The 70,356-nt window shown below is 39.2% G+C and overlaps 7 protein-coding genes and 1 long non-coding RNA gene across 9 annotated transcripts; 2 read left to right on the top strand and 6 right to left on the bottom strand.

Annotated features, from left to right (window-relative positions):
• Positions 1–151: 151 nt before the first annotated feature.
• Positions 152–882, top strand: LOC122044997 (probable calcium-binding protein CML27). Its single transcript, XM_042605037.1, has one exon. The coding sequence runs from the start codon at positions 152–154 to the stop codon at positions 731–733; it is 582 nt and encodes a 193-aa protein (XP_042460971.1). The 3' UTR covers positions 734–882.
• On the bottom strand, positions 159–2,062 carry LOC122044995 (protein LURP-one-related 8-like). The gene is made up of 2 exons (XM_042605036.1): positions 1,738–2,062; positions 159–1,372 (listed from the first exon to the last, which is right to left on the bottom strand). The coding sequence occupies exons 1-2, from the start codon at positions 1,984–1,986 to the stop codon at positions 998–1,000; spliced, it is 624 nt and encodes a 207-aa protein (XP_042460970.1). The 5' UTR covers positions 1,987–2,062; the 3' UTR covers positions 159–997.
• Positions 2,063–19,008: 16,946 nt separating this feature from the next.
• Positions 19,009–22,605, bottom strand: LOC122044994 (zinc finger CCCH domain-containing protein 53-like). Its single transcript, XM_042605035.1, has 9 exons — positions 21,313–22,605; positions 21,082–21,240; positions 20,779–20,964; positions 20,585–20,676; positions 20,230–20,517; positions 20,017–20,116; positions 19,736–19,924; positions 19,608–19,665; positions 19,009–19,534 (listed from the first exon to the last, which is right to left on the bottom strand). The coding sequence occupies exons 1-8, from the start codon at positions 22,203–22,205 to the stop codon at positions 19,632–19,634; spliced, it is 1,941 nt and encodes a 646-aa protein (XP_042460969.1). The 5' UTR covers positions 22,206–22,605; the 3' UTR covers positions 19,009–19,534; positions 19,608–19,631.
• Positions 22,606–25,005: 2,400 nt separating this feature from the next.
• LOC122044993 lies at positions 25,006–27,711 on the bottom strand. The gene is made up of 3 exons (XR_006129874.1): positions 27,005–27,711; positions 26,808–26,920; positions 25,006–26,717 (listed from the first exon to the last, which is right to left on the bottom strand). It is a non-coding gene; the product is annotated as an uncharacterized LOC122044993 (long non-coding RNA).
• Positions 27,712–27,966: 255 nt separating this feature from the next.
• Positions 27,967–34,449, top strand: LOC122044992 (probable apyrase 1). The gene is made up of 9 exons (XM_042605034.1): positions 27,967–28,459; positions 29,935–30,063; positions 30,161–30,217; positions 30,374–30,466; positions 31,922–32,127; positions 32,299–32,387; positions 33,532–33,749; positions 33,832–34,021; positions 34,112–34,449. Exons 1-9 carry the CDS (start codon positions 28,175–28,177, stop codon positions 34,222–34,224), a joined length of 1,380 nt encoding a protein of 459 aa, XP_042460968.1. The 5' UTR covers positions 27,967–28,174; the 3' UTR covers positions 34,225–34,449.
• A 122-nt stretch (positions 34,450–34,571) lies between these two features.
• Positions 34,572–38,072, bottom strand: LOC122044991 (cyclic dof factor 3-like). The gene is made up of 2 exons (XM_042605033.1): positions 37,821–38,072; positions 34,572–36,334 (listed from the first exon to the last, which is right to left on the bottom strand). Exons 1-2 carry the CDS (start codon positions 37,971–37,973, stop codon positions 34,955–34,957), a joined length of 1,533 nt encoding a protein of 510 aa, XP_042460967.1. The 5' UTR covers positions 37,974–38,072; the 3' UTR covers positions 34,572–34,954.
• Positions 38,073–45,258: 7,186 nt separating this feature from the next.
• LOC122044990 (protein ETHYLENE-INSENSITIVE 3-like 1a) lies at positions 45,259–47,876 on the bottom strand. Of its 2 annotated transcripts, none has more exons than XM_042605032.1 (2): positions 47,584–47,876; positions 45,259–47,169 (listed from the first exon to the last, which is right to left on the bottom strand). In XM_042605032.1, the coding sequence occupies exon 2, from the start codon at positions 47,134–47,136 to the stop codon at positions 45,490–45,492; it is 1,647 nt and encodes a 548-aa protein (XP_042460966.1). In that variant the 5' UTR covers positions 47,137–47,169; positions 47,584–47,876; the 3' UTR covers positions 45,259–45,489. The 2 variants fall into 2 exon arrangements, with proteins under 2 accessions (XP_042460966.1, XP_042460965.1); XM_042605031.1 differs by having other exon boundaries at positions 45,259–47,199; positions 47,584–47,874.
• Positions 47,877–53,553: 5,677 nt separating this feature from the next.
• On the bottom strand, positions 53,554–59,728 carry LOC122044989 (protein argonaute 4B-like). Its single transcript, XM_042605030.1, has 23 exons — positions 59,622–59,728; positions 58,482–58,713; positions 58,173–58,378; positions 57,859–58,080; positions 57,624–57,760; positions 57,414–57,511; positions 57,161–57,258; positions 56,591–56,762; positions 56,407–56,523; positions 56,221–56,328; positions 56,076–56,138; positions 55,884–55,997; positions 55,652–55,820; positions 55,469–55,584; positions 55,253–55,390; positions 55,002–55,144; positions 54,848–54,913; positions 54,664–54,727; positions 54,469–54,580; positions 54,285–54,358; positions 54,100–54,194; positions 53,989–54,020; positions 53,554–53,911 (listed from the first exon to the last, which is right to left on the bottom strand). Exons 2-23 carry the CDS (start codon positions 58,695–58,697, stop codon positions 53,730–53,732), a joined length of 2,742 nt encoding a protein of 913 aa, XP_042460964.1. The 5' UTR covers positions 58,698–58,713; positions 59,622–59,728; the 3' UTR covers positions 53,554–53,729.
• Between the last annotated feature and the right edge of the window lie 10,628 nt (positions 59,729–70,356).

Here is a 70,356-nt window from a genome sequence, read left to right as displayed (position 1 = left end):
AACGGGAAAAGTAACAAAGTAAAATGATTGTGCATAAGGAAAAGAGGAAGCTTCCTGGAGTTCACGCGGATGCCCAGCTTTGAGCGCTCACTATAAATAGCTCGCCTCCGGCTCAAGCTCCACGCTCAAGCTCAGATCCCTAATTTTTCAGATGGCTGTGGAAGGTGCCGCCGACCAGCAGCAGTTGACCGATCCGGCGGCGTCCCCCGGCCGGGCTTCGCCGTCGTTCCGCCTCCGCACCGAGAGCCTCAACACGCTCCGCCTCCGCCGCGTCTTCGACCTCTTCGACTACAACGGCGACGGCGAGATCACGGTGGAGGAGATCGAGCTCGCCCTCGACCGCCTCGGCCTCGGCTCCGACCCCGCCGAGATCCGATCCACCGTCGAGGCCTACGTCGCCCCCGGCCGCGCCGGGCTCGCCTTCGCCGACTTCGAGGCCCTCCACCGCGCGCTCGGAGACGCCCTCTTCGGCGGCCCGCCGGCGGCCGCGGAGAAGGAGGAGGAAGAAGAGGAGGACATGCGGGAGGCTTTCCGCGTGTTCGACGAGGACGGCGACGGGTTCATCTCCGCGGCGGAGCTACAGGCGGTGCTCTCCAAGCTAGGGCTTCCGGAGGGGCGCAGCATCGCGCGGGTTCAAGAGATGATTGGCTCCGTCGACCGGAACGCCGACGGCCAGGTGGACTTCGGCGAGTTCAAGCGCATGATGCAAGGGATCACCGTTTGGGGCGCCTGATCAACGGCCCATGATCCACGGGATCGATTAACCCTTTATTTTGCAATTCGCTACAACTTTTTTTTATTTTCCTTTCAATTTCCCCCTTTTTTTGGTTTTAATCGGGGCGTGTGATATTTATTTCTTAACTTTGAGTGGGTTTTGAGTAATTTGCGTTCCAGTTCGACTCGGCACAGTCTCACAAGGAAAAAGTGAACAAGATCTCTCAAGGAAGAGATCGAAAAAGGGCTTCTTCTTCTTCTAATCGGCCTCCTTCCACCTCTCCTAAACTCGAAGGAGCGATCCACGAGAGCCGAACATTTGGTCTAGGAGTATGACGATGGCCATGGCGAAGGCCGCGTCGAATCCCGGCTCCACGATGAGGCGGAAGACGTCGGCGTCGAGGGCGACCCCCGCGGCCGCCTCCTTCCGCTTGATCTGCGCTAGCTGCCGCCGTCGGTCGTCGTAGACGACGCAGCACCGCCGCGAGTAGGAGCCCTCCACCTCGTAGCCGAGGCAGGACTCGGAGGCGGGGGAACACGGCGTGACGTGGACCGGCGACCTCGAACCGATGAGGTTTACGTGCTTCTTGACGGCGAACTTCGGTTTGCCCGCCGCCTCGCCTTCGTAGATCAGCCAGTGGTCTCCCAGACTCAGCTTCTGCGCCCAAACAAAATGGAAACACGAGTTAGAGATTCAGATTTGTTAGGGCACAAATTGGGGCTGAAGCAGGGAAATGCTTGCAGTGGAATTTGTAGATTGTTTCTTTTGTTGTTTAATGAGAATAATCTCATCTAAAGCACTTCGAAATCGGATTTGGTATCGAAGATCAGATTTTTCTCGATGTTAATAAACCAAATCGAATTCGATATGCGAATTTGGGGATGAAACAGGGAAATGTCTGTATCGAAATTTGGGGAGAAAAATTGCATCCGAAGAATTCGAATTCGAAATACGAATCACAAGCCAGATTTTCGTTTTGTTATTCAACCAAATCGAAGAAATCGAAGGGGCGATTGTCTTACCTTCCTTCGAATCGTTAGCAGCGGCTTCCCGTCGGCGTCCATGAGGACGATCTCCGCTCTGCTGCCCGAGGCGTAATTGTCGACTCGGAACACGAGATTACCCTTGGAATCGAAGACCGTGAATCCGTACCCGTGGAAGAGGAGCGACTTCCGCCACACAGTCAGCGTCGCCGCCTCGGAGGAGGACGCCGGCGGGGCGGAGAAAGAAGGCCTCGACGACGCGGTGGCGCTCGGGTAAACTTTCGCCATCGACGAAAGCCGAGTTAACTTCCGGCGACTCAGTGGATGGAGCAGGAGGAAGGCGAAGGCGGAGATTGATCGGATCCTGGATGAAGCGATCGACGATGGACCCTTATTTATATCTCTGAACTTTGAAGGTCGAAATTGCCCTCGAAATACTGAGAGAATTACTCCGATCGTAAAAAAAATCTTACGCATATTTATCTCTCTCAACTTTGAAGGTCGAAAATGCCCTCACAACTATGAGAAAATTACATTGCTTGTTAAAAAAATCTTACGCATATTTATGTCTCTCAACTTTGAAGGTCGAAAATGCCCTCAAAACATTGAGAAAATTACATTGCTTGTAAAAAAATTCTTTCGTGCGATATCATTAAACAACTTAGTTTTGACTAAAATAATTTAACGTATTTAATTATGTCTTTTCTTACCTCTCGATTATTTGTACTAATGATTAGTAGTTATTCATGATTTATCTTTTTCACTTGAAAATAAATTGACGGGGATGATGGACCAGAGAATCTCGCCTTTTGTCATATTAATTTTGACTAAAATGACACTAAATAGGATTAGTTGGTTAGTACAACTACTTTACTAATATAAGGTTTAGAGCATCCACATTAATTTTTTTATTACTATATCTAAAATTAAGATAAATGACCCACTTTATTAAATTTAGATAATCATTTTTCACTATACACTACATCAAATACTCTAAAATTTTCATCATCCTTATTTTTTTTATTATTTTCTTCTGTTGTTTTTATTTTTTATTATTATATTTATGTAATGAGTGGAATGAGAGATTGAGTGGAAGGAAAGAGATTAAAAAGAAATATTATTTTATTTTTAGGATAGATATTTCATTCCCTAAATTTAAAGAATTATTATTTATCAAATTTAAATTTAAAAAATAAATAAGATAACTGATTAATATATCTAAAATTTAGGATAAAATATTCGAATAAAGTAACTAATGTGGATGTTCTTAACGGTCAAATGTCTATACAGTTTAGGAAAATACCCTCAGCTTAATTTTGACTAAAATTATTTTAATATCTTAATATCTATAAAATTAATTCAATATTAGTTAAAATTCTTTAGTATTAATCAAAGTTATTCCAACATTTATTAATTTTATTTTAACTTTTAAAAATTATTTCATATTATATTAATTTTAATTAATATTAAAATAATTTTGATTAAATTACTTCTACATTATGGTAGATTTTGACTTGGAGAAATTTTAATTCACCGCAACAAGCAAACATTTTAAATTAATAAAAAAAACCTCTAAAAATTTCAAATTGCTGTAGCGTTACCTTCATGGCTTAAAATCTCTGGCGTGTAACGATTTTAAAGCTAAAAGGGGCAATGTGAATTATTAATTATATATAAGCTATCATATGTATATATAGTTGTATTGTCAACTTAATCTTTTTTTATTAAGCAACAGATAATAATTATTATAATTTTATAATCATGCATTGCATCATGTTTGTGGAAGACAGTTTTGATTGATCTGTACAATTAAACAATACAAAGATGATAATATATTTTAATAACATGTTCGGTTGATTTTTTTTTATTTTTTAAGCCAATTATTTTTTAATGTATTTTTCATTCAAATATTCAAAGAAAGCTTTATTTAACAGCATAATTAGATGGATAATTCCTTCTACGTTAAATTATTTATTTTGAAAGTCTACTTTCAAACTTTAACCACAATCAAGTTCAAACTAGATCATCTACATAATTCTAATTAACATTATTAATTATCATTTTATTCTTATAATTAATATGGCATATGAAGTATTATCAAGTTGTGGACTAAAACAAAAGGCAACTTTTATTTTGCTATCTATTTTTCTTTGTCCTTTTGAACACCTTCCATTATTCGATTAAGTCGACCACATCTTTGTGAAATCAAATGAGTGAACTAAATTTCAAGCTAGTTTGATTCTCACAAATAATGAGTGATTTGTGTTAGATGACTCCTCCAATTCAAACATCATTATTACTTGTTGTCGACCGACAAAGAATCTTTAATAGACTTTAGCGATATGAAAAGGAAGGCTCTATCTTAATATCTCCCATGAAAATCATGTTTCTTAACAAGACACTATATTCACATGGACTTGAAGAAAAGCTTCCATGAGTGGCTTATGTATCTTTATCGTTGATGGGGTCGAGCATGGAAGTATAAATGGCGACTGATGTGTGGAGTATTAGAAATCTCCATGTAAGTTGATACGGTGTGTTGTGAGTGATCCTGTAAATAATGTGGAGTTGATAGTCAAGATGATATGAAAGTTAAAGTTAAGATGAGATGACAATCAAAGTCAAGGGGCAATCAGGATATATGTGTTGGATAGACCACTTATTTCTGGGACTTAGCTCCTCACTCTTTAAGAGTAAATCTCCCAGCATACAGTCGGTCGGCCCCAACACGGGTTGGACTTCCAAGATGTAATTCTCTCCTCTTTAAAGGCAAATCTCTCAACATACACTCAGTCAAACTAATAGTCAGTCAGACTTTTGGGACGTGGCTCCCCACTCTTTAGGGGAAAGACTCCCAGCATACAGCCGATCAGACTTTTAGGACTTAGCTCCCCACTCTTTAAGGGCAAATCTCCCAACAAACAGCTGTTGGAACCCCAAGGTTGTTTTGGTGTGATCAACAAGTTAAGTTAGGTCCTGTGTGTTTCTAACCTTGTGTCTAAGTGTGCAGGAGCTTAGGAGCACAGGTAGTCGAGCGGAAGACGCAGCTAGTGAGAAGGACGGTAGTCCGAGGGACGAGGTGCTGCGGAAAAGTACACCGGTGCACGAGAAGGAAGCGTGCGGTGGTTCCGAGGGACGAAAGCCAGAGCGAAAGATTGCTCGGGGAGCAAGAGACGCAGCTAGCGAGAAGGACGGCACGCGGTGCGTCCGAGGGACGAAGACTGCGGATGAGTACACCGGCGGACGAGAAGGAACCACGCGGCGATTTCGAGGGACGAGAAGCCGGAGGGAAGTCCGCTCGAGAAGACCGGAAGTTGGGTTCTGGTGAGCCCTTTTCCGGATGGCAGAGATCACCCAAGCGAACGGATCCGGAGTAGAAGACCCGGACCGAGCCGAACCGAACCGAACCGAACCGGAGCAGTGGTCCCGGATGAAAAAGTCAACACGGGTTGACTTTACTGGTTCGGGGCGCCCGAACCTGATTTGTTGACCAGATCGTGTCAAACGCGATCTGAACATTGGGGGACAAAATTTTATCCCCCAAGGGCACCCGGAACCCCTTCCAGGCGCCCCGACCAAGGCTATAAATATAGCCTTGGTCTAGAAGCTTTCAATCAGTTCAGAAATTGTAACAACGCTTGTGCGCTTTCCACTGTTTAGATTAGCTTCTTTCTTTTTGTGCTTCAACGCTGTAAGAGGCTTCTCCGCCTGAAGGAGATTGATAGTGCGCTTCATCCTTTCCTTGGATTAACAACCTCCCCGGTTGTAACCAAGTAAACAACTATGCCTCTTTCTTTTCTGCTTTTAATTTACTGCTTTGATTATTTTACAAGTGTTAGTTTGAAAAGTCGGGAAGAGTTTTTGTTTAATTTTTACAGAACTATTCAACCCCCTCTTCTAGCCGGCCCAACGGTCCTACAAGTGGTATCAAAGCCGAGGTACTTCAGGAGGACTAACCGTCGAACGAAACAACGAGATGGTCGGACCAAGCATCCACCCTCCGAAATATGAAGGGGACTTCGCCACCTGGAAAAAATTGATGCAGGTATTTTTTACAACAGATTTCGAATTAGTTTTAACAATGGAATCTGACTTTGTAGCTCCAGAAGGTAAGGAAAAATGTCAATGGACGAAAAAAGAGCAGGCTGAATACGTGGCGAACGGCAAAGCAGAATACCATCTGCTAAGCGTTCTTCCACCTCAAGAAGTCAACAGGATCGGGCACTACAACTCGGTGAAAGAACTTTGGGAGAAGTTCCTCGAGCTGCACAAAAGGACGTCCAAAGCCAAGCTCGCCAGAAAAGATCTGCTTCGCAATCAGCTCACCAGCCTACGACTTGGGGAAGACGAGTCAGTCACGCATCTGCACTCGAGAATAAAAGAAATTATTACCAGACTTTCGAATCTCGGAGAAAAGGTAAGTAAACGAGATTCGCTCAGGTACGCTTTAAATTCCTTTCCTAGAAATACCAAATGAGCATCATTAGTAGATGCTTTTTACATTTCTAAGGATTTAGAAAAAATTTCGTTAGAAGATTTCTTTTCAACATTTGAAGTACATGAGTCAAGATGTACAGGAATGAAGGAACACAAGAACAACGTCGCCCTCAAAGTTTCGAGAGACGAACCAGAGTCGGAATCTTCTCTCAACGACGAGGAAATGGTAATGATGGTAAGAAGATTTAAGAAACTTTGTAAATCCAGATCTACTAACCATCCGTAGGGGAAGAACAAAAGGACGATCTGCTGCTACCACTGCGACGAAGAAGGGCACGTCAAGGACAACTACCCCAAGCTGAAGATCAAGGACAAGGAGAAGGGTAAGAAGCCTATCCAAAAGCGAAAGGCCCTAAAGGCGACGTGGGATGATACGTCGTCCGAATTGGAAGTCGAGGCATTCTCCAGACTCGCACTGATGGCGAGTCATCAAGACCACGACTGCGATTCAAGCTCTTCCGAGATGAGCATCGAGAGCATCGATGAAGGGGGAGCTTCGTCAGAAGAAAGTAGCTGTTCAGGGGGAGACACAGACAACGAACTCGACAAGGTAAGTCAGGTACGTTCTCTTCCTCCCGATAAACTTTTTAAGTTTGTTAAGTTTTTAACTAAAGACTGCTGTAAATTAGAAAAGGAAATAAAAAATTTAAAAATAATTTTGGCTAAATCTTGTCTCTTAGAAGAATTAGACAAATCAAAATTGGAAAGTGAAAAATTGAAATTAGAAAATTAAAATTTGAAACTTCAAATATATAACTTGAAAAATTATGCATGCTCATCTAAAACCAATTTTAGAAGATCTAATAATTTAAATTGGTACTTTAGATATCACCCGGGATAAATTAGGAACATTTCAAAAAGGTATGTCCCTAAAAACTATTTAGTTAAGCTAGTAGGCTGGAACCTTTATTGGGTTCCTAAATCTTGCTTAGTCTAAATTTTAAAATTAAAATTAGCGCTTTTCAGTGAGAAAATTAAACAATGAATTTCTCTATGAGGCTTTGTCTAAGGAAGTGATTGTTGCTCCAATAACCAAGAAGGCCTAGTGCCTCGCCACGACTTGGAAGCCAAAATATTGAAATAAATATTTAATTAACTTTCTGTCAAAGCATTAAAATTAGAATTAATTAATGTTTTCAAAGTTTTTCAAACATTTCTTCAAAATATTTTTTTTTTTAAAAAAAATACTCTTGCATGAAATTGACTTAGAAATTTAAGTACTTAGAAAAATTCTCATAAGATATTTTTTAAGTTAAAGGTTGTTATGAAATTGATAATTTCTACTTAAATTTTTTTTTTTTACTCTTTATGTGAAAATTATTGTAAATTTTTAAAGATCTCAAAATTTTCTAAGTCTTTAACCCTTAGATTTTTTCTGGAAACCCCATTTTGTTTGTAATCAAAGGGGGGGGGAAGGATTAGTATAAGTCTAGGGGGAGGTAGATCAATTTTTTGCACTTAAATTACAAATTTAGTTAAGTTTATTTTATGTCTATTTTAACCCTAGCTTAACTTGGGTTGATCACACCAAAAAGGGGGAGATTGTTGGAACCCCAAGGTTGTTTTGGTGTGATCAACAAGTTAAGTTAGGTCCTGTGTGTTTTTAACCTTGTGTCTAAGTGTGTAGGAGCTTAGGAGCACAGGTAGTCGAGCGGAAGACGCAGCTAGTGAGAAGGACGGCAGTCCGAGGGACGAGGTGCTGCGGAAGAGTACACCGACGGACGAGAAGGAAGCGTGCGGTGGTTCCGAGGGACGAAAGCCGGAGTGGAAGATTGCTCGGGGAGCAAGAGACGCAGCTAGCGAGAAGGACGGAATGCGGTGTGTCCGAGGGACGAAGACTGCGGATGAGTACGCCGGCGGACGAGAAGGAAACACGCGGCGATTCCGAGGGACGAGAAACCGGAGGGAAGCTCGCTCGAGAAGACCGGAAGTTGGGTTCGGGTGAACCCTTTTTCAGATGACAGAGATCACTCAAGCGAATGAATCCGAAGTAGAAGATCCGGACCGAGCCGAACCGAACCGGAGCAGTGGTTCTGGATGAAAAAGTCAACACGGGTTGACTTTACTGGTCCGGGGCGCCCGGACCTGATTTGTTGACCAGATCGTGTCAAACGCGATCTGAACGTTGGGGGATAAAGTTTTATCCCCCCAGGGCGCCGGGAACCCCTTCCAGGCGCCCCGACCAAGGCTATAAATATAGCTTTGGTCCAGAAGCTTTCAATCAGTTCAGAAATTGTAACAACACTTGTGCGTTTTCCACTGTTTAGATTAGCTTATTTCTTTTTGTGCTTCAACGCTGTAAGAGGCTTCTCCGCCTGAAGGAGATTGATAGTGTGCTTCATCCTTTCCTTGGATTAACAACCTCTCCGGTTATAACCAAGTAAACAACTGTGCCTCTTTCTTTTCTGCTTTTAATTTACTGCTTTGATTATTTTACAAGTGTTAGTTTGAAAAGTCGGGAAGGGTTTTTGTTTAATTTTTTCAGGGCTATTCAACACTCCTTCTAGCCGGCCCAACGGTCCTACATCATACAGCTAGTCTACCTTTGCGTCGGTTGGCCTTTCGGGACTTAGCTCTTTACTCTTCAAGGGCAAGTCTCCTAGCATACAGCTGGTCGACCCCAGCGTCGGTCCGACTTCCAGGACTTAGCTCCCCACTCTTCAAGGGCAAGGCCCCAGCATATAGTAGGTTGGCCCTAGAGTCGGTCGGACCTTCGGGGCTCAGCTTCTCACTTCTCATGTATAAGTCTCTAAGCATACAACCGGTCGGCTGCAAGGCCGGTCAGATATCCTCCAGGAGACAACAGCGTCAGAGAATCATAACAACTTGTCAGAGAATAACGGTTATTTATCAAGGAATATTCTAATACCCTGATATATACACGCAACAGAACATTTCTTTGAGGCTAGCTATACCTTCTCCTTTACTTGACATGTTTTGACACCAAACATTCCCTGACGTCTTATAATTATGGAGGTTATGAGTATCAGTATAAAAATGAGGGTCCTTTCCGTTGTCCAGATATGTGATGTTACGTTACATTATGCTACGCTACATGTGCACACACACCTCTACGTTACTATTCTACTATTCATCTTCTTCTCCATTTTATGTCACGATTCTGACTTGAGCGTCGGAGTATTTGCATCAGCGACCCCCTCCCTGATTTTAGTTCTAACGTTTTCGTTTGCTCTCTTTGTGGTGTGCGCAGAGAGGATTGCTAGACGCCATCTTTATCCAGCTCAAAGTCTTCTCCCAGTCAACAACAAAGTCATTTACCCAGCACATCATCTTCTCCAATTTCAGATAGGATCATACGTCTGTTAAGAAGGTCAATAGTCATATTGAGATGAGTTAAAGACAAGATATGTTAACGAGACCACCTCCACCATTCGGCTCGACTGACTCGAGACGAGTAGCTTTGCTATTTGACTCGATCATGCCCATCATTCTTGCTCAACCACCTATGCACGAATGACGGCCTCGAGCCTTTAAGCTCAACCACCTCTACATGGATGACGTCATGACGATAGCCGTAAGACGAGAGGCGCCGTCATTTGGCTCGGCTGACCTAAGACGAGCAGCTCCGCCATTCAACTTGGCCATGCTCATCCTTCTAGCTCAACCACCTATGCACAGATGACAGCCTTGAGACGAGTGTTTCGCCATTCAGCTCGGCCAGACTCATCCTTCTAGCTCAACCACCTCTATACGGACGATGATGGCCTTGAGACGAGAGGCTCCGTCATTCGGCTCAATTGACCTGAGACAAACAGCTCTGCCATTCGGCTTGGCCATACTCATCCTTCCAACTCAACCACCTCTACCCGGACAATGGCCTCGAGATGAGAGGCTCCACCATTCGGTTTGGTTGACCCGAGACAAGCAGCTCCTTCATTCGGCTCATCCAAACTCATCCTTCCATCTCAACCACTTCTACACAGACGATGATGACTCTGAGATGAGAGGCTCCGCCAATCGACTCGTTTGACCAGAAATGGGAAGCTCATTTATTCAGCTCAGCCAGACCCATCCTTCCAATTCAACCACCTCCACACAGACGACAATGGCCCCAAGATGAGAAGCCTCACGAATCCGACACCACCTATTTGTCTGGCTCAGCTCTGTTGATCCGACGTCTCTCCCTTCGGCCCAACTACCCTAGCTAATTAATAATGCATGAGACAACACTTGGGCTAGCTTAGCATGTAGGATAATATGTGGGCTGACATAGCACGTGGAACAACATGGTCACCATAGTGTGAGACAACATAATCTAGCACGATCCTCTATAGTACAAAACGTGGATGATATGACCCCTGGGGACGACGACATGACACTTTCTCTACCAGTATATGATTTCCCACTAATGAGAAGAGAAGAACCATATATTCCTACTGCCAAAGTGATATACAAAAGGAGCCCACTCCCGAAGGCAAAGGTACATGCACACTTATGCACAAACCACCAGCATTTTCTCATTTTACTATCTTCTTCACTATCTCCTTTGCTGGAAACTATCAAGTGGTTGAGTCAGGACATCTCTTACCTCCATTATAACTCTCTCTCTCTCTCTCTCTCGCTTCACAGGCGCTCCTGAGGATCCAACTCTCCCTTGGTGGTCGACGACTTCATCAATGTAGAAGATAGTTGTCCGATGATTAATTTATTCGTCAACGATCTCAAGTCGGAACATAGAAAAACTTATTAGCTAATGTGACTTACAAAATTGTTGCCTCCAATCAATGATCGAGAACATGACTAGGTTGACTCAAGAGGTGCAACAAATAGCTTTATTTTGGCGGTCGCATGAGAAACATGACCTTTTCAAAGGTTTTTTGTTGGTAATTCATAGCTTTACGGACACATGATAAGCAGATTCTTCCTCACACAATGATTAATCCAATAACATACGTATTCTCTTCATTTAAACAACTATAACGACACTGTTTCATGTCATCAATTCACATTTATAAATTGAAATAATGAGAGGCAAAAACACTACCATACCTAAAGTTTGATTGGTCGGGCCAGTTCCCAATTAGAATTTTTTAAAAAATAATGTTATCTGTTTTTCATTTAGAATTTTATAATAATAATAATAATAATAATCATAAACAAAAGGATTTGGATGGGAGGACGTTAATAAATAAAAGTTGGCCTGTGGCATTTTTTGTCTTGTCCAATATTGATTGATGGAATATTTGAGCTTCTTTCAAATATTCTTTTTACAACTTTTATTATTATTATTATTATTATTATTATTATTATAAAAAGGACACGCCGACGTCGCCGTCCTACTTCCGGCAACAAAAAGATGACCACACCTTTATTATCAAATAATTCCACAATTATTTTTCTATTCCCATAATTTTCTTTCCTTAATTCTTGAATTAACTAAAACATAACGTTAAGGTCGAGTTTAAGTTGGAAATATTACAGAAAAATAAAGATGTGAAATATCTTAAACTTGGTCGGCTTCAAATGAGTTTTTTTTTAAATTTATATTATAATTATAATTTCTTAACAATTATTGGATGGGAAAGCAAAACTCCATTATTAACATCTTTTATACCTCTCCCTCGGCATTATAATTTAGGCCTTTAATTTTATCATCCAACTAGGTAGTCGACTCATTATTGGATTCGATCCGATATTAACCCAAGTCATAGGTTGTGAAATGGTATAGTTAAGATTATCAATCAGAGGGGTGATTTTCAACTACGAGGAATAATTTTAAAAATTTTAAACATTCGTGCAGGTTGATTTCACAATCTAAAAATCTAAAATTTGAATTTAAAGAACCGAAAACTAAACTTAAATTAGAAAATTTAGACCTTAACCATTTGTTCTGGTTGAAACAATCTTAATCATTAGTTTTAATTGAAACAACAATCTGTCAATCCCAAAATTTCTCTACGACTCAAAATTGAAGAATCATGTATGATTTCGCTTCTTCATAATATTTAGTTTTTCTATATACGAGACTTTTATTCTGATCTAAATAAATAAAATTTATACTTTATCATACTCCTTCAAATAATGAAATATGAACGAAGAAATGACTAACTTACTTTGTTGTTGTGGGTGGACAAAGGAGAAAAAATGCTGCTTTGTAAAAGGATGCTCGTTGGAAAAAATAAAAGGAAGACAATTACTTTTGAGAAAAATAAAGAGGAAGAACCAAAAGAGGAGAGTTTTATCTTCTTTGATAGCTACCTGAACTAGTTTCGGTGAGCTCGATAGACATAAAGAGAGCAAGACATGACAAAACATGGTTCATACGGTGATGAGTATGGGCCCCCCAAAAGTAGGTCAAAGCAGTGAAGACCGACTGACGTGGAGGTCAAGGTCAAAGTTACAGGGCCGGACGGATCACAAGACCGCAGAGTGCGGATCAGACGAAGTTGGCTGAGCGGACCATCGGAGTAGGTCGGACGTAAAAGGCCGACTAGACCATTCGAATGATAGCCCTTCTCAACTTGTAGCTGAGGTTACGAGTCGAATGCTAAGTTACCCGGACCACCGTCCTAGTCGATCGAACCTCATGTCTGATCGGACGCAATACACCTCTCCGATAACAGTAAGGTCGATTGAAGAACATGCCGATAGTTCCATTTAGTATGGTCGAGCGACATCTGATTGGCTTATAACAGGACCCACATACATATCTCACGGTACTCTTTTGGAAGTCTGTGCCGCCAATAGCAGAGAATGTCTAGCAAACAAATAGTACTTTAGAAGCTTCTAGTCTATCATATCAGAGATTTGTGTGCTCGCTTAAGGAAAGGTATCAGGTAATGATAATAATGGAAATAATCTCTAATTGATTTCAATCAATTGAGATTTATTATATTTGACACACAATCAAGATCGACATGAATCAAATAGTAAAAATAATATTTTCAAGTCTGTTCTATTACTATGTTTATAATTATTATGATTGTATGCCTTATTTAATCTTTCCATTATTGTTTTGGACCATTTGTATAAATAAGTCTATTGCCTTTAGTAATAAGATTATCAAAAAGCTTTATATTATTTCTTTCCTCTACTTATTGATTTCTACATGATATCAGAGCCATGATCCCTTCCTTTTCTTTATCTTCCCTCAAAATTTAGCTTCTTCCTTCTTTAATTCGTCTTTCAGCACCTCAATTCTAGCGCCAAATTTCTATAGCATTAGTTAACAACAACGTGAACATCTTGGAGTACAACAGTAACTTGGAGCAACCCAAAGATCAACGTGCTCCATCAACATCTTGCAGTCTCATCGCCAATGTTCTTTCTTACTAGTATTGTGGGGCAACCTCAGGAACTTAGACAACTACAGTAATAATTTTTTCCCTCTACTAGTTCGGTTTTCTACTTTGTTTTTTTTTCTCCTCCACCTCCATTTGGTAAAAAAAAACCGAGACAGAAAAAAAAACAGAGAAAAAAACCGAGACAGAAAAAAAAAACAAAGAAAAAAAAACGAGAAAAAAAAGCAAAGGAAAAAAACGTAAAAAAAAAATCGAGAGAAAAAAAATAAAAGGAGAGAAAAAAAATGTCCTTTCTCGAGTCTATTGAAATCTCTTCATCATCACAAAATATCTCTTTTTCAATTCCTATAGTTCAATTCCTTCTTTCTCCGTTAAACTTGATCATGATAATTATTTACTATAGACTTGTCTTTTCCTTAGACGCTTTGGAGAACATGTATACGCTTTGAGATGCATGCACATACGTTACAGTGACACTATAAAAGGGGGTCTCCATCAATAGACGGAGGTATGCGATATTACATAGTTGAGCATGCTCTAAGCTACTGTTGATTTCTACTATTCTTCTCCACTGAACCGAAGACTGACTTGAGTATTGGAGGGCCAACTCCGAGGACCCCTTTCTTGGCCCGGCACTAACACTCTTGGTTTTGTAGGATAGCGAGGAGTCTTTTTCAAATCAACCGTAGAGCCACGTTCCCATCTAACCGTTTTTTCAGCTTTTGGACAAGATCAATAGTCATTCTTGCGGTGCCAACATACCCCAATAACACATGAGAAGAGGAAAAAGATATGAGGGTTAATGGCTACTCTTATTGCTGAAAGAAGGCAACAGTTGATGTTGCATTTCTTGATTGCCAGAGAAGATAAAGGAGGAAAATAAAGAACTCTTATGTTTGAGAAGAGGAGAGGAAAAACTATATGTTTACTACTATTGGAGAAGAAAATGAGAAAATAGGGAAGAAGAGGAAGAGAAAAATAAAAGAGACGGATGAACAAAGGTACGACGGTGTCATAAGGCATGGCGAGACTGTGCATAGGGAGAAAAGGGAGAGAGAAAATGAAAGAAAATGTTTCATAAGAAATATCCTAATTCATTTTAAATCGATCGAACTCATTTAAACCTAAAACTTGATTCGACCATAATTTGACCAAATTAGCTTAAATCAATCCCGATTTAAAATAATATAATCCTTATCTATGTATCTACTCATTGGATTTATTTCGAATCAGATTCAATTTTAATTTAGCAACCTCATTCATATTCTACAATTTAGTTCATCCATTTATTATTATATATTTTATTTTTAAAACTCAATACTAAGCATTCCAAATCACAATATTTCTTGTAAAAATTGTACCAATGGATAGCTTAGGTCGTTGACTTTCCAAATATACGATCAATTTTAATTTTCTGATGACGAACGACGATGAATAGACCGGTCAAAGTGAATGGGAGGGCTTTCTAGGATTTTTTTTTGATGTCAAAGGGTGCAATTGCACCCCTCCTTCTCACATGGCTATGCCACTTGTATGTGTCGCAAAGAGATGGGCAACCACCTTGCCAAGAAAGTGTGGTTGAATGACAAATGACCTTCTGTGTTATTTCCATGACTCAAATCTTGACGTCTAGATTATATGATAACAACTTTATTATTATACCAACGCTTCCTTTCTTTTGTATGAATTGTCGAAATTGAGACGATTAACTCGTGAGGTAACTCTAATTCGACAAGTATAATTCTACAAGTCATGAAGGATGAAGGATTGGAATAGCGATAGAGGGGGATGAATATCGCTTGTTTAAAAATCTTTTCCTTTTCGCAACAACAAATCAAAGTATAGCAGTGGAAAATAAGATAGCAAAAGAAAGACGTAGTTGATTACTTGGTTCGGAGCCAATGTCGACTCCTACTCCAAGACGCGTGATCCTTGATTGTACAGTTGAGTAATCCACTAAAATTCCTCTTTCCGAAACCTTCAAAAAAAAAATGTAATTCATACAATGAGGAAGGACGATAGTAACCGCTACTATCTTCTTATAATAACAATGATGAAGGTTAAAATATAAATATATTGACAAAAGAATAAAAGATGTAGATCGTCAGAGACTTTTCAATGTCGTAGCTTGCATACGAAGTTGAATCGTAGTTGAGCAGTAGTAATACGAATGACAAGTGGAGAGTGGATCAGTAAAAGTTGTTTTGGCTCAGACCTTGAGTTGTTCTTTTATAAGATGCGTTTGGTCGACTCATCCTTTCAGTTGACCGATCTTCCTATCAGTTGATTGATCACACATAATTCCTTCTTTGTTGAGATCCGATCTTCGCGTTATTAATAACATTTATTATTCGGTTGATCAATCAACTTGATTCATTTTTCACTGAGATTTGATCTTTTTTGTCATTCATGCCTTTAAATGTCCGATTGACCGATCCACCTTACTTTCAAATTTTGTTCCGCACAATCTGAATCTTACTAGATTGGTTTGGTCGACTGAACCTCCTGTTCGGTCGTCTGATCCCTTCGACTTCTGCAAAATAGAGTTAATTAGTTTCACAGTATAAAAAATATGTCTACAACATAAAGTTAGCATAATAGTATAATACTGCATGAGTAAGAAAAGATAGTAAGACCTGTCTTGATCTCAACTTGGAAACCTCCCGATTTCTTCAATTGGACCAGCGACCTAGGGTTTGCGCCTTCCCTGGACACAACCTCTCCGTCGCTTCACTCCAGTTGCTTACCTCAACCTACCTATTAAACATTTGGTCCTTCAGACTTATTTAGACTTTCTCTGCTCAGTGTCTGATCACCTGATCTACTAAGACTTTTCTTGCAATACTAAATTAGCCAACAACAATAAAAGTAATGCAAAATACTATGGTAAAACTAAACTTAGGTTTACCAAGATCCGTTGGTCTGTCGACTGGAAACCTTTCGATCAATATTGCTTGGAGTTTACTCCTTCAAGACTTCTTGTTATCTAAGGTTACCTCTCCTAGATTTTTCTTCACCTGCCTTCACTCACTAAGACCTAGGGTTACCTCCCCCTAGGGTTTCACCACTTCATTTCACTCACCAAGACCTAGGGTTACCTCCCCCTAGGGTTTTCACCACCTGGCTTTACTCACCAGGACTCAACATCAGATTAGCCCGCCAAAGATTTGATATCGGGTCCTCTAGATCTACCGAATCTTCCTACTTGGTTGACACGATCTGTAGATATTTTCCTTGCCTAGCCGTGATTAGGACTTCCCTTACCTAACTATAGTTAGGACTTCTCTTGTCTAACCGCAGTTAGGACTAATCACTCGGTAGACTTCTCACCCTTGCTAGTCATCCAGTTAACCTTGACCTGACTATACTCTAATAAATATATTGTCAAACAAATATCAAAATCCTAGAAGTTGATTGCACCAACAAATCCTACACCCTTGCGTCCCTTCCGATGTACAATTACCCGATAAACACACACTTACGTTCTTCCTCCTTAAATTCCTTTAGGTATAACACAAACATCTCAAGGCTTAAAAGAATTCCTCATTCAAATTTAGGTTAACAAGATTTTTTTTATAACCAAGATGTTCAGTTCTTAGGCGACTAATCCAGCACCACGAAAATTTTCCACCGATCCCTACAGTAAATTACAAAAATATCGTAGTAAGCCATCGATAGTGGACCCCCGCAGTCTTCACCGTCCCTATAAGATCGTTCAATGCTGAATTAGTACTTCATTCCTGAAGACAAACTCATTGGTTTTTTCTACCTATGGGTATTTTTGTTAGTGCAATTAACACCAATGATCAAACTTAGGTTTTGATGAATGACAAAAGAATTAAAGTTAGATGTTGTGTTATTTAGGGGATGTTTGGTTGATCGGTTTGGGAATGAGGGAATGGAATAATAGTAAAAAATAGTGTTTGGATTGTGGGTTTGGGAATGACATTTTGGGAATGATTACTAGATTTATGAGAATCAACCAAATCCATATAACTTTATGGGTTTCATTTTCATTCATATTCTCATTCCACCCTACTATCAAACCCATACCCATAGTGATTCCCATCATTTAACCAAACACCCCTTAACCTTGTTACCAAGTGTATAGAACTTGATGGGTCTGGAGGACCTGACACTAGGCTGAAATCCAATTGTTTATTGGACCTGATAGCTGGTAGGAAGCTCAGATAGGTTTGGAGGACTTGATATCTAGTAAGAAGTTCAATTAGATCTGCGAGACCTGACAGTTTGCCAAAGTTCAGTTTGGTCTACGGACCTGACAACTAGCAGGAAGACTCGGTGGATCAAAAAAGAGTCAAGTGATTCTATATGATAAGCAAGATAAGCCATTGAAGCAGAGTGATCCAATGAGAACGAGTCCCAGTTAGGGACTTTAGACGTTGGATCAACTTAGATTCATTTTGAAAGTCTAAGCTGAGATCATGACTAGATCCTAGTCTTGAGAAAATATGATCTAATTAATAATTTTATTAAATTGTGCTAACTCTATTTTACAGGTTAAATATCTTTCTGTTAGACTAACGGATTTTTGCAGAAGTAAAAACAAAGTAAAGCATCGGATGAACAATGTCTGAGACGCCTCGAAAGTGCCTCGGAGTTGCATTGAGGTGCCTTGGATCTAGAGGAGGCACCCTCACGTAAATGAACTTTGAGGATAAAGTTCTCACAGTGGGGAGGCACCCTAGAGTGCACTGGAGGCATCTCGGAGCTGCCTTAGAGTTGCACGGAGGCACCTCCGTAGTCCACGTAACTTATCACGACCGAAGCTTAAGGGATCAGATTTACATCTGGAGATACCTCAGATGAAGTTAGAGGCGCCCTCAACGCTCTTTAAAAGCACTGTTTCACCAGAATTCAAGAAACAACTTCCATATGAGCTACTACGACCGTTCTGTTGCTACGTCTTCACACTGCTATTGCTCTATCCGACCACTGCAAGTAGAACAACATCAACACATGGGATCTCAACTTCGATAATCACGTGTTTATAACTTTACATTACTATCATTTACATTATTACTAAGGCAATATAATTTGTTACATTGTTCTTCATTCTTGTATTCAATTTACCCTTTCAACGATTCTGAAAGGGATTTTTAGTGGATTGTCCATCGATATGATCTAGAAATCATAAGTCTTGAAATAAAAATTGACAAAAACTCCGAACCAAATAAAAAATACCTATAACCCTTTTTACTTGTTCGTTTATTTTTTTCACTGCACACTCATATCCCCCAAACATGTGCACCGATCCTATAATTTCTGTCCAAGACCCTCCGGGCCAAGTTTTTTTTATTAAATTCAACGTCAATCCCGTAACACTCTCTTTAACTCCGCTACGTCTTAACAGCTACTAATATCCGTGGGGCTGAAAAAGATCTTTACAGGCCTATATAAAACAGGCATTTTACCATCTACAAATCAATATCAAAACATCAAAAATGAATAAAAATAAACAAGTAATAAATTATCTGAATACGACGTATTTATTTTAGAAAAGCATTTAAAATTCCTTCAAAATTGCCCATCAAAGTAAGGAGAAAGCAAACCTTCTTTCTCTGAAACCTTTCAATATCTATATGGATCATCAAAGTTCTGTTTTCCACTTTCATCTTAACAAAAAGACAAGTAAAATCCCTTGCAAAGGGTAAAAAAGCACAGCAGAAGAACATGCCTGCACGATCACCTCCAGCTCTTTTCATATGCACTCCATGTGCTTGATTTCGTCTGCTTGTACATGATCTTTCTGCTCCAAGTTAACTACGTTCCAGCTTTCTAATGTCATCTATCTGTGACTTGGTATGAGATTTTGGAACCTACCTATCTTTATCTAAATGGACAGTGATACATAGCTACAACTGTTTGAGTAGCAGATTAAAGGAAGGAAGGAAGGAAGGTATCAGTTTAGGTTTAGGGTAAGACAGAGGAAGGCCTTCCTTGTAAACTTTAATCTCTATGAACTGAAATGGAGAAGAAAAGGGGGAAAGAAACTTTGGACCACTTTTCTTGTGTTCTTTTATCCACATCCTTCTGCTTTACTAGCTAGATCTTACCTGCAAGTAAGAGTAACAAACTTCACATCTTAATCAGTATTCGATTTTGATCAGTGGAGGTGGGGATTCTTACATTGATAGGACTAGTGTTTCAAATTCACATTCCAATTGCTCCAAAGCCGGAGGAGAACCTGCGTGAATTACGGTGAGGTTAGCGCGATGAAGAATTGGTAAGCCGACAGTATCAGTGCTTTAAATTACGTTGGCATTTTGAAGCAGGGATCGAAGGATGGCATGTCTAGATGGGTGTTGTTGAAGCTGTTTCCGCCATTGTTGGCAGTGCAGGAAGCTATTAGATCGTCTTCGCTCGTGGAGAATAAATCAAGCGCGAAGGAAGACGACTTTTTGGTGGGCGAAGCAAAGGGGCTATCAGGCAAATTGTGCTTTGTGCTGCAACCAAGTCACAATGTGAGATCGATCATTGTGGTAGAAAACAAAAAGAGATCAATCAAATTCTTGCAGAATTAAAATGTGGCATTGACCTTGGTTGGACATCACTGTCTTCATTGTTGTTAACATCAGCAACAGGTTTATCCTTATCCTCCTTCAATGAGATATGGGAACTATTTATCTTGCTCTTATCTGATGCCATGAGACAAAACAGGAGTTAATTCTTGGATCTCAATCACCAGAATGGATAGAAGATTGATTGATTGAATGAATGAATGAACAATAGTTCTGAGTTATCCGGGCACCTGTTGGCGACTCGTCCGGGCTGCTGCTACTGCTGCTGCCGCCGCCGCCGCCATTGCAGCTAATATCCAAAGGATTCACTGAAGGGTTGGGTGTGAAGGTGGGGGAGTTGGTGGAGGCAATGGCCGCGGAGGAAAGGGTTCTGTTCTTGAGGTCGAGGAGTTGCAGGCCCATGAATCGCCTGCCTTGCAGCTCAATCGCCCGTTGGAGCTCAGCTGCTTGCTGTTGCTCCTCTAGCTTTCTCCTCAGCAGCAGCTCTTGGCAGCTGCTGTTGTACAGCATCCTTGTTCCTGATGTGCCAAGCATGAATTCAATGAAAAACCTGAAACAGAGGAAGACGCGGCAAAGGGATCTTACCAACTTGATGAAGGTCATAAGCTTCTCTAGCGTCCAGGGAAGTAGGAGTCGTACAGCCATAGAAATCGCCCCTCTCACAGAGCTGCTGCTTCCTGTAGCATTCAAATGAGGAACAACGTAGTTTGAGATGGAGATGAGGGTAGAGGAGCACCGGAACCGAGCATGATCTTGTAGGGAAGAGGATGGAGGAGTACCTGAACTTGTCGGGGACCTTTCCTTTCTCCTTGTAAGGCTTGACAAGCACCCGGGAATCGCACACAAAGTGCGGGTTCCCTTTTGCCAAGATCAGCTTCACGGTCTCCGGGTAGAGGAAGGTCACAAAGCCAAACATCCTCTTCTGCTGATAGGGAATTCGAACATCCTGCACCGGTCCATAGATACTGCAAAACCCAGGGAATGATTATCTTTGGGAAAAGATTGGATTTTTTTTTTTAAGCAGCTGAAGCAAAGATGAGTTTATCCGGTTATCGTGTTTTTGATCAGATGTTCTTACCAACCTGAAGTAATTGGAGACGTCCTCTTCGCTGAAGGTGCTGTCGGCAGGGAAGGTCAAGTAGATTTGCCTCGAGCTTGGATTCGCCAACAGATCGCTTCTTGATCTGCTCAGGAACTTGTGGGCCTCGTCGGCTCCCAGCATCAGCGCCGCCGCGGCCGCCCTGCAGGAATTTGAGACGCTGTAGCATAGATTTGGAGAAGGGTACAAGTGTCTTGATGCGGAAAGGAGGTACCTTTGGCTCTCATTTTGCTGCTGTTGGAGCAGGAAGTTGAGGGATTTAGTGGACGGCGATAACGGCGACGGCCGGTCGGAGCCTGCTGGTGAAAAGGGGATCGCGGAGGCCATGAGCTGCGAAGAGCCGCCGATCCTCTGGCTGTTTGACCTCAGTAGCAGCTCCTGGCACTGCTGCTCCACCGCCGCCGCAGTGTCCATCTTGGCGGCGATCGTCGCCGCAGCCTCCTCGGGGAGCCCGTGGAGGAACCGACAGGAGTCGCCGTTCTTGCAGTAGCCTCTCGCGAAGTAGAGGCACGGCTCCCAGCCGAGGCCACCGACGGTGTCTCCAAGTCGAAGATCGGCGGCGGCGGAGGCGCTTCGGCGGTGGTGGTAGCCGTTAACCCCCCATCCCGCCCCGTAGGAAAACGCTGCTGGGTCGCCGCTCCGAGTAGGGCCCCGGCAGTCGACGCCATCGCGGAAGGAGAGTTGGTCGGGGAGGTGGAACTCATCTGCAAGATCGCCGCCCCCGTAGAAGGGCGGCGCGTTGACATTCTTAGCCCCAACGAGCTCCTCCGGGCTCAGGAGCTCGTCCAAGGAGCTGCTGTTGGAGCGGGAGAAGGCGGCGGCGGCAGCGGCCGGCGCGTGCCAAGAGGGGGAGAGCAGGCGGGAGGCGGAGTTCTGGCGGAGCAGGAAGGAGGAAGGCGAGACAGCGGAAGCGGCGGCAAGGCCAAGCTCCTTCCTGGCTTTGGTGACCAAGGCATAAAGGTGCGCCTCCGGCCCAAACGCAAGCCGGATGATATCCTTCTCCCCGTTCTCCTGCAACAGGAGGAAGCCCATGATCTTGTGAGCGTTCTCCGGATCCAAGCTCTGCAACCTTGCAAACACCGTCCTGGTCGCCTCGTAGGAGTCCATGATCGGAGTGCACCCTCGCCTTCAAAGCTCCCTCCTTTATAGCACCAACAGCACCTCCACCAACTAATCGAAGGACACTCGAGCAGAAGCTGCTAACAGTACTAGCAACTGATCACTGATTCCATTCTCAACGACGAAAGCGAGCTCCTCCCCTGCAACGCCACCGCAACTGAACTCCGATCACGCAACGGAAGGAAGGACCTTGGATCGGCTCAAATAGGCCAGCTTCCCTATCTCAATCCGCCTTCACGCCCTCCTCCTCTCTGCTGCCGAAGCCGAGAAATCATAGAATGGCGCTCCAACCTGGTCAAAGACGGCCCATTTACCCTGCTTCTCCTCTCTTTCGCTTGTCCCTCTTTCTGGTCCTTTAATTGTCCTTTTCTGTCCACTGTCACTGAGACGGCCGCGTACTGTTCTGAAATAACATCACATGCGAGCAGCAGCAGCAGCAAGTTATTTTTTACACCATCACACAACACGCCATTACAGACAACAAGACGAAGCAGGCAGCTTATTTATTAGTTTAGTTTAGATGCTGATCGCCTATTACAAACCGAAGTCTTGATTAATTCGATTAATTCAGTTAATTTAATATTAATTTTATATAAATTTTTTTATTATTATTTTAAAATTTTTTAATTAATTTGATGTTAATTGAAATAATTAATTCAATTAATTCAATTTTAATAAAATTTTGATTTAATTTATGAATCGAATTAATTGAATTTTGACATGCTCTCTACCTCTTTTTTACGAGCAGGTCAGAGAGTGGGGCAGGCGCGGACTGTTCATCGCATATCAGCGCTAGGGACGCTCACATGGGCGTCGGGGTGCGTGCTCTCGCTCTGCTTCTGCGGCCTTCACCGATCTGAAATCTTTACCGTGGACCATCATGACAAAGGGGCATGATGAGCCATTCGAGTCGTTGCTAACTTGCTATTTCGATCCGATCGACAGGAATTGGCGCCCAAGTAGGCGGGTGATTAGATTCTCGTATAATTTACTGATGATCATGACAACCTGCCAATAAAAGAGACGCCCCTTCGCGCCTCAAATCTATGAATAGATGGATGTATAATTCGTTCGACGTTATCTGTTATCCGCTGCTAATTGTGTTGGGAGTGGAGTTATGGATAAGGGAAGGGGAATTAGGAAGTGTGTATTGTGCAGTATAAGGGCGATGGTTTATAAGGGTTGAGAGATACGTGAGGAGGCAGGCACCACTCTTTAATTGCAGGAATTGGCACCTACCTCTTGTGGTGGCGATGGGTGATGCGGACAGGGAAACCAATGGAAAACCAGCCGCTTTTGGAGACCGGAGAGGAGCTTCTCGTGCCACTGAAGAGCATTTCTGCCACACTCGGAGACCACAAATGTCTCTGTCCGAACACGCACCATCTTCCACTCTCTGTGTTCCCACTTTGCGTCCAATAGGAGTCAGCAAATGCCCAAATCAGTCGAGGCAACGAAGAATTCAAATTCGGACTGTGTTTGAAAATGAACAACTTAATCAAATCCATGTTGATCGATTGAAGTATTTCTTACTGTGCCGTCCGTACCTCCATGTGAGGTCACAGAGCTGTCTTTTCGGGGCTGTGCGATGGTTAAAATATAGGGTGTTACCACATGAGATCTTGGGATCGAAATTTGATGTGATCGAACATAACCTCCCTCATGTCTTGATCATTTGCACTAATGGCTAGTAGTCACCCGTGATTTACCTCCTCCGTGTTGGCCTATGGACAGATTGGCGGGGGTGCTGGAGGTGAGCGAATCACCTTTTTGCCACATGTGAGGCCACAAAGCTAATGCCTGCTGCAGACAAAGGCCTGTGAGAAAATTTACATACAGTCCCCATTGATAAACACAATTTTACATGCACTCTCCATTGAAAATTTTTTTGCTTTTCACTCTCTAGTTTAATATACTTACCTAATTGCTCTTGATATTTTAAATATAAAAAGTCTAAAAATGAGTATAAATCTTCTTAAATTTAGTACATTAAACTAGAATCTAGTATATTTTCTATCAAATTGAGTACGATTTTTTTTCCACCTCAATTGGATAGAAAATATACTAGATTTTCTTTAAATGATACTCAATTGAATGGAAAATATACTAGATTTTCTTTAAATGGTACCCAATTGAATGGAAAATATACTAGATTTTTTTTAAATGATACTCAATTGGATGAAAAATATACTAGATTTTTTTTCAAATGGTACTGAATTTAGGAGAAATTATATTAAATAGGAAAAAAGTCATACTCAATTTAATAGAAAATATACTCGATTCTAGTTTAAAATGTTGAATTTAATAGGAATTATACTCATTTTTAGACTATTTATACCTAAAAAATATGAAGAACAATTTAAATAGAAAATATACTCGAATATACTAGATTTTCTTTAAATGATACTTAATTGGATAGAAAATATATTAGATTTTCTTTGAATGATATTTAATTGGATAGAAAATATACTAGATTTTCTTTTTACATGGTGTTGAATTTAAGAAAAATTATATTAAAACGGGGAAAAATATACTCAATTTAATAGAAAATATATTCGATTCTAATGTAAAGTGTTAAATTTAAGAGGAATTATATTCACTTTTGGACCTTTTATACCTAAAAAAATCTGAGGGATAATTATGTCACAATATTTGCATGAGGAAGTTGAAACAAATAAAATTTTACATGTAGGGAGTGGAAATAATTTTTTTTATGAGTAAGAATTGTAGATAAAATTTAAGTTGTGATTGAAATTTTTTTTCTACTTTACTCAATACCCATTCAGAATCATAGAAAAATGAATGAATAGCAAGATAATACCAAAAAAAAAAAAAACAGTCTTGCAGTCAAAATGTCTGAATGATTGGATTCTCTCCCTCATTCCCGCTTTAAATGACTTTTTACTACTGGCTTTACTAGCTTCATTCCCAATCCTGCTTTTCCTGTCCCTCCTCCCTTCATTTACTGATTGATACAGAAAAGCAAAAAAGTTAAACTGAGCAGTCTCAAAAGCCTTCTTTGCGACTTGCCCTCGGGCAATGACATGGAGTGGAGGGTCCGTCCGTGGTATTCTTTTCCTAGTGGGAATTTCATTATTAACCAAGGCAGTGGACTTCAACAGTGTGCCTCATGCTGCTCCAAAATGTTATGATTTAACTGCAACTCCAGGCCCACCAAAGCCAAAGCCAAAGCCAAAGCCAACGCCATTGATCAGATTTCCATGTGACAATGTCAGTGCCTGTCCTGTACAGTAATCAAACAGCAGTGAATTATGAACAAAGGCTCAGCTGTAGTGATTCCGAGGAGCAAGCAGTTCGTGTAGTGAAACATCCAACTGTAAAATGGGAGGGGGAGAGCAAAGGGAACCTCCCCATGTGGGGATCAGCTGGTGTGCAGGACAAAACCGGCCAGTTTCCACAAAAGATGTGCCATGAAGCTGTCACTGTTTGAATACAACTGATTATCCTGCTTGTGATGGCTTCCAGATGGACATGACATTGCAACTAGACTCCTGTCTCCCTGAGTTTCTCCAAAGTGTTCATTTTACATGGAGAAAGAAGCTTTCTCCTTCATCATCCCTCTCTTATTTTAAAAATTGGAGCAGAATCATAGCAATGGGGCCAATTAGTCAGTGCTTATGTGATGTCAATGGCCAATTAGCTATTAATTATGCAACCAATAGCTAACATCTATGATTAGTGCGAGCTAGCAAACAAATGGTTTTTCCATAATATTAATTTAAGCTGATGATTCCATCTGCACTGAGGCAGTCGCTTTCGGAAGTGAAATAGCCTGTCCTGATGCCTGCAGATTGCCTCCATTAATGGAGGATTGCCAGATGCTAACAAGAAATTAACTTGGTGATGGTTTAGACAGAGGAAGGACCCCCAGATCCACGAAGACACACACACTCGAGTGTTGCACTACTACTGCCTTGCTTTTCAACCACGTTAGGCGAGGAAAAACAAAGGCAAAGAAGGGCGTTTCACTGTCATCTGCAGAATGCAGTGATCATATTTGCTTAGAGGGATTGGGATTGGGATTGGACTGTTACCCACCAAAGAAGCCGAGCAGCTAGCTAGGTGTTGGTTGGAGAGTCGTTTTCGGTATGCATGGACGGCACTTACTGGATTCTTTTGGCAGAAAAAATTGACAGGAAAAGGACTGCAATGGAATCCAATCATTTTGGAGGGTCATTTCATGCCCATCCTTGCTGTCAGGCATCCACTGAGTAAAACTTTCCTACAGACACGTTACATATAGAAATAATTCATCTCTCTTTGATTGCAGCAGCAACTTGAAGCCCCATGCATCTTGTCTAAACCCACTATATTTTCCTGAGAAGGCTAAGCATGCGATTTAATTAAACAGAAACAACAGTGTTCAGCAGCTATGCTAGATTTGCAGACCACTTGCAATCCTGAAGAACTACATCAACGTAAGCAGCTGTGCTAGATTTGCAGAGCACTTGCAATCCTGAAGAACTACGTCAACGTAATCTGTAGCAGAAAAAACAGTGTTCAACAGCTACGGCAGAAAAACCTCTGGTGAAAAGTAAGCAGTCCTTATGTGAGAATGAAAGCCACAACCTCAGATGAAGAGTTCACGAACAGATTCATGAAAATGTGGAGCAAAACTCTGTAATTCATAAAGCAGAAACTCCTGTAGCAGATGTTCTCTCAGTCATTGCAGTATTCAACAGCTGCGGCAGAAAAATCTTTGGTGAAAAATAGTATCAGTGAAGAGCAAATTTTGATGGAAATTATCAAAGATCAAACATTCATACTCTGTCATAACCAAATTTAAGCATGCATCATAATGCAATTGCTATCAGGAGTTTATAATCCTGCCTGTTAAAAACATGAGAAAAGAACAATTCTGAAGACTATAGTTAGTGTGTTGATTCTAAATACAAGAATATAAAGAGTAAAATGTATGGAAAACAAAAGGATGTTTTTTGCTTCTTCTTAGGTGATGATAAAATGCGTGAGAGTTTCAAAGCTTTAACTATATATCGAAGCATTTGCAATTATCCAAAAACTTTCTCAAAGTGATAGAAGATGAGGGATCTGACTGATTGCGCCTTCATAGATTTCGTTGCCTGGTGAATTAAAGAAGGCAGGTTTGGGAGTTTCCGAGTGAGTATGGCGGAGGGAAGGGAGATGCCATATGAAGTGATCGCTAGCCTCCGCGCCGGCGACCGGAGCTCCTCGGCGTCGATGAGGCGAACAGTTGAATACGGCCAAGATTCAATTCCAATGGTATTGAATACGGCGACGTCATTGACACGCCGGCCGCCGCGGCCTCTGCTTCTTATCGTCGACGATGCCCATATTTAGCATTTGAGTCAACGCTAAGAAATGGTTGACTTCCATCTGCCAGTCAAGCTGCGTCATCCCAACCCGTCGAACGCATACTTGAAGACCGCGTCTATGCGACCCCTTCAACCGTCGGACTAACTCGAACTCGTGAACTCTCCTCCATACAATTTCTGAACTCCCCAAAACGATACCTAGCTTTTGTGGGTCCCGCGATGCTCGTGGGTCACCGTTCAGTGAGTACGCGACGCACGAGCGTGACAGCTAAGTGGAGAAGGTAGTCGATACCCGATCGGTACCCAACTAGTCGCGTGGTGCCATGTCATAGTTTATGGACACGTGTCTTATGGTAATTGGATAGATAAAATGACATGGAAATTTTGACTTGTAAGTAATTTGTTAAAGTGGTCGTGAGAGAGGGGAGAGGGCCATTGCGGACGGAGATCGATCTCGACCTCGTTGCCTTCGACCGTTTCTTCTCGATCGATCTCATTCCGTGGGATTAGCTGGATCCGTCCCAAGAGACGCCGTTGAAGGCTCCGGCGCCGACGCAGACGTCGTCGTCCAACGGCCTCATCCGGTGCCGCTCGCCGTCCGCACCGGAGCTCAGCCGCGTGCACTCCGAGATCCCGGACAAGATGAGGCGGGTGCGCCAGGGGAGCATCCCCGACATCATCCAGCGCTACAGAGGCATCGTCCTCGTCGTCGCGGTCCCTCTCTTCCTAGTATGTTTTATCCTATTCGTCGTGTCCAGCACTCCTGGGAGCATTTCCAGGAAGGCGATTCCCGGAGGGCTTGCGGGATCTAGGAGCTACGCTGTTATATTCGACGCGGGGAGTTCTGGGAGTAGGGTTCATGTCTTCTGCTTTGATAAAAATTTGGATCTACTGCATATAGAGAAAAAATTGGAACTGTTTGAACATGTAAGGGTTACAATTTTTCCTCCTTATTCTGTTCTTTACAATCTTGTTTGTGCTTGATATAATTTCTTCTAAATTAATTTCGTTAAGATTTGGTATATTGAAGGCCTCGGAGTTCAAATTTTGCATGAACGCATGAAGTTAAGAAACTTAAACATGTCAATTTTCTGATTGTAAAGATTTTATTGATGCTATTGTTGTTCATTGCGGGGAAACGATTGCATCAAATACTAAGAACACATCTTTAGCATCCTAGAACTAGATAGAAGATGACGAACTGCATGTATTTAAACCGAATACTATGCTAGGATACCATGTAAAAAATTTAGGTTAGGAGATTGTATTTGTTGCTATTGTTCACTAAATTGGAACTGCAACATCATACATATATGTAGGACACATTTATAACATCCTAGAAGTAGGTAGATGATGTGAGACCTCCAGCTGACACTGGTGGTAGAGATCAAACATCCCCCAGTATTATCTCTTCAAGGGCTCAAGACACTACTCAAGGTGATTCCGGGCAGCCCGTCCTCCTTCGACCTTCACTGTCTAACAAACCCGTGCCTAAATCCTCCATCTTATCCTCAAAGGCCGGAGATGTGGTCTCTAGCTGAGAAGCTACTGCTTCTCCTCATGCTCCTTCCAATGAAGGCATCACCTAATTAGCCATTATGGCATCTTGTGGCTCTGGTGAGGCTGACACATTTGGAGAAGATCCAACACCCATTCAATCCCCTATCTCCTCCTTCATTGATGCTATCTGCTACAGTGTCTTATTGCTACACCTTCCAATGGACACTTGACCATATTCCATTATGGCTCCTTCACAAGCAGATTTTGTCATCTGCTTTCCTTCAAGATGAACAGAGCTTCTTGCCTCCCTTCAAATGATGTTGTCGCCATTCCCTTCAAGAATGGGACACAGTCTTCTCCCTGAACCTCATCTTTGAGGACCTCTAGAAATCCTAAATTTTCCGTTATCAGAAGGAGATCCAATCTCTTCCCCATACCTCATCTTCAAGATCTTCCTGTAGGTTCTTCTGATGTGGTCACCACAAGCATGAACTTTATACTCTTTTTGTTGAGTAGTTCTTTCCTTGTGCTTCCATCCTCTCAGTGCATAATAAAAATATGAAAAGAGGATGCCTCATTCCTGACCAGTTCTAATGTCGATAATTCCTTCACTGAGGCAGAGACATAAAATGCTATCAAGTCGTCTAAAGTGATTTCACAGTGGTATAATGTACAGTTCGCCTTTAGCGAACAATAATATCATAGTACAAACTTCTATCCTTAATTCTATACATTTTAACTTCGAAGCTTAAATCTGAAATTTCTAATCAATTCAAACATAGAAACTGGTATTTTAAAGAATATCTAATTTTTATCTTTTTAGTGAGATAGAATTGCAAGTACAAACAATTTTCAATGTGTAAAATTTTTGGACTAATTACTTCTTTTTCTTTCACTTGCAGATAAAACCTGGATTGAGTGCTTATGCTAACGACCCTCAGCAGGCTGCAGATTCACTTATTCCTCTCTTGGAGAAAGCAGAGAGTGTTATCCCAGAAGGATTGAGACATAAAACGCCTGTCAGAGTTGGGGTAAATTGTATTTCTTTGTCCTATTGGTCCTATCAAGCTTGTGTTATGGATTGACATTTTCCTGCTGTGTTGTGATCCTAGTATGATATCCATGCAGGCGACAGCAGGTCTTAGAGCTCTTGGAGATGAAGCATCTGAACAAATTTTGCAAGCGGTAAAATTTCCTGCTTGTTCCTTGGCAACACGAATATTGAACAAATATTCCAACAGTTTGTTCCAATCAACTTGATTTATGTCTGCTAACTTTCTTCATAGCTTAATTAATCTTAACTTTTATGTGATGTCTTTTTGTTTGGGATCATTTACACAGGTTAGAGAGTTACTTCAACACAAGAGCTCATTAAAATTCCAGTCAGATGGGGTAACTGTTCTTGATGGAACCCAGGAAGGTGCTTATCAATGGGTATGTAGCACAAATTTCTTTAATTCTGATTGAAATTTATAATAGATATCGCTTTCTGTTACTGCTTATTGATTGTTGGATTTTAGTTATATAACTTTGTAATTAGCAACAAAATCAAGAAGCATTATCTCTTTTGAATAAAATTTTCCATGCTGATTTGGTTAACTCACTTGTATTCTTGGCTTAGTATCTTGTGAAATTAGCAAAATGTGGTTTACAGAGATTTAATTGACAATCTCGTTTGGTTTCACATAGGCCTTAGATACTAGTAAATTCCTTTTTTTTCTTTTATAACGCTAGCATTTCTATTGGGATTGCTAGTGTAGGCCATGATGGACATGTCAAAATGGATGGCAATTTAGCCACATTGCCCAAATTGTTTGAAAACCAAATCAATCCATGTCAAGATTATGTCTTTAACAAAAGAAGGTACAGGAACAAGTTTTTCAATTTTAGCTGATATAGCATTATATATTTGTACATGTTTGCTGATCCTAACTCCGCCCATGATGACCGGTCATGGCCGGTCCCAAGCCCGGATAAAGGAGGAGGGTTGCGTTAGGTTGCCAGCCAACGTCAAACTATGGCAAATATTTCATGAATGAATCCATTAAACATGTTTGCTGATCCTATTCTTTTATTAGATTCTTCTATTGTTTGAGGTACTTGCAGCATCAACTTTTAGTTGAAGTTGACTGATTGTAGTGTGCCTTGGAACTTTTATAATATTGTGGTACTACCTGCCATTTTTTATGCTTAGAGTGCTGGGCAACATTGAAGCAATACTACAGAAAACTAATGCCATTGAAATAACAGAGTATTAAAAAAAGATAAAATAGTAGCACCATATAGGAATAAATCAAGTATAGTTCCAATAAACTATAAAAATTATAAAAGTGTAAGAAAATAGGTTGAGGTGATATGCACATGTTCAAAGGAGACGAATACATTTTATAGTTGAAGATGTAAGAATAAAGAGACTTAAGAAAATTCAAGTTAATTTAATTGATCTGATATTTATAATAGTATTGTAGGTCTTGCATAGAGTTTTATGGAAAGATAGGATTCCCGTATTGACTCCAATAGTTGGAATTTACACAGGCCTGATGTTGACGATGACAGTTGGAAGATCTATTGATGAATAACTACCTGATTAACTATAACTATCTTTTTCTAGGTCAAATATGAGCTTAATTATGTAGATCTAACACATTGAAGGATTATGTAGATCTTAACTACTCAAACATGAACTATATTGTCTTCCATCACCCTAAAATTTCTGGCACCTTTTTGTATAATAACATGTTTGATGCTGCCCAATCTATCTTTTTCTAGCTCATCAGTAGTGTCAACATCCTGACTCCTTAACATGTTAACTTCTGCCTAAGAACATGTTCCTCTTTTTACATGGTTTTTATCGTTTTTATGTCTTACAAAGAAAATTCTTTCTTGCAGGTTACTATCAACTATCTTTCAGGAAGACTTGGAAAGTCTTATGCAGATACAGTTGGTGTAGTTGATTTGGGAGGTGGATCTGTTCAAATGGCTTATGCCATTTCAGAAGAAGACGCTAAACGGGCACCAAAAGTCTCAGATGGAGAGGATTCATATGTGCAGAAGTTGTTTCTTAAAGGAAGTCATTATTACTTATATGTCCACAGGTTTCACACCTTTTCTCCTAATTGTGTGAACTTTTTTCCCTGTGGCATTCTGGCGATAAACCTGTCATGGTTTCTAAGTAATTGTTAATGATGATTTTAAAGTAACTATGAGTTTGAAATCTTATGTGATAGTTGTTACCTAGGTTAAATTGGCTGATGTTTACCATGCAGTTATCTTCACTATGGTTTGTTAGCTGCTCGTGCTGAGATTCTGAAGATTTCTGGTGATGTCAGCAACTGTATATTGGGTGGCTATCATGGTATCTTAGATATATTTACTAAAATTCCATCTTCTTACTTTGGTCTATACTTGCTCTTCCTGTTCCAATTTGACCTTTTTTTTAAATAGAATTTAGTGTTAATTTTCAAAATGGGCACACACCTAGAATAGCTAATCTGGTACTTGGAACTTACAACATTATTTGGAGGCACTGCATGTTTCTGCTTTTTTTCCATGTTTCCCACTGAGCAAACAAGAATCCAGTAAAATGATCCAGCCTATGTCATGTTTCTAATAATTATAAAGAGCATTTTGCGCCTATGATATCTTTGGGCTTAGGTGATTGCAAATCATCATTTGGCAACTAATGAGCAGGCTTCTTTTACCTCACAGGCAATGCTCCATGTATTTGATATGGAGATTTAGGGTGCTGCTTGTATTTGTAATCAGTACCTATTCTATTTATCATTTAGAATACACAGATCTTTCCACATAGGATACCTCACTTCTGTGCACCATCCAATCATTCATTTGAAAATCCAGGCATATGCAAGGAAGTCACATACATCTTATCATTACCTAGAAAACCAAAGACAAAGGCTTGGACATTCATCCAGTCAGCAGATTCAAGCCAAATTTCCATGACGTGATTCCTATCTCTTGCATAGCCTACTAACCAATCAAACAAACTTCCCTGGTCTAGTCCATATTGTGTTGTCTGAATAAATTGACGACGGATTATCGGCCATGGAATGGGAAGTGTTGAACATGTGACATACTGTCATTGTGTGGTGTAAAGCTAGAACTTGCTCAGGAATTATTTCGGTTATGGATTTTCTACTGTGTTCTTCAGTTCCATTGCATGCTTCATTTCTGCCACCAAAACTGCAAAATGCATTATCACGTGTATACTTTTAGGGTCCAATTACTTGGATGAAAGATATGAGATTGAGGAGGAATTTGTGACCCTTTTCCTTCTCCCCCTCACATTTTTCATCCAAGTAATCAGACCCTTCCCTTAGTGATGTTTAAGGTATATTAACTCTGGGCATCGATCTTTAGTAACCTAAGCTAGTTTTCTCTCATTTTGACATGGACTTCTGTCTTTCTTTGCCTGAATCTGCATGTGCTTACCATGAAATGTCGGCTCTCAAGATCAGCCTAATAATTTTCATTTCATGAAGGGTCGTACGAGTATGGTGACGAGACATACAAAGCATCAGCTTCACCATCCGGTGCTAGCTACTCCAAATGCAAAGATGATGCAGTTAAGGCTCTCAGGGTTGGTGAACCGGCATGCGCTAATATGAAGTGTACATTCCGTGGCATCTGGAACGGGGGAGGTGGAGATGGGCAGAAAAATTTGTTTGTCGCATCCTTTTTCTTTGACAGGGCTTCCGAGGTATAACATTTGATTCTTGCTTTCGGACTCCCGATGCATATCTTGTCCATTTCAACCCTCATGTTCCCTGCGTCCTTTTCAGGCTGGTTTCATAGACTCAAACAACCCAGTTGCAAAGGTCAAACCGGCAGAGTTCGAGGAGGCTGCAAAGCGAGCTTGCCAATTGAGTATCGAAGATGCGAAGGCAGCCTATCCTCGTGTTGCTACTGATAACCTTCCCTATCTTTGCATGGATCTCGTGTACCAGTATGCCTTGCTGGTGGATGGGTTTGGTAGGCAAACTTAGCGGCAAAGTCCCAGGCATTTTTGTGATTCTGATACTTCTGCTCTCGTCTTAACTCTTCCGTGTTTGGTCATCGCAGATGTAGACCCAAATCTATATATTACACTCGTGAAGCAGGTTCCATATGGCGACTCCTTCGTGGAGGCAGCATGGCCTCTTGGTAGTGCCATCGAAGTAGCCTCATCGCCATAACGAAAGCCCTAGTTTCATGCAATTGCAGCTCCAGAACCCCCATCAGGATGAGCAACAGCAGCAAAGGGCTTGGAAATTACAATTTTGCATGGTGATTCATCAGCTTATGCTCGTGTGGTACTATTGTATTCAATTTTTTGCAAATTTAATTGTTGTTCATTTGTGGAACAATTGTTAGTTAATACACACACATCTGTTTTTTGAGGATTAGTACGGTTTCTTTCATTTGATCAGTTTAATAAGGAAAACTAGAATCGAACTAAAGGATTTTCTTTATAATTTTTTTTTAAAAAAAGTCAAACCCAAACCGGATTGAAATCATTCCGGTAAATTCCACAAGATAAATATGCATCAGAACTCAAGCTCACCTGTAACTTACACTGCACAGATAAACTTTATTTCTACGTTTATGAGTTCATATTTCTGTCATGGTTGGCTACACCTGTGATACTTGAGAGTGAAAAATTATATCAAGAACAAAAATTACAGACAAATACTTTGATCTTGTATTTACAAGAGTTCTCAAACAATATAGAGATTTCGACAAGCCTTGCGGTTGTGCCTGCTAGTTTCACAAGTAGTCTGAGGCAAATTTAGCTGTGAGTGCTTCATGATATCCTACTTTCTTGCTTGCAATGGAAGCAGTGTCGAATCCTCACCATGCAATGACTTCATTTCTTCAATTGCATTTGGAGACGAAAAGCTTACCTATAACTTCTGAGGTGTCTCTTCATGTGGTTTCTTGGAAGGACTGTGTCCGAGAGAATGCAGCGGGATTCGCATGCAATACCTGTTCAGCACCAGTTTTGTGAACCTTGTTTTCAGCCTTGGAATGGAAGATGCTGCTACCCATATCAGGCTTGATGCCGAGGGTCGCCCATATAGAACTCTTTGCGGCCTCCTTCGGATCATCTATCCTAAGAGTCTTCGGAATCCATAGAGACTTCTCCATTTTCTCCTCACTCAGCAAACTCGAGTCTCGGGAATGTTTACCCAAAGTTGGAGAGCCTGTTCCAGAATAACTGCTATTGCTTGTAGAGGATGATGGAGATTTGCAGCCATCGGATGCGACCATAGGTACATTCCATGTGCCATTGGGCCAGGCCGCGAAGCCCCAAAATGGAGCAGGCACGAAAGGGAAAGGGAGTGTTCCTGCACAAAATGGAGGAACCGCCATCATCGCTCCTGGACTCCAAGGAACTGAACCTGAATTGCCATTCACTGGCGTGCAAGAACTTTCTGATGAACATCTACCGGCATCCACAGGAACCACTGAGTTCCATAAGGGACGACATGGATAAGCCCAGGGAGCTCCAGGATAGCACTGCAAATGTGGTAAAGGTGTAAGTCCGTTACGGAAACTTTGTGTTCCATTTTGTTCCACATTTACTGCAGTTTTAGCAGGTCTATTTTCCTTCACATTGGTGGCTGTAGCAGAAGACACACAAGAAGGTTCTTCCCGGTTTTCTCTGTGTAATGTGGAACCAGAATCAGCATTCGGAACTTGCTCTCCGATGTTGAGCACAGAGGCCATGGATTCACAAAGAGGAACTTCCTGACCAAATTTAACGATTGTTCCATTTCCTACTAGAGGTCGTGGAGGGTTGGAAGGCAAGCAACCAATAGCACGATGGTGTGACAAGTTTAGAGAATCCAACTGAGCAGACTGCAATCCATCCGAAGGGATGACTAGATTACGATATTGTGAAGAAGAATTCTTACTTTTACGCCTACCAGCACCCACAGGGACATTTCTCATTGTTCCACCAGCAGTCCAATATCTTTGACAGTTCTTGCAGAAGTGTCTAGGTTGGTTGACATTGTAGTTATTGTAGTAGCAGAATTTGGTGTCCATACTACTACATCGAGGACACGGTAGAATTTTATCAGGCTTCTTGAGGACCTTCTCGGTCACAGAACAATCAGTCTCATTCTCAGTGTCTTCAAATTTAGCATTTGCTGTTTCTTTATCATCAGTAGGGGATGTGTTTTTCTCATGTTCATTGCTATTGGTCAAACTAGAACTGATTGATGCACCTTCATTCTCTTCAGCTGGTGCAACAGGTGAAACGTTGCTGATCGCATTGTCTGTTACTTCTTTTGATGCATCCTGAAAAATGGTACCCTGATGAGATATTTAACTAACTGAAGTCATGTAGAAATATAGAATAGCTTGTCTAACAAATTCCACTGGCTGCATTAGTTTTAAAGCTGCAGTAATGAGAAACAGCCCCAACAATAAAAGGCACTCTTATATGAAATCGAAAGAGGCGAATTAAATGCCACTCTTCCCCTTAAATGCCACTCTTCCCCCTTGTTAAAGGCACACTGTATCTCTATCACTCTTGCCAAAAGGACCAGCCCACCTTTTAGGGATCCTGTGTAGGATAAGATTGTTGATCTGGAGTCATATAATCTGACTTAAATGATATACAAGCTAAAAAAGGATCGTATGAGTAGATAGACTGAAAGGTAGTTTTTTATTTGATAGTTGATCATCAACAAGTTATGTGCCACAATAGAACTATCTCCTTCGGCATAAACAACATGGTCTCTTAATTTAAAATCTAATTACAAGAAACAGCACACTAGGTCTTTGGATACTCCACAGACCTATTTGTTGAACATTTTCTCCAAAAGAAGGAATCAACAAATTATAGATGAACCATGAATTACTTTTCATGCAATTCCAATAACAAGTTTCACCAAATCCTCATGAACTTGTCTTTATTTATTAGATTCTCAAATTCCCTTGCAATTAGAGAAGAAAATTGAACAAAACCTGGATTATATAAAACAACAGATCTTCAAGTGATCTTTTTCTGTAAACCCCAAATTTTACTTCTGTATGTATACTTATAGATAGGTTATTTCCAAACACTCCTATTTTTTAAAAATAGAAAAATTGTCAACCCCATTTTTCTCACACAGACATTTTTCTTGTCCTGCCTTCAGCAAAAATGGAAACTGTTATGTTCAAATAAGTTGTTCAGTTAAAGTATCTAATAACTTTTGTGTGTTTAAGGTGCAACGCCCTATTCAGGATTTTACTTATCAAATCAATATTACAAAACAAATTGTCGAATCTTTACTACCTACAATAGAACAGAAAAGGAAAGAGGTGTAAAGTGAAGATGATGACAATTAACAAAAGCACACGGTTTGTGCTGAAGGAAGAAGAAAAATCAGTTCCAGGCCGCTGATAACAAAGTATAAGATGTTGTTCTTCCCCAACAGATGGATAAAAGAAGCTACGAGAAGAAAGTATCAGCTACGAGATTCTAAAGATCTCTTGTATGAACTACGTTTACCAAATCAATCTAGATAGCTAATAGGACCGTCTGAGAGCTCATCAATCCAGGCATGTTTTTATCAAATAGAAGCATGGAAGAGGAAGAATCCACTAAGATCCGGCTCTTCCTTCCACTGATCACCACTACTGAAAAAAAAAAAAAAAAAAAAACAGAAAACCCACAAGCTTATAGCAAAATGACGAAGAAGGAAAAAGAATCCGCTTTGCCAAAGAAACCCTAAGTAAAAAAAAGTCAGGCAATCGAGGATAAGAAATCGAGCGAGTTGATTGATTATCCACTCACCTTCTGCCCCTCCGCTGCGCAAACGGCGGGCTCCTCCTCAGCCTCCGCGTCCGCCTCGTTAACGTCGTCTTCCTCCGCCGCAGCGGCGGCAGAAGCCACCACGGGGATGGTGGCGCCGAAGAGCTTGATAGCCGGATCCCTCCCCTCCTCCATCTCCTCCGCCCCGCCCGATCGCCGGTTCCAAGACTCCACCAGGCGAATCCAATCGCACGAGCTCCGCTGCCGCCTCCTCGCTCTGTGTGGAAGGAAACCAAAAAAGGAAAAGAAAAGGGACCGATTTTTCCCAATCACTCCTTTTCAGCAGGCACCGCGACCGGATACCGCCTGTGACCGGGCGCCACGTGCGTGTCCGAGTCGGCGCTGAGCAGCGCTCTGAGCCGCGAATTCTCGTGGCTGGCGATCCCTCCCGGTGACGTCATCTCCCGCCACTCAAAAAGGCCGCACAAGAGAAAGATTCGCGACCGGCGAGAGCCCGCCCCACCGCATCGCCCGCCACGCGGCAACGCCTTCGCCTCCCGGTGCAACCGCTGGGCCCTGCGGCCGGTAGACCTCCTCTCACTGTTCCACCACCACGTGTCGGTCAACGGATACTATTATTGCGCCTTTCCAGTCGCATGATGGAACAATAAAATAAAAAAATAGGATAAGAGTTGTGAAAATAAATATATTAAAAAAATAAGCCTTTTTAATTTGTGAAAAGAATTATATTTTTTTATTTATAAACAGGATACTTTTATTTAAATTCATTAAGTGGTCAGAAAAGTTCATTTTTAATCCACAATTAAGATCTCATATATGAATTGAAATCGAGTAATTTAGATGCCACAATTTGAGCAAAATCTGAAAACTATCAATTGCATAGGTACAACCATAAAGAGTGGTCCCATGGAAAAAAAAACTTTAGCAAGCACCTTTTCATAGTTTTTTTTTTTTTTTTTAAATTTTTATGTTTTTTTATTTATTTATTTTTTAAAAAAAAAATTGGTGGTTGTGGAATGGAGTTCTTGGATATTGATTAATTAATTAATTAATTAATTAATTTGATGTTTTTTTTTTGTGTTTATATTATTCTAGGAATGAGAATAAAAATTTATTATCTGTCATACAATGAAAATTGTATAAGATTGGGTTAATATGACGGTCAAAATTAAAGAATGGTTAATGATCATGTCCGAGCGTTGAGTCGATGGACGCTGGGGACGTGGCGCTCTCCACTATCCTCTGATGATGGTGTAGACCTCCGGTGAACCTGCAAAGAAGCTGAGCTGGGAGGGGTTTCTCGACGACGACCCTCTAACGCTCAAGTCAGACAGTGAAGAAGAAGAGGAGCAAAGTAACGTTACTGTGGCTACAGCGATGAGAGTCGCATACCTCCGTCGAAGTCCGGGGGTCCTTATATAGGACCCCGGGAAGGCACGGACACGCTTCTCGATGCATGCACGCTTCTCCAAACATACCTCAATAGGATTGTGTCATAAAAGCATGTCTGACGTCATTCCGCAATCGTCCGAGCATATCCCTGACATGACGGTGGAAGCTTCCACCGTACGATACTCTGTCTGCTCCGGTCGTCGACCATGCTGTTTGTCGGCGGCAAGTGTCTCGAGGATGACGTTACCAGCTGTCCCTTTTGTCCCTTTGCGCCTCTTGCCTGTTCCCGGGCCGAGCGGATCGGTCGCTCGGTGCTCATGGCCTCCGGGAATGCGCATACCTCGGACCGGGTGGGGAAGCCCTGCTCATGTTCTCGGATGGGATTGCGCCTTATTGTCCTGTGGCTCAGCCGAGCGGCCTGTCCGCTCGGCCCAGAGACTCTTTCACCTTGAGCGTCGGAAACCTGACCCCTGGTCTGGCTGTCTTTCGTCCGACCTAGGAGACCCCTGGCCGGATGTTCGGTCGGTCTGCCAGTCCGCTTGGCATGACCTCTGTCCGCTCGGCACGACCTTGGGGTTGACCCTCTTGACCATTGACCTCCACGTGGTGTTGTCCTTCCGCCAATGAGAGTCTCCCGTTCTTACCACCGGATCAGTTAATATTTAGGGATAGTATGATCGACTCCTTCGATCGAGTGGTTATCCAATTGGATCCTTGGACTAATTGGATCCTAGTCTTTCGGTATCAGTGAAGTCCTAAGTTGAGTCAGTATCTTTCAGAGCTAAGTCTTCTTCACCATACACTCAGGGATAACGTGATCAACTATTCTGGCCAAGTAATCTAGTCGATTAGACTTATCGTTTGACTGAACAAACTCACTTGGTTCGATTAGAGCGGCTGAGCGAAGGACGAGCTTCCGATAACATTCCTCAAATTCAACTTGGTCGTTCCTGTGAGCGACAACCGATCAAATTACGAAAAGAGCTCGATCAATTTGCCAACTAACCATATTAAGAGTCCTACAACTCAATAATCTCATATTCCTTTTATATGTAATTATATTTTAAAAGTTTTCATTCTGTCAAATGTAAAGATTACATATTCATTTTGAAAAAGGTGTCTAAACAATTTTATGATATATCCTTTTTCAAAAATATTTTAAAATTCGTACATAGACAAATATCAACGTTATAAAAAAAAAAGTGTCTATCTACGGATATAAATATGCTTACATCATGTAAACCTTATACACAAGTTATCTTATGCATTTACTGTTTATCTATTGAGAAATGATTTGCTCCATGAAAAAATTTCAAGAAAAAATACAAGATAGATATATAAAATAATTATTTTATCATTCACAAAAAAATAAAACAATGGACCATGAATATACGTGCCTACATGGAAAATCCCTTTCTGATTACTGACATGTTTTTTAATACACAGGAAAGTTTAAAATTCTTTTTTATTAATTTAAAGTCTTATCGCAGACAACATTAAAATCACGTATCTGATTTGTTATCTTGATCGTTTTCAGACAGGACCCACCTGGTCTCTTACTACAGACCTGTAAATTGGAAGTTTATCCAGAAGTTTCTTTTTTAGTGGTTTGAGTATTAACGGAGAGATTAAATAATATATTACTTTTCTTCGATGATAATTATATTTAATAATTAATATTATTCTCACTTTGTGTTTGTCATCTTTCTATGCTGCTTTGAAAACAATATAATTTTGTTCATGTTTAACTTTTTTTAATAATAATAAAAAAGTACCGGATAAATTTAGTAATGAATTTTTAGAAAAAAAATATATGCCACTTTTAATGTTTTGTCAATTAATTTCTTTTAAAATATTCTTCTAGTATACATTTAATAAATCTTCACTCTAGTAATTTGAATTATAATTTAAAAGGATAAAATTTAATATATATATTGACAATTAAATAAAAATGTTGGATTGGATCTGGATAAGGCCCAAGAAAAAACTCCAGTCAGTAGATCTAGACAACTTAAAAATAGAATCTATCTCATATGCCACGTGTCAGTTTCTAAGAGATGAAAGGATCCATCAGCAACCATGCTTCTTCACATGGCTGACGTGGCATCGAAACATCCGCCTCCATGGCGGCCACAGTTTGGATTATTTTTTTTTTCCCACTTTTCCAAAATTTTAATGTAATTAAAGAATTTTTAAAAAATTAAAAACGATATATATCTGGGAATAAATTCTCGACCAGACATGAAAGATCTTTATAGGAGAATTATCGACTTCTATCCATTAATAAATAAGAAATTCAGGTAGTGATTTAAAACTGATAAGATGAGTATTATTTTAATGGTAAAATAATTGAATTTTTCACATTCACTTAAAAGACAATTTATGAAATTTTTTTTACAAAAAAAATATTAAATTTATTCATGTGTGGATAATTCCTTTCATCCATGTGAAACATCTCAACACCCTCACCAGATTCTCTTGGAGCCTAATGATCCACCAACTTCAAATAGATTAAGAGTTTAAACCATGTTCTCTTTTCATGTTAGGTGTGTAATACATCAATAATAAACCAAGGATGTATTTAAAATATGATTTAATTATTATTAATTTCTAAAGTAATATTAAAATCGAAATAATTGTTGGGGTTACAAGGTTACAAACATAGTCCCATATTGAAAACACATGTGAAAGATCATGGGTTTATAAGAGAAAAGATATCTCCATTGACATGTGGATACAATATTGACCTTGAACAAAGAAAGTGGGGGCTCCTATGTTCGGATCAAGAGGACCAGACACTAGGCAAGGAAGTCCTAATAGGTCGGGTGGACCGAGGGGCAGGAAGACCTGATGGGTCGAGGATCGGACGTGGGAAGCCTATGATCCTTTGTTTGAGGGGAAAATATCATGTTGAATCTATCATTATCTTTTACATGATTAAGTCTACAACCCAAGATCCTTCTCAATGGGGGAGAAGAATCAAAAGCAGGATTTAACGTGTCCTAAATGAATCATATCTTTTAATATATATATCCGACCTAACCTATAAGGATTATCGATCATAAAATTTATCCATCATTAACAGTTCAATGTTAATGAATCATATTATTAAATCTACATGTTAAATTTATATCTATTTAATCCAAACTCCTTTTATATGTAATTAATTATTAAATCACTTAATTGGAATTTACTTCCCGTAACGACAATTAATTCTATATGTGTTAATTAAATGTAAGTCCACCCATATGAATTTAATTAGATTTAGTTCATCCATATGAATTTAATCTTATATTTAGGTCAGCAATATCATAAGGGGTTACACTTAGATCACACCATGCCCAATATTAAGAGTGTTAATGTAGAAAATTGACAACGAGAAAAAGATAGTCATCTTGATAAATCCAAAAAAATATTTTAAAGAGCGTGAAGTTACAGAAGGACTAAGAAGAAACAAGAGAGAAATAACAAAATAAAAAGAAGATAGATTTTAAAAAACCTTCTTGAGAAAATAAGAGTGGAAAATAAAGAACAAAAGAGATGTAGTCATAACGTAGCTTAAGCGAAACCAATTGATTTAATATCAAAATAATTTATTCCCAAATATCATCTAAGCATAGATTTATATAGCTCTCAAAATCCTTAAAAAAATCTAAACAGAAAAATAATTAACTAGACTTATTCTCTAAGATTTAGGATAAATTAATTATCAAGACTCGATTCCTAAGATTTAGGATAAATTAAATATAAAAAATAAACTTAATTTAATTAACGGATAACTACTTAAAAAAATTTTAATTTTAGATTCTCCTTGCATCTAAAATAAAGAGTACAAAATCTTATATAGTTACGTTAAAAAAATTTTAAATCCTAAATTAAAAAGATAAATAATTAAATTATGTTATAAATAAATAATTCTAATAATATATGTAATCTAACTGTTAAAATATTTGAGCTCGTGAATTCTGAGCAACTCTAATATTAAATTCACCAAAACCTTTAGAATTTTAGTAAGAAAGTTGACTACAAGATATGACTTTGCTCTATTTTAGTAAGAACCTTGATCATCCATTGGCCTTGTCCTAGAACACAAGATATGGATCACAACAAGAATCTTTTGTTCCATCTCTTACTACTTCTTCTTCTTCTTCATCTTCTCTCATGCCATCTCTTCTCTCTGGATTCAGCTCCTCCCTCAAGTAAGCTAAGCCTCTTAATTTTCCCCCCTTTTATTTCAGAAAAAAGATCCACAAATGTTGATCTCTTCTCTTATTGTTATTGTTGTTCTTGTAGGAGCCTTTGCGTTGAGGAACAAAGATGAACTAATAATGAAGGTTTGTTTCAGAACAGATTTTCCACAATTTTTTCTTTTTCTTTCTTGTGAAAATTTGTGATTAGTTTGTTTCTGCAAGCTTAGATAATGCAGGTCGAGGAAGGTGGCTTTGAGAAGGGAAGAATGGAGATTGAGGTGAATGACTATCCTGGCTCAGGACCGAACAGCCGCCATGATCCGAAGAACCCTGCAGGAAAACCCTAAATCACTCTCCTAACTATGTGATAAAGTAGGGTTAATTAGTTCAGTATTCAGGATGGTAATTAACAGTGAGCCTTGTGTTAATCATATTTACTTGGATTAGGAGTTTAATGAAGTACCTAAATAATGTTTTCATTGTTTGTGTGTTATTTCATTGACTGTTAGTTGTGTTCATGTAAGGTTTTTCAAATTTATACAAAGGCTCAATCAAAAGCTATAACAATTGGTTTTGCAAGATTAAATCTAATTTACACTTGTTGATTAGATAGATTTATACTAAAGATTCTTTCTTTCTTGGCATTATGTATAAAGTTAATATTTGCTACTTCCAAGAGTTTATTTAATAAGAGGGTTGTGTCTGTTTTTTTATTATTTTTTCTTAGTCCTTTTGTAATTATGATTAGATCGTGATTAAAACTTGATTATAATTAATTATGATTTCTCCTTAGATTCACATTCTATTCTCACCCAGGTTATAGTTTAGATCGAGACAAGCGACTGAAGGCCGCCCACCGCTCAGCGCCCGACAGCCTGTCTACTGCAAATGACCTTCAACCGTCTGTCCCGATCCAAACTATAACCTGAATGGGAATATAAATCCAAAGAGAAATTACAATCAATTGCGATTAGATTTCAATCACGATCTGATTACAATTACTAAGGAGACCAAGAGAAAATCATAAAAAAAAAGGGACAAGAGGATCCACACTCGTTTAATAAAACTAATTATATTTGTTTGGATCTCCCATCGGATTGCCAACCTTACCTAGGGATATTAAAAAATAATCAAGTGAAAGGGTAGGAACTCCAACTCTCTGGATAGTCACATTCACTTGTGTTCAAGCCTAAACAAGTCATTAAAAAAAAATCTAGCAAAAGGTGTTGGATCGAAAAAAAACGAGATGCCTTTCGATCCGTTTGAGCTTCGTGCTAACTAATTGATCAACCCGTCGACCTAGCTGGATTTCGTGTCAAACGTCCGGTCAGCCCATCGATCCGTTTGGATTTCGTGTCAGCTATCCGATCGGCCCGTCGACCTAGCTGTGCTTCGTGACAGACATCAGATCAATCCGTCGACCTATCTACCTAGCTAGATTTCGTGTCAAACGTCCGGTCAGCCCATCGATCCGTTTGGATTTCGTGTCAACTATCCGATCGGCCCGTCGACTTAGCTGTGCTTCGTGACAGACATCAGATCAATCCGTCGACCTATCTGGACTTCTACTGCACACTCGGTCAGAATGTTAGATAACAATGAAACTAACTTAACCTATTTTATCATTTATCAAAATTTAAGTTAGACCGTTAGTATTAACCGCACCAATAATAGAATCTTCAAAGACATGATCTAATGTAATCCATCCGATCAGTGAATGATATGATGTAATCCATCCGATCAATGAATGAGACACAGGTATACAAAGAAAGTGAGACAGAGAATCCCATCTACCATAGTTGAGGCAACAGATCAAGTTGAGGAGAGTTTTGCTAATGTTGCATAAAGTGAAGTGCTTGTAGTGAAAGATCATAATCTAGACAGAAGCAAGTTCTTCTTAGTTTCTTCCAAACTAACAAGCACAATCAAGATGAAGAGTGCAACACAAAACTACATACACAGCGAAACCTTGAACATCATACATTTATCAACCTGATTGGATAGAAGTATGAAACACCATCACTAACCACACTAATACAAATACCATATTTGGAGTTCTAGCTATTTCTAGCATCATACAAGAACTCCTAGTGATTCATGACAAACAGCTAACAGAACCAGTTGAATCCACCTTGTTTGTGCAAAGAAACCTCAATGGCTTCTTGCATAACATCCGAGTAGTCGGCTCCGATCATGTTGTGGCCGATGCCCCTAGTCGCTCGGCCAATTGGTTGCTCATTAAGTTCTTGCTGAAACTGCAACAAGCTTTCAACTTCTTCAAAGAGGTCGTCCCCAATTCCAGTACCCTGTCCAAGTAAGTTGTGTTCCAACTTGTTTCTAGCATGAAGACCACTCGGCGGCTCTTCGAACATCGACAAACATCCTAAGTTGAAGTTCTTGGTGCCGTTGCTGATATTGTTCTCGTACAAGTTCATCAACTCCTCGATCGATCTTTGCCCGTCGGAAGGAATGTCCAAGAGGGATATGTTGTTCATTGAAGGCTTGTTCTGAAACTTGCACGAGTATTGGTGACTGCTTCTAGCATTCCGATCGAGAAATCCATGGCCGGCATCGCTGTGCAAACATGCCACATTTTCACAAGTATAGATCCTCTGGTTCATCCCTCGGTCGACCTCGGCCGGCATAAAAGATCTCTTCTGGGAGAATTCAATGTCGGTTTCTTCCTTCATTGGAGCAGAATTCACAAACATGTCACCCTCACTTTTGCCTTCTTCGACACCTTCAACGTCGTACTCGCCGGCGATGCTGCTGAAGGAGAATGCTCCGGTGATGGCACTCCCTGAGGATGGGAGCGGCCGAGCATTCGGATGGAACTTGATATGCAATTCCTCTTCCTGCTTAACGACGGCAAGCCAGGTTGCGCTTTCCTTGGCAGTCATCTTGTCTTGGAGGCATTTCGACTGCCTCACCAGCCGCCGGATCTTCTCGATGTCGGGAGACATGTGCTTGATCACCGCCGTCAGGACGCTGACCTTCCACGCCTTCTTAAGATCATGGGGCTTCTTGTAGGGGGGCGGCCCTTGTTCATCGGGGATGCCTAACTGAGCCCACCACTCCTCTCGCCCGGTAGGCCACCACGGCGGCGGGATTCCTTTTTCCAGAGGAAACCGGCGCTGCGGCGGATCGCAGTGCTGCATGAGAGCCGACAGAAGAGAGCCCAATGTCGTGTCTTGAAGCTCCTGCAATGAATGAGGGGCGGCGGCGGCAGCTCCCGAGTCGAAGTCGCTGCCGGAGCCAGGGGCGGCGGAATTCTCGGCGCGGTGTTTATCGACGGCGGCGGGGCCGTTCCGATCAAACCTGACCTTTTCCTTCCACCAAGCCCTGAGATTATCAGAAGCTCCGGTCACCGGCTTGCCTTTCTCGGGAATTATGCCGTAAACGAAGCCCTGAGCGTTGCAAACCTCCATCATCTTCAGCATGTACTTGAGAATCCCATCCTGCGCCCGAGCCATCTTCTTCCGGCGAGCGTGTTCTTGCGACTGCCGTTGCTTGCTTTTGCTCTGCTGCTGCTGCTCCTTCAGCCGCTTCAATCGCGCACGGTCCCTCCACATGCGCCGCTCGAGTTCTTCGATGTCCACGTCGTCCTCGCTTTCTTCGTCGGCGAAATTTTCCGGGAGCTCGTCCGCGAGATCGCCGGCGGAAGGCTGAAGGACGCTGCCGAAAGCGAAACTCTTCTCGCCATTAATGGAGGGCGAAATTTGCAGAAAGCTTGTTGGACCACAGGGATATGCCATGATTTTCAAGATGAACAGCTGAAAACTCTGAGACTGAAATTAATCGATCGATCAGGGAAATCTCTGTAAGCAAGCAAGATTTGATCGTTGTTAGATGAACAGGGGAAGGAGACGCGAGCTTGAAAATTAATCTTAAAGATTTTTTTTTTTTCAAAGAAATAGGAACTAGAAGACGAACAGATCCGGAATACGCGTAAACAAGACGCGATTTCAAGAACTCCGTGACATCCGTGAAATTAGCGAAAGTCAAAAAGGCATCTTTTTTTCTTTCTTTCCGGCGGGCAAGGAGGATCTCCCGAGCCACCGCCAATCTACCAAAAAGGCTTAAAAAAAAGAGGGGAAATCGACAAAGCGCGGAAACCGAGAAGACAACGGCCGCCGAGAGAGATCTACCGGAATCGCAAAAAGGCGGCGCCTTTCGGCAAAAAAAACAACCCAAAACCTCACCTTTTCCGGCTTCAATACGCTTCCTCGGCCTTTTTCGGCGATCCTTGGCAAGGGAAAGAGTCGCAGCAGAGAGAGAGAGAGAGAGTCAGAGAGGGAGAGAAAGACCGTGAACTATACGGCGAAGAAGAGATAAGGAAGAGTCAAATCGAGACGGGAGAAAGAAGAAGACTATAAACACAATAATAAATTAAACAAGAACATGGCGAACGAAAACGAAAGGGAGCCACAGAGAGAGAGAGAGAGAGAGAGTGGTGGCCCTCTCCAGTCAGTCTCCCCTGCTTCCTGCTGCCGTCTTCTTGCTTCTTATCTCTGTAATTAATTTAACCCAGAGCTCGATTCTTTGTCGGTTTCAGTAAGCGAATCGAGATGCAACACCTGGATCCTGTTCATCGTGTTTAAAAAATTAAATCTTTGTTAGATCTCGCGAATTATGTATCCAAAATTTGATTTTTATGGTCAAAACAAAAACAAAGAACAGTTAGATGGAGATAGATCATGGAGTTCCCACGCGCCTGCATTAAAGCTTCCGCTGCCGCGTAAATAATTTGTTTTCTCCTTTTTTTTTTTTTAAATAGGGTAATTAACTACGAAAGCACTTGCTAATTACTCTTGTTTTAGAATTAATAGCATTTATGAGTGTGTTTATTATAGATCATCAGGAGGATGAAAAACTCAATTTTAGTTTATTTTTACTTTTTTGTGTATATAAAATTTAATTTGCTCAGAGAACATAATAAATGAATTCATATAATTTGATTGGAAGAAAATTTTATTATGGTGGTAAATTATCAGATCAAATTTTTTGTCCCTAAATTTTTCTGTTCCCGTGTCCCCTGTCGATCGGACGGACCATATTACATCTTAAGACATCATGACATCTTTAAAATATGTGCAGTATCCTCGTGATGTGTAAGACATCCTTGAGATATAATCTGATCCGTCCGATCGACAAGGGGACATGGGGACAGAGAAATATGAGGACAGAGGATTTGATCTCGTAAATTATGGATCAGAGGATGATCCATCGATCATGATTGATAAATTATGATGGACCTTATTTATTTAAGTAATAGAGTTTATCAAATTAGATCAATCCATAAGACTAGAGGATCTATGGGAGGTTAACATTCTAATAAGATATTTTATATCGGTCGAAAATTAATTTTTTATTTATATAAAATTTAATTTATTCATAGAACATAAAAAAGGAATTTATGGAATTTGATTGAATATTATTAGGAGAACTCAATTTTAGGTTGATTTTTTTTGAAAAAAAAAACTCACAGTTTGGGTTTAGTTTATCTTATCAAATTGATTAAATAAAACTAATAGCACTTATAAAAAATTTAAAATTTAAATGAAAATTATAAATTCATAAACAGAAATTTGCATCATCGTTTTTGCCAAATTCGAGTTTGTTTAAAATTGGAAAAAAATACATTAAACCCTGTGTTTTTTTCTATCATGTAGCATTTTACCCTTTATTTAAAAAACAATGACATTTAATATCCTTTTACCAAAAGTGTCTTTAAAAAAAAAAGACAATTGCGCCCTGGCTTTTTTTTTATCATTTTTTTATAATAATATCAAAAGCATATTGAATTGATCATGGTACCATCCGATAAAAATCCAAACAAAATTCATATATACACAATATAAACAATAGAAAAATAATATCACTTAAAAGGATAATCAGTCAAAAACTTATTCTACTATTTATCCCTATAAAATTAAAAAAAATCAAAAATCAAAATTCTAAAATAGAATAGAATAGAATTTATCATTAAAAATCTTCTTTCTCATCCTAAAATGTGACATATATAATGAATAAAAAATAATTTAATTCTTGTCATTTTTTATAATAACATTAAGAGAGAGAAAAAATATTAAATTTATCATTAAATTCTTCGATAAAATTCTCACAAAATTCATATATCTATACCGTTATGAACAATAAATAAACAACACAATTCTGAAAGAGATAACCTGTCAAAAATTCATTCTACCATTCTCACTAAATGAAAAAGAACCAAAATTCTAAATTGATTAACCAAAATCACTCCTACTTTATTAATTATATGTGTGATAAGGAAGAGAATTTTAATGATAGACTTTGTTCCATCTTCATTTGATTTTGATTCATCAATTTAGAATTCCTATTTTTTTAGTTTGGTGAAAGTAATGGAATGAGTTTTCGAGACGCTTTCAAAGTTACTATTTTTTTATTATTTATACTGGTGCATGTATGAATTTTATGAGAATTTTTACTAAAAAAAATATAATAGTCAATTCAATATATTTTTCCCTCTAGATATTATTATTGAAAAATAATAAAAAAAGGTAAGGATACAATTAATTTTTATCAGATTTCTCATATTTCTCACTATTGAGTTCTATGTTTTTTAATTCAAATTATTTTTCTTATTTTTTATTGTTGTTCTGGTAATACATATGTGTATGCATTTAGTCCTACATTGCTAAGTTAAGAAGGTTGGAAGATCTTATATATGGAGTTCTTCCATCCTTGCTTAGCAAAGTTAATGTGACATACACGCATGCACGGGCCGAGCCCAAATCAGGTGGTTTCGGGGGTTCGAGCCGGAAATCCATAAACCGGGCGCGACACACGCGATCATTGCTCACAGGGGGTGCAAATCCCCAGCTCGTGGGCCTCACGCTTGCAGGCGGCCTGGTTGTTTTTGTCAGTCTTTGATTTGGTTTGGTTCTGTCCGGCGTGTGAGGGAACCGACGCTTGCAGGAGTGCACCTACGGACGACGCGAGTGGTTTTCAGATCTTGGGAGAATTTTGCCGGAGAGCCTCTGCACCGTGAGCGGCAATATATTATCTAAAAACAGTCGGCACGTCGACACTTCAACTGAAGGATAACAATTTCTGGACCTTACTTTTTTATTTACCTATTTATTACATGCTTACTATTTTAATACAAATATATTATTGTGTCATGCTCTCATATAACAACACTCACATCTTGACTTTTGGTCAAAAGAGTTAAATATTATTTTTACATATAAGAGGTAAAATACTACTTTATAAAAAAATGAGGAATGATATTTGCCACGATAATTCGCCGCGATAACTTGTCGCGACACACTCACTGATCGGTCTATAGACCGATCAGGAGGCAACCTGATCGATCTACAGACCGATCAACAATTCTCGATGAGTGTGTCGCGGCAAGTTATCGCGACGAATTGTCGCGACAAATATCATTCCTCTAAAAAAAATATATAAAGAGTTAAAAGGTATTTTTTCCTTTTAAATTTTACCATTTAACTTTTCGATATTTCTTATTCTGGACGGCAAAATTTTGAGATTATTCCAAAATCTAACAGATAGATTTGCTTTAGTAAAGTAGATTCTTGTCGAATCGTGATCAGCTTGTGACAAGCTCGGTGCCCAAATTAGGAGAAAGGAAACAAAGTTATAAATAAGATTTTTACCCCGCACAATGATGTAACCATGTCTGATGAATTAATGAATAGTTTTTTTTTATGGACGATTAATATAAAAATATTAGACGGCTATTAACCGTTTAAACTGATAAAAAAACTTTTATAGATCAATCTAGTCACCTACAGGATGAGTCGGGATAACCTAATACCAACAATATTTTAAAAAAATAATAATTTAGTTTACTTTTGTATTATGTGAAGAAAATTGTGACATTTTTATTGATTAATTCTCTAAAATTTTGTACTACTTGTCGGCTGCCAATCTTTCACTGAAAGTGGTATTAAATGCCTTTAATTTAATTCACAAGATGGGTGGACTTAAGTCAATAAAATATCTGCAATAAAGGACAATAAATATAAATTTAATTAGTGTGAATTCATTTAAGTTTTTTTTTTTTGTGGCTCCATTAATTAAAATATAATTTATCACTTTTCTATTATAGACAAATTAAATTAACCTATACATATTGTTATTTTTTAAGGTGAACAATATTAAAAAATAAAAGTTGTACAATATTTAATAATAATTTTCACTTTAAATTATACATTAATAGGTGTGAGAATGGTGATACTAGGCAATTATTTAAATCAACTATTTCCTCTTTTTTTCTCCACATTTCTAGAACTGTAAAACTATAAGACAAATCTTTCTTCTTTATAAAAAAACACAAAAATCCAAAAGAATTTTTTTATTGCTTGTAACATACTGTTTGATGAATGCGAACTATGGCCTAATCCCAAATAATAAAAAATTACATTTAACACCTCATCGTAGTTTAACATTTTTCAAATACCCTCTATACTTTCACCATTTTAGTTTACACACTAAACTTTTATAAATATTTCAGTAACAGAAGGAGTTAATGGATATCATCAAAGCAAGAAGGCTTTTTTTAGAAAAGTAATGCATTTAACCTCTTTTCATGGTTCGGTTGTTATAAAAGTATCCTTATAGTTCATTAATTTACTACAACCGATCGCTTATAAAAGTGGGAACCTGATGTAAAATGATATTGTAAAATTACAGGGAGACTTTGGAAACAAATAAAATATGAGTTTTAAAAAAAACTAAATTACTTTCGGTCATATAACTCATACTTTTCCAATTTTAATCTTGTCAATGTAAGTACATAATTGTAGGGATATCAATTCGGATGAATCGAATCGATTTTTTTTTTTTAATTCAATCTGAATCCGAGTTCAATCCAAAATATCTAAACTTGAACCTGAACCCGACCAACCCGATCAATCCAAACCTGACCCATATAATATGAAAATCTGATTCAAAATGAATTTTTTGGACTATTTTCTCTATAATTATTCACTTTTATCTCACTACTCCATCATTATCATATAAACATGATATTAATATACATAAAAACATCCAAATTTTTAAAATAAAATTTGATTTAATCCAAAAAAAAATCCACAAAACCCTATATTTAAGTCAACCCGGGTCAACCCAAACCCGACCCGACCTAACCTGAAAATTTTTAACTCTCCAACCCACCAACCCGAACTTGACCCGAACCCGAAAATGTCCAACCCGAACATGATTTTTTCGGGTCGACTTGGGTTGGGTCATCGGGTCAGGTTCATTTTTGACACCCCTACATAGTTGGAAAATTTTAATTTTAAAAAATAATTGAAATTAGAAAATATTACAAATAATATTACAAATTATTAGACTAAGCTTATAATTAAAAAATAACAAGCTATACGACCAAAAACATAATTTTCTTTTTTTAATATATATTAAAAAAAACAATTCCCGCCTTGTCTGTTGTATAACATCTCCGCTCTGTTTCTTGAAGCTCCACCAGAAATCCATAAGAACGTGGGGTCGTCGAACTATGGGGATGCCGGGATGTGAATCTCTGGACCTTGTGTATCTCATCCACCCAACACTTGTTCTCTCGGTTATCGTGATTTATTTTCCTCGTGATGACCTTGGGTTGGGTGTGACGGGAGCGCAAGGATGATCGATTTCGCCTTTTGCCATTGAAAGCTAATTAATGGCCGTCCCTTCTCCTTCCGATCCACGGTCGCCACCCCAAGAACTCCCCGATCAGTAAGGATCTCTGTCGCCGTCGCAGCCCCAACTGCATTCGCATGGACCATGCACTACCTCCTCTCTGTGTCCCGGACCGCCGGCCCAGACAAGATCCGCACCGCGTACCAACAGCTCGGACTCCGGTGGCACCCCGACACATGCCGATCGCGGGCCGGCGTGGAGCGCCACCGCCACTCGGAGTCGGCTGTCCTCCGTAGTGGAGGATGGCGGTGAGGAAACGTGGGCGGCCCGCCTTCGCCGCGCGCAAGTTGATGACTCGGACGGCGGCGCTTGGATCTGGCGAATCTAGAAATAGATTTGGGTCTCCAAATATCTCGGAACGCCAATTACAAGTTCGCATCGCGCAAGTGTAAATGATTAAAAAAAAAAACACGTAGCAACTGGAAAATCGAAGACATCACACCTAAATTGAGGATGGCCTACACGACGTTCCTGTTGGGCACAAGGTATCTGTCAGATTACAACTACATAAGTCGACCAAAATGCATACCAAATGTTAAACTAAGAGGTTCCAAGTGGACCTAATCGAGTTAGTCTTGTGATGGTCAAAAGAATTCACCCAAAATCTACTAGAGACGACTATGAGATTGTCCAGAGATCAGCAGAAGAACATGGAACTAGAAACATTCTCATCTAAACGAGGAAGTTCCGGCACTGGAATTGCTCCGGGTGCGGTATGCTGCCGTCCACCTTGGCTGGATGACGAATCAGATAAATCTTCAAATTTCACAAATTGCCCAACTTGTGCCGCAGCCAAGTGAGCATAACAGATGGGTGCAACTGCATCACAAAAGAAAAATTATAGCAAGGAACAATACAACAAACTACACAAATCAAGAAAGAAATGCCCAGCTTACCAACAGATATAGCAGTTGTGCTCCTCTGATATCTGAACATTTGGACATAGTTTCGATGTATCAAACATTGGAGAACTAAAGTATTAATTACGCGTAAACATGTACACTTACACATAAGAAAGGGAATGGACAAGCTCCTGCAGAGAATCAACACTAAACCCAATCTCATCCATTAACACATGGTAATGAGTGGGCCGAGTTGTGCCCTGTGGAATCGCAAACACCAATATAAGAAAAACTTTAATTACTCATATAGCTCTAACATATCGAATTCAACTGTTGAAAAGAGAGCTTACAATCATGCCAGCATGAGCACACATGTAGAAGTCATAGTTCTTAGGATGACAAATTTTGTTATCGATAACAGTCCCTGCAATCCCAAAAATATGCAAATTTAAAATTGAAGAACTATATTTTGATGGAGGTAAAAGGCTCAAAAAGTAATAGAAAATTGAAGACCAACAATAATAAAATACATACCAGGTTGGACATTGTCGGGTGAGTTTGGAAGGAAAAACTTGGTATGATGATTTTTCTGGGCAATTATCAATGTAAACTTTGGAGACCAGTGTTCATCAAGAAACTTGCAGGCCTACAGATAGTAACAACAATTTGAACAAAATCAGAATTCAATTGACATCAGCATATGTATTATATATATATACATTGACATACCTCAATAATTTGATCAAATTCAATGTTGAGGACTTGAGTAAACTGTGATTCACTAACACCATCCCTGAATATATATCAGGAACTCATCACAAACAACTCAAACATATTGGAAAACACACCCCATCAAGATACAAACAAGATCCATATGCCTTAATCCAATACTCGAAACTAGAACAGAGTTTACCTGAAAATGATAATGTTTTCTGGTTTTCTTTTTCCTGAACTGTTGTAGAAATCAACCATCAGCTCCCTACATCATAGATAATGGCTTCCATTTTAAAGAAGAATAATATTCAGTGAAGAAGCTAAAGAAAAATAATTTAGAAACGTTAACAAACCGAATTATGCCATTGTCATATTTCTCTCCTGTATTCCCTATTACAGGCTTAAAAAGTGAGTCTATCATTTCGACCTTAGGAGATTGTGTTCGCACAGAAGCTCTATAGCGAGAAATAGATGGCCATTGCCTTGAGCTTACAACCTTAAAACCATACAAAATGGATAGGCATGTAAGAAATAGCAAAAGAATACTAGTTAGAAAAAAAACAAAAGTAACGAAAGCAGTAGAAATGCAGCTTGTTAAATATACCGCAGCAATTGAAGGAATATCCGAATGCCCAGGAGATCCATGGGAAACATCCATCCCCAAAATGATTGTTGGTGTATCGGAGACTAGAGGAATAGCTGATGATCTTTCAAGTGACAAGTAAGAGTTTATACCACCCATCTGTGTAGGAAACACAAAATATTAGAAACAGATAGAGAAGAGGGTAAAATTACTAGACACTCAGATAGCATATGGCACCTTGGCATTGATTTTAAGCAGCACATTGGTAAGGTACTGGTCATTCACTCTTGTAGGGGCGATACATTGAGAAATAATTCCAGGATCAGCAGTTAGACATTTGAGCTTCCATGGACCTATTCATGGATTATGCTTAACCACAAATATATATAATGATACAATAAAGACAGAAAAAACACAAACCATAAATATCTGAATTCTTCCTCTCAGATAAAATGCAGAGGAGAAACTTTGGATCACCAGGTAAGTTTTGCTTAACTTGCCGGAACATTTCCTCCGCTCTGGCAACAGGTGGGGCCCTTCTCATCGAAGGATTTTCCTCAAAAATATGCTGGAAAGGTTCTTCCATTGACTGAGAAAGAAACAATGTTAGCAGTTAAAACTCTATGGGAAGAAAACTAATGCCAAAACATACAATGCCCTTCATATTTGCGCATTTGAGCATGTCACGTATGAGGCTTGAAACATCACATCGAGCAGAGAAATTAACAACAGCCCATCGGGTGATTCGAGCTGGCTCCATCAATTTCTGAAAGAAGTAAACATTTTAACTACAAGAATAAACTTGTTGAAAGCAAAAAAAGTATCAATCTTCAAAACAGCACACCTTTTGGTTAAAATTCCATCTCCCCCTTGATGGCATAAATTCCTCTCCATTGCCAACTCTGAGCTGCAGCATTTGCTTTAAATGTCATACATAAATAACCTCAAATCAACATGTAAAAGTATAAATACAAAACATAAAGCCATACCCGGGGAGGCTGCAATACTCTGCCTTCTATTTGAGTAAAAGTGGTGGCAATGCTAACACCACATGCACGTAGCAATGGGTCAGCATCATAATTATTACTCCTCAAAGCCTATCATCCAAGAATAAGCATGAAAAAAAACAGCCTACAGGCCATACCAACAAACTAATCTTACAGATTGGCACATACATCGCCGAGGACACTCATTCGTTCTCGAGGCTTCTGCCTTGACTTTTCCACAAGGGAAGCTCTTTGAAATGTTGATAGAGATTTGGTATATCTTTGTAGTGATACTAAGGAGCAGAGCTGAATAGTTTGCCAAATTTGTTAGCATAAAATAAAAGTTAAAGCGAAGTGGAATGAGCTTGCAAACCTCAAGGGGCACATATGTTGGTCTTTTTGGCTTTCCGACATTCAAGCAAGGAAAATTAGCAGAGTAACTCAATTGCATTCTCCGATGTCTCACAAAATAATCATAAACAGTTACTTCAACTGCATCTGAATTTCCATTTCCATCATTTCCATTTCTCAGCTTTAGAGTGAATCTGAAATGTTAAAATAAACATAAAAAAATAAAATCATAAAGATATTTCTCAATAAAATTACCTATCAAATTTTAATGGCTTATCAACCTCCACTCATGGCTACAAGTACAACAATAAAAAAAAAAATTTGCCAACAGGAGGAAGCAAGACCAGCTCCAACCTTGTGGCAGATACATCAACATTATAGAAACAGTAATGGTTTTCAGAGAGCAAGATTAGTTCCAAACATAGGCAGAGAAAGAGGAAAATTTTGCAGTGCCACTTCCAAACAATAAATTCTTATCGCCAAAGGAAGAAACACAGAAGTTGTACAAACTCACATTTATATAAAAGAAGCTTCTTTCTTACAATAATGCTTCATAACAAATAATGAAACAAGACAACCTGGAAAAACTCACATTTCATCTTTGCAAGGCTTGTCACTTATCCCAATGATTTTAAATTCTTGATTGGTATGAGTTGTCTTCACTCTCAAATTTTTCAAAGTTCTTCTAGCCTACCAACAACAAAGTGTGAAAAAATAATAAGATCTCAGAAGACACAATATGAATAATGAAGAAGGCAAGATGAAACAGGTTGCATCAATAGGTATATTATATATAGGCATTCAATAACCTAAAACATAAAAATAAAGAACAAATTCTTAATCACCTTGTTCCAGTCCAGTTGATTTGGATTCTTGACATTTTGATTTGCGAGGAGAAAGTCAACCACTGCGCCAGGCTTCACAATCATAGTAGTAGAGACATCTATATTCAACATATAAGAAAGACAATAATATTTTTAAAACAATAAAGTGATTGAATGACAATGCAAGAAAAAGCAAAAAAGCAGAAATGTAGAGAGATTGTAAGTGCTTACCAATATTCAAAGAAAGTCCTCCTTGTGAAGTTCTGAAACTTGAATGAAGACCTCTGCATCCCATGACTCCACCACCAATGTCAGTAAAGCTTTTAGGATTGTTTTGAAAAAATGATTGTCTCACAAGAAGACATCCCCTAAAAATGTATTTTAGCAACTATCAGAATGCAACAAACAAACCCACAATTATGTAATTCATAATTTACAATAAATAATTAGAAGGAAATTCGCATACTGTTTTGCAGCATGCTGTCGCAGAATAATATCAAGAACCCGTAAAGCTTCCTGAGAGTTCTCAGTTTCATTGCCTTTCAAGGCTGCAGCAATGGATTTCATAGGTATTTTAGCTGCAAAACTCAACAAAACCTTGAAGGTTTTAGTATGCTTTAGACGTCTGGCACGTTTGTGATCGCTTTCACCTGGACTATTATTTCCAGTGTTTCCATTGCCAGGAATTCTACGTCAAAGATAGATAACAAATGTAATACACATGTTAGGTTGGGAATGGATTACCCAGCAAATGCAAGGTTCATTAAAAAAAACTATTACCTGTTTGAGGACAGGTCCTCAAGCACCACAGTGAATTCGTTGTTGACTTGAGGAAGGGCACCAAGGGTGAATAGAGACTTCTCACCATCATATGCAAAATCCTTTTTTCCTAACTCAGTGTCATATGTCTGGTGCAGTTTGTCAATAACTTTCCTTCCAACACCCTTCCCATCCACAGGACGATCGTCTTCATATTTCAGTGCCACCTAATTTAATAACAATAACAATTTCAAATATTAATAAAATTCAACATTTCAAAATTACAAGTTACATCAGGAAAGAGGTAAACAAGGAATAATGATAACCTACACTGTAGTGGTAAAAATAATCATCCACGTTTCTGAGAGAAACTTTAAAATGATTTGTCAAAAGCTGCACAGCATTGCCCTTTCTTCCAATGCCAGGTCTAGCCATTGGACTCCTTTTAGGTTTTGTGGCCTTCATGGGGTTAACATTAGGAGGAATGGAAGGAGGCGGTGGCAAATTATCAAAGTTATCAGGGTCAGGTTTAACCTGAGGATCCATCTTATCTGTCTTCAATCTAGCAAAAAGAAAATGGTAAGGCAAAAATAGTTATGATATCCTCGCATGAGAATTAAAATGACAGTTACAAACACAACCCAAAATGAAAACAAGCTTAAAAAGCATCAATTTAAAAGGATGCTAGATGAGAATGTTTAGCCCATTTCACACTAGAATCTATAGAATATAAAAAACTGCTAGGTTTCAAACCAAGACGTCTTCAAATCAAAATTTCTGCATACTCAACATAAATACAATATCACTAAAAAAACAATCAAACAACTAGCCAATGTACCATCCAAAGGAAATCAATGAGAACAGAATAACAATTATTGAAAATTCCATGTCCGCATTTTGGGGCAGTTGAAGTTTAACTAACAATAAGAAGGATTCTAATCAGAAAACAGATACAACAATTACAAAAAGAATAAAAAAAATACTAGACAAAAAATTTCTTATTATGTGATAGTTTTGTGAGGAGCTCTAAATGACCAAGGAACAAGCATATCCTCCTAAGAGTTAACAGGTTTTAAATCTAAGTCAAAATACAAACAATCAGTTATCGATCATGATGTGACCATGGATTCAAGTTAAAAACATGCCGCTTAGCGGTACATCTCACATCCTAACTAGTTTCTATCGTGGTCACAGTTTAATCTCACGAACATGTGAACAAAAAGCAAACTGGAATAGCCTGAACGTCGGATGAGGTTACCAAAAAACGGCCAGAGATTAATGCTGGAAACTTGAAGCAACAGCGCTTCGATCTAACAACAAAATATCAAAGAGCAGCGTTGAAGCGAAACTCATAAACCCAAAACCCTAGCGAAAAAATGCGATTGCTACGCCAACAGAAAGCGTCGAATCTTTCAAACCTAGGGAAGAACCCTAGCGAACACCAATCTCTACGAAACGGCCATTGCTTACATCGAAAGCTACGGCGCCGTTCCTTGCCGTTCTGCTGTCTTCCCCTGGCGTCTCTTGAGCTAGTGAGCTAGTTACTACTTGTACACCCACCAAGAAGCCGCAGTGCCAAAAAACGCCTGCCCGCGTAAAAAATATTATACGTTAATATGTGTCAGAGCACAAAAATCAACTATTTCCTTTTTGTTCTTCACATTTCTAGAACTGTAAAAGTATCTGACAAAGCTATCTTCCTTAAAAGCACAAAAATCCAAAAAAATAAAAGTAAAATAATAATCTTTAATTGCTGAAGTTGCAAAGTGTCACCTACTCCTAAATAATGGTCCCCAGCCTCCTTTTTATCATTTAAGTTTTTAAAATTACATTTAGCACCTCCCCTAGTTTCACTATTTTGTTTGATAATCCTACTCATGATCCCCTAGTTTCACTTAGCTCCGCTATGCCTTAACCACGGTCATACCCCTGGACCGACTTCACCATTGTTATTTCAATAAAGGAGGAGTTAATGGACATTATCAAAGCAAGAAGTCTTTTATTAGAAAATAAATGCATTTGACCTCTTTTCATAGTTCAAAAGTATCCTTATAGTTCATTAATTTACTACAACCGATCGCTTATAAAAGTGGGTAACTGTTGTAAAATGATATTGTAAAATTACAGGGAGCAATTTGAAACAAATAAAGTATGAGTTTTAAAAAAAAAATCCTGTTTTTTATATAAAAAAAAAATTCCGGCCTTTTCCGCTCTATAAATTGTCCACTCTGTTTCTTGAACCTTCCCTCAGCTTCCGATCCGGTGGCACCCCGACACATGCCAATCGCCGGCCGGCGAGGAGCGCCGCCGCCACGCGGAGCGCTTCATGGCGGCGCGAGAAGCCTACGAGGTGCTGTCCAACCCGGCCCGCCGCCGCAGCAACGACCTCGCCATCGCCGGCGACTGCTGGGCCGCAGCCATCGACGCGGCCGCCGCTTTCCGGACGGAGGGGGCCCGCACTGGCCGCGCCGACGCGGCGAGTTGATGACTCGGACGGCGCTTGGATCTGGCGAATCTAGAAATAGATTTGGGTCGCCAAATATCTCGGAACGGGAATCCAACAAGCATCTTTCAATTTTTCCATGGATTATACAACTTTTTGTTTCGGTGTCTGGGGCGCCAAACGAGATCGCCGTTAACTCTCATTGAATTAATTAAATTCTACTCCTCGATCAGCATATCTTTTGAGCTGTACAAGAAAATAAAAGGATTAGAAATTTTTATGATTAATCTTTTTTTGAGCACATGATAGGATGAGCTCGGCAGTTATAAGTTTCCCGTAACTATCAGTCAAAGTCACGATCTTATAGAAGCCACTTATGCATGGTCAAAGCTCACCATAAATGGAACTGGTCAAAGTCACGATATTGGAGAAGTCAAAGTTCATGGCAGAAGCAACTCAAGCTAAATCTAACGAGTCTAATACATTTATTCCAGAGATGCAAAATTAACTGAGCATAAGTCAGTTACCATGACCCTTGCCTCAACGATCGATTCGTCTTTGGCTCAGTCTCAGGTCCCCTCACCTTCTCTCAGCCTCAAGACTCATTCTCAATGACTAACTCATGTTTTAGTTCGGTAGAGGGTCCCTACATCTTCTATCAGTCTCAGGACTTAGACTCAGCGACCGACTCACCTTTTGGATCGATCTAGGGTCTCGACACTTTCTTTTAGTCTTAGGATTCAGTCTCAATGACTGACTCGTCTTCTAGCTCGGTCTCAAATCTCCGCACCCTCTCTCAGTCTCATTGCACTACAAAAAATATAGTTTTCTGGAATGAATTCTGGGATAAATTTATAAAAAAAAATCGTTACAAAATTTTTTTGGACGAATTCTGCGACAAAAATTTTCGTTCCAAACTTCTTGTTGCCAACTTTTGGAACGATTTTTTTTTTTTTTTTGCAAATTTGGCAATGAATTTGGGGACGAAATTAGCAACGAATAATATTTTTGTCCCCAAATTCGTCACCAAATTTGCAACAAAAACTCTATTCGTCGCAATACTATATATAATTTTGAAACGAATATTTGTTTTGTTGCAAACTTAGCAACGAATTTGGGGACAAATTATTTTTTTGTTGTCAAGTTTGTCCCTAATTTGGTGACAAAATTTGGCAACAAATTAGATTTCGTTGCCAAATTCGTCGCTAATTTTCATCAAACCTTTGCAATGAATATTATTCTTGTTGCAAAATTTATGACGAATTTGCCAACAAAAATAGTAATTTAATTTGCAACAAATAAATTCATCCCATATTTCATCGCAAATTCTGGGACGGATTTGTGGATTCGTCACAGATTTTGTGACGAAATTTGGAATGAAAATGATTTTGTCATGAAATTATCAATGTGCAGTATTATGAAATTCATCCCTAAATCAAAAAAAAAAATCAGAAACAATTTATTTCTACAATTCAATCAATACATACATATATACAACAAATTCAAATAACACATTATATAATTTCAACACATCCTAATTAACATTATCATATCCTATTTCACATACATCTATTAATAATTGAAATCAAATCATAATACAACAAATTCAAAGGTCTCAATAAGTTATACAAGATTTTTCTTCTTCAAGCTACTCCAAAATATTATACAAGTTTAATACTCCAAAAGTGATACAACTCCAACAATCCAAGAAGTTAAACAAGGATTTAAATTAAAAAAAAAAATTAAGATACAACTCATCTTCTTTGTCCGCAAAAGCTTTCTTCCACATCAAATTTTCTTTTCCTGCATAAAAATAAACAAATAAACCAGATCATTTATAACCAGAAAGATAATTACTTAAATTCTAAGAATCTTATAATTAATTTGTTTGTATGGGAGTGTGGCACAAACTTAATTGGTTTGAGGCTTGGTGCTTGAGGATGTTGTACCACTTCTTATAATTCTAACAGTCTCGAGTGGTAATGTGTACCAGCTCAATATCAATGTTGAATTAATACACGGAAACAATTTTAAGTCCTTGTGCTATGTTCTACATGTTTCTATACACTTGTGTTCTTTAAAGGCTAATATTTTTAAAATACAACTTTGGTCTTGACAGGTGGGTTGATAGCATATTAGAAGCTTTGAGAGTTCATGATGAAGGACAACAGGTTCATATATTTCTAAGATTTTTTTTAGAATATTTCTTTCTGAGACTTTTTTTTTCTCGTGACAAAAAACCATGCATTTTTTTTTTTTTAGGAGATAGCTTAGTAATCTTGTTCCTACGTTTTTCTCCATTTGGATTGCTTTCAAAACGTTGGTTAGTTTATCAATCACAATATGAATTCGAGTAGAAGCACTTAGGTATTATGGACATTGGCTGAAGCAGTCCCCTCAGATGAGTCTAATATCTAGCGCATGAGATATTGTCACAATAAGATATGAGGTTCGAATCTCGGCAAAACCGAGGTAAATACCTCTTTTATGTGCTAGTCACTATTCCAAAGGCCACTAGCCGCTCGTGATTTACCTCCTCTGTGTTGGCCTTGGGACGAATTGGCGGGGGCGCTGGGAACAAACGTATTCACCTTTTGCCACAATCGAAAGCTTCAAGCATTACAATTAAAATGTTACAAGCATCACCTCCTCCGTGTAAGCTCACGACTAACTATTGCCTATAGATGGATGTGTGGTTTTAAATTCTATATGATTTGTACACAAAATTGTAATATGATTTTCTGATTAAATATGACTTAAAAAGTTAGATGATACTATTCATATTATTAAGGTGTAATTTTTTTTTTCGGAAGTCCAAACTTAAGAACTTCAAAATTAAACGTGCTTACTTGGAGTAATCTTAGGTGGGTGACCTTCTGGAAAGTTTTCCCAGGATACGTGCGAGTGAGGACAAAATATGCTGAAAGGGTCTTCGATGATTTGTGGAGTTAGTCGTCAACCCGATGAATAATTCTAGTGACGTTTTCAGTTCGGTTCGAGTGGCGTCCGCTCGAGTCGGGGCGTTTCACAAAACACTGTGTTCCAGTTTACCTTCATAGATTTTATGTTCCTTGATTGCATAAAAAAAAACATAAAAAAAAGTCTCACGAGCAACATTGTCTACCAGCCAGTTAAATTGCTCAAACGAATGGACATCAGAATTGTACTGCACCGGTAAACCCCAGATTAACAGATATTAGTCAAATAAAAAAGTGTAATAGTGAGTACATATAAAACAATAAATATTAACATTTCCAATGGAAATAATAGTTCTTAACTTTCTAAGATAAAGTGCAGGAATAAATAAATGTGAATTTAAAATGATAGCAGAATGAATTTCATTCATCTTGTATATAGTTTTATGATTCAAACAAAGTTTAGTATTAAATATTTAGTTAAATTTAAAATTTATTTCTAATGGTACTTAAATCATACTGGTGAAAGACTAGTACCATCTCAGGCACCTTGAGTTCAAACCACTTGAGATTGTTAGTTCAAACCACTTGAGTTCAAACCAGAAAGATAAACTTAATTGGTTTGAGGCTTGGCGCTTAATTAGTATCATCCATTTCATAACAACGGTAAATTAAATTATAAGAAATGCCTTGAAACTAACTACAAATATCTTAAATATGATACAACATATTTTACCACATCAAATTATTATCATACAATCTATTTCACCATATCAAATAATAGCTACAAATATCCTATTTCCATCTGACATGGAGAGTATGAAATGTATTCTTAAAATTTCTATCATATAAAAATATCTTTTAGTACTCATGGTTACTTGGTTGCTAGGTAAACTCTAATCATAGGAATTTGAACTAATAATGCAGTAGTAGCAAATTTCAACAAATTTATAAAAAGAATGATACCCTCATTTAACTTTTCAAATGCAACCGATCAAAAAATAAATAAAATTAAAAGTATAATATGTTTAACTAAGAGTGTATTACTTAATACTTACTTTTTTCTTAGACATATATTTCGCCTCACCAACCCTGTTAAAAATAAATTAACATTATTAATTAAAATAAAATTTTAAAAAGTTAACAAGTCATGGGTTAATGTTTAAAACACTAATTATGAGACAAATAATCATCATACATAATTAAAATCATGAACAAACATCACCACCATCATCATTATCATCGCCGCCATCATCATCATCGTCATGCGGAGGAATCTGACTTAGAGCGGAGCTCAACTGAAGATGTCACATGATAAAATCTTGTTGTCAGCGCGACTCTCTCATATCTTGCTCCATTTGCGCCCTTTCTAGGTCTCTTTGCGATAATATTTCCTTCAGATTGCTAACCTCTTCAGTCAAGTTATTTACTTGGGTTGTAAGTGCTGGTGAGGAGGAAGATGTTCCAACTATTCTTTGGGTTATATGCTTAAGGAACTCATCCCCAATATCCTTTCCCCTTTTGGTCTCCACTGGTCTCCAACCATAAACTCAAATCATTTCCAACAGAGTCCTCAGATCCCTGACTATCAACACCACCAGCTTGTGAGCATGTTTGGGCTAACTCGAGTTCATCATATTTTTCCTATTTTTTAAAACACATAAGGCATTGATTAGATATAATCGAAACACATATAATATTAAGACGGTGAAGGTACTTAACTACTAAACCTAAATCATATATTAAGATTAAATAAATAATAATTTTAACCTTTACTACTTTAGCTCTCGCCCCACTCCAAGTCTTATCTTTTTTCCTAAAAGTGTGGGTGAAAGTATCAATGAAAGAAGACTCCTTCCCCATCTCCTTGGTCTGAAAAAACATGATTACAAATAATGAAATAATTTGATATAGATAAAAAATTATTGTAGAAGTTAAAAAATTACCAATCTTAATTCGTTGATACGGGTTATGATAAGTGGATTCTTTGTGGTAAGAAGAAGAGGGGACAAAAGGATAAGGAAAGTAAGATAGATATAGTAGGATGAAAGCACAGTTATATGCCCAGTAGGCAAAGCTCGGCCAAGTGTAATAGGCTGCTCAAGACGACACTTAACCTTGTGTGTCATATGGTTGACCGAGAGAAGTCCGATCGAGCAGAAGTGTTACCATACATTCGGCAGACAAATCCCGGCCGAGCATGGATGACCGACCGAGCATAAAAGCATTTAGCCTTATGCAGCTTTGAATATATTATCGACCGAACAAAGGATGACCAAACAAGACTGTTCGTGTATGCCTGATAATCTAAGACCGGACGGAAGCAAATGATCGACCGAGCACAAAAGCATTTAGCCTTATGAAACCTTTAACATATAGCCGACCGAGGGAAAGCTAACCGAACAGAAGTGTTTTGTATACGCTTGGTAGGTTAAGATCGGCTGAGAGTAGATGCACGGTCGAGTATAAAGGCATTTAATCTTGTGTGGCCTTAGAAATATTATTATTATTGACCCAGCAAAGACAGGTCAAATGAGAACATTCGTATACACTCGGCAGGCAAAGACCGGCCGAGCATAGAGGCATTTAGCTTTATATGGTTTTTTAGCATATGATCGGCCATGTGGAAGTTGACCGAGTATAAGTATTCATATAGGCTCAGTAGGTAAATCTCAGCCAAGTTTAAGGGATTGATCGAACAAAAAGGTGTACAGTCTTATAACGTTTCCAATGTTGGCTCGGCTGTGTAGAGGCCGACCAAGAGCAAGAACTCATAAACGCTTAGCAATAAAAGCCCGGTCAAACCTAAAAAACCGATCTAGTATAAATAAGATCTCTTGAGCATAGCTGGTCGAGATTAGTGCAACAGAAGGTATTCTTAATACATATAGGATGGACTTAAGTGATTAACCAAATACATGTGATATATGAGTAATATGAAAATAATATGTGATCGTATGACAACTTAACTAGTTTGGCCGGAAATGGTTTCTGGAAGTTTCTGCAGGTATGCTACACGACAAAGAAGGTACATTTGGGGTACAAAAAAGATTCCTTAAACTATTAGTGGAAGTGGTACTTATGTCATCTCCTAACAAACTCTAACAAATCGGGGTCCACCTCATGATTGAGAAGGTTATATGAGGTGGTATAAAAAAGAGAATCCTCTTCGTTGGCAAGGTACGCGTAACATCACAACTCAAACCCTAGTTTCACTTCAGTTTTACTGTTCTTCTTCTTTCTTCTTCCTGGAAAAAAACGAGACAACTGACTTGAGCGTCAGAGGACCTAGCTAGGGATTCCCACCCCAGTCTTAGGTCACTAACGCTTTGTTGGTTGGTCTCATAGTGTGCAGGAGGAAGGATCACTCATTGGAGCATTGATTCACAGTTTCCTAATCTGGAAACATTCTTCATTGGCGTTCTTCCAGATATGCTTTGGTTTTCTCAGATATGTTATTATTCTTCTTCCTCAGAGTCATCACTTACAAACCATGCTCAACGCTTCATCACGCAGCTTTCAGACAGGATCAAATTTGACGCAGTCTGTGGGAATCTTCACTTGAATTTGAGACTACGTGATGGAGGACGCTGGAAAACTTAATACCGTTACCGTAACTCGAGAAGATTTGGAGTTGCTCATCAACGCAAGGGTACAAAAGGAATTACAACAGCAACAACAAGCGAATACTAGAGGTACCTTGCCAGTAGCAGCAAACCCAATAATTTCGACTACTGATCATCGGAAAAATAGAGGTATGGAAGAAGATGATCTTGCTTACTTACATTTTCATTTAATTCTGAATCCCAAGAAGGCTTTTCAATATCAGCACATTATCGAAATCTAGGCTTCCTAAGAACCATTCCATTGATCGCCTCTAGTAGTTGAAATCTTCTCGATCATATGGCGGTGGTTCGTGGATGCTCCGTCCTTCTTGAAGAGACATTGAACACTGAAGATAGAAAACTAAAAAATGGTGCAAAGACTTGGTCTTGGATTAGCACTGCTGGAAAAAATATAATATTTCACTAATTTAAAAAAAAATATTAATAAAAAATATTATTTCAAATTTTGGTAAATGTGATATTTTTCTAATATTAATCAACGGTGAAAAAATAAAAAAAAAATTAAAAATATTTTTGGAGGGAAAAATGAAAAGTGTAAGAATATATTTTAAGAAAAAACGATATCTAATTTTTCTTTAAAAAGACCCCCTTTGCCTGATTGATGGTTGCACCAAATCAGAACGGTACCCGCTCCGATACTACTTGTTGGATCGAGGAATTCGTTAGAGAGGGGGGGTGAATAGCGATCTAGAAATTATCATAGAAAATCGAGTACGCAGCGGAAAGATAAAAGTGAGAACATAACAATGCTAACACAACCAATTTACTTGGTTCGGAGCCTTCGTCGACTCCTACTCCAAGGCCCGCACTCGTCGAGTGCTTTCGTTGGGCAATCCACTAGCAGTTCGTAAAAGTATTACAAATTATAGTACAAGAACTTTGGAAAAGAAATACCGACAATAGTAAAGGAAAGAAAAGGCAGCACGTTGTCGGAGTAGCTTCGCAGCGTCGCAGGAGCACAGCGTAGTAGAGCAGGCGTTGGAAGATCTTTTTGTAAGTTGTTCTTTGCTCAGGGCTCACCCTCCTTATATAGGAGGCGTCGGGCGCCCAGATCCCTTCCGGGCGCTTGGACTCTGACGTAGCCCAGCCAACCAGAGAGCTAAACATGGCGAAGTGATGAGAGGATAACATTTACACTCTGGGTGCTTGGACCCCTTCCGGGTGCCCGAATCCGTTCTGGGCGCCTGAACCCCATTTTCCATCAACTTCTCTCCTTGCAAGAAAACGTTAGTCCGGGGTAAATATAAGTTATACTACCCTGCAAAACAAAGGTTAGCACAATTTATAATCAAATAGAGTAGTAATTAGATTCCGTCTCCTCGAGACCGGAATCTAGTCACGATCTCAACTTAGATTTCTGAAATGGATCTAAGTTGGATCGACGCCTAAGTTCCCTTCCCGGGAACGCGTCCTCACAATTACTCCCCTCCAGTGCCTTACGTTAACTTACCTGCCTGACGTTTGGTCAGCCCGTCGACCCGTCTGGACTTCGTGCTAACTATCCGATCAGTCCGTCGACCTAGCGGACTGCATGCCAGACATCCGGTCAGCTTGTCGACCTGTCTGGGCTTCATGCCAGCTATCCGCCCGACCCGTAGACCTAGTTGGGCTTCGTGTCAGACATCCGGTCAGCCCGTCGACGTATCTAGGCTTGGTGCCAGCTACTCGGTCGGCCCGTCGACCTAGCTGGGCTTCGTGCTAGACATCTAGTCATCCCGTTGACCTGTCTGAACTTCGTGCCAGCTATCCGGTCGACCCTTCGACCTAGCTGGACTTCTCCTACACACTTGATCAAAGTGTTAGATCACAATTAAACTAACTTAACCTATTTTGTCATTCATCAAAACCTGTGTTAGACCGTTAGTACTAACCGCACCAAAACTTACATTGCTTCCACGCTGATAGCTAGCCCTATTTTTATACTAAGCTTCCACGCTGATAGCTAGCCCTGTTTTTGATCCGAATTGGATGGGGCCCTTTCTTTTTACCGCAATGATTACTTCTAAATTTACCTGACGATTGATAATTTTTTTTTTATGGGCCGATCTAGTTACTCTCAGAAATAGTCAAATACCTAATACCAAATTTATTATGTGAAGAAAATATATGATATTTTTATTGATTAATTCTCTAAATTTTGTTCTACTTGTCGGCTGCCAATCTTTCATTGAAAGTGGCATTAAATGCCTTTGATTTAATTCAACTAGATGGGTGGACTTAAGTCAATAAAAATATCTGCAAAAAACAGCACAATAAATATAAATTTAATAGTGTGAATTCATTTAAGACTTTTTTTGGCTGCATTAATTAAAATATAATTTAGCACTTTCCTATGAGACAAATTAAATTAACCATATATATATATACATTGTTATTTTTTAAGATGGACAGATAGACTTCAGAATTATTGCTTGTAACACACTGTTTGATGAAAGCTAACTATGGCCTAATCCCAGATAATAAAAAAATAACATTTAGTTTTTAAAATTACATTTAACACCTCTTTGCTATTATTTTTTTTTTCAAAAGACCCTCTATAGTTTCACCATTTTATTTTACACACCAAACTTTATATAGGAATATTTAGGCCTGGGTCGGTACAGTATACTGTACCCAAATCGAATACCGTATATCGTACCGAAAAAATCGGTATTCTAAGAAATGATATCGATATCGTACCGACATTTTGATATACCGAAATTTTGGTATATCGAAATATCAGTACGGTATCGATAAAATACCATCATGCCGAAGTTATATATATATTACATATAATATATAAAAAATAATTCTCTTATAATGAAGAACAGTGATCACTATTCACCAATATAAAATAAATTCTTCAAAAACTCAAAGAGACAAAGAAAGATATATACAACAAAATAAATTCCTCAGAACAATAAACACCAACCGTGAATAGAAATAAAAAAAATATGAAAAATCAAGTTTTCGAGTCGAGAGCACATCGTTAGGGCTGGAAAAAAATATCGAAATATCGAAAAATCGTACCGAAATACCAAAGAATCGCGGCGTGAGTGTCGGCTGCACAAGGAGAGAATCACGACATAACGTGAGGGCTGGAAAAAAAATATCGAAATACCGAAAAATCGTACCAAAGTACCAAAGAATCGCAGCGTGAGTGTCGGCTGCACAAGGAGAGAATCACGACATAACGTGAGCGTCGACTGTGCAAGGAGCCAAGGAGAAGAATCGCGACGTGA

This window comes from Zingiber officinale, chromosome 2B (genome assembly GCF_018446385.1).
Source record: "Zingiber officinale cultivar Zhangliang chromosome 2B, Zo_v1.1, whole genome shotgun sequence".
Classification (NCBI taxonomy): Eukaryota; Viridiplantae; Streptophyta; class Magnoliopsida; order Zingiberales; family Zingiberaceae; genus Zingiber; species Zingiber officinale.
This window is presented reverse-complemented; position numbering and strand designations above follow the sequence as displayed.

Excerpts from the sequence above, each read along its gene's own strand:
- LOC122044990 (XM_042605032.1), bottom strand. The coding sequence starts at position 47,136 with ATGGCATATCCCTGTGGTCCAACAAGCTTTCTGCAAATTTCGCCCTCC.
- LOC122044992 (XM_042605034.1), top strand. The coding sequence starts at position 28,175 with ATGAGGCGGGTGCGCCAGGGGAGCATCCCCGACATCATCCAGCGCTAC. Across the intron at positions 30,064-30,160 it reads AAACGCCTGTCAGAGTTGGG|GCGACAGCAGGTCTTAGAGC; the intron begins GTAAATTGTATT and ends ATATCCATGCAG. Across the intron at positions 34,022-34,111 it reads CTTGCTGGTGGATGGGTTTG|ATGTAGACCCAAATCTATAT; the intron begins GTAGGCAAACTT and ends TGGTCATCGCAG.
- LOC122044991 (XM_042605033.1), bottom strand. The coding sequence starts at position 37,973 with ATGGAGGAGGGGAGGGATCCGGCTATCAAGCTCTTCGGCGCCACCATC. Across the intron at positions 36,335-37,820 it reads GCGCAGCGGAGGGGCAGAAG|GATGCATCAAAAGAAGTAAC; the intron begins GTGAGTGGATAA and ends ACCATTTTTCAG.
- LOC122044989 (XM_042605030.1), bottom strand. The coding sequence starts at position 58,697 with ATGGATCCTCAGGTTAAACCTGACCCTGATAACTTTGATAATTTGCCA. Across the intron at positions 54,914-55,001 it reads TATGACAATGGCATAATTCG|GGAGCTGATGGTTGATTTCT; the intron begins GTTTGTTAACGT and ends TCTATGATGTAG. Across the intron at positions 54,359-54,468 it reads ACCCGACAATGTCCAACCTG|GGACTGTTATCGATAACAAA; the intron begins GTATGTATTTTA and ends TTGGGATTGCAG.
- LOC122044994 (XM_042605035.1), bottom strand. The coding sequence starts at position 22,205 with ATGGACTCCTACGAGGCGACCAGGACGGTGTTTGCAAGGTTGCAGAGC. Across the intron at positions 20,965-21,081 it reads GACGTCTCCAATTACTTCAG|TATCTATGGACCGGTGCAGG; the intron begins GTTGGTAAGAAC and ends TGGGTTTTGCAG. Across the intron at positions 20,518-20,584 it reads TTATGACCTTCATCAAGTTG|GAACAAGGATGCTGTACAAC; the intron begins GTAAGATCCCTT and ends TTGGCACATCAG.
- LOC122044997 (XM_042605037.1), top strand. The coding sequence starts at position 152 with ATGGCTGTGGAAGGTGCCGCCGACCAGCAGCAGTTGACCGATCCGGCG.
- LOC122044995 (XM_042605036.1), bottom strand. The coding sequence starts at position 1,986 with ATGGCGAAAGTTTACCCGAGCGCCACCGCGTCGTCGAGGCCTTCTTTC. Across the intron at positions 1,373-1,737 it reads TGCTAACGATTCGAAGGAAG|AAGCTGAGTCTGGGAGACCA; the intron begins GTAAGACAATCG and ends GTTTGGGCGCAG.